At 45.5% G+C, this 72089-nt stretch overlaps 1 protein-coding gene across 5 annotated transcripts; it reads left to right on the forward strand.

The window, feature by feature from the left end:
- Positions 1-6468: 6468 nt before the first annotated feature.
- On the forward strand, positions 6469-56607 carry LOC139357949 (disco-interacting protein 2 homolog C-like). Of its 5 annotated transcripts, XR_011612033.1 has the most exons (6): positions 27048-27499; positions 28620-28717; positions 38308-38544; positions 40958-41092; positions 51725-51783; positions 53066-56607. XR_011612033.1 is itself a non-coding variant. In XM_071077149.1 (5 exons), the coding sequence occupies exons 1-4, from the start codon at positions 27439-27441 to the stop codon at positions 51781-51783; spliced, it is 492 nt and encodes a 163-aa protein (XP_070933250.1). In that variant the 5' UTR covers positions 27048-27438; the 3' UTR covers positions 53066-56607. The 5 variants fall into 5 exon arrangements, 3 of the variants coding, with proteins under 3 accessions (XP_070933250.1, XP_070933251.1, XP_070933252.1); XR_011612034.1 differs by lacking the exons at positions 27048-27499; positions 28620-28717 and adding an exon at positions 6469-6842; XM_071077149.1 differs by lacking the exon at positions 28620-28717.
- The last annotated feature ends 15482 nt before the right edge of the window (positions 56608-72089 follow it).

A 72089-nucleotide genomic window follows, 5' to 3' on the forward strand; every position in this document is an offset into this window, starting at 1 on the left:
GGTGGTCTCAATCTCCTTGCCTCAAGTGATCGGCCCACCTTGGCCTCCTAAAATGCTGGGATTACAGGCTTGAGCCACTGTGCCCGGCCTGATCCTGACATCTTTTAAAGCTGCCTTCATGTACCAAAAGCCAGTCTATGTTTGAAAATCAGTCTTGAAGAGCCTAGGAGGAGACGGATAAGCTTCAGCTAGGTAAATCGCTATGCATATGTTAAAAATATGGGCCAAAATCTACCCCAAAATTTTAACCCTTCTGCTTTGTGTTTTATATCCGTTTATGGTTATTCTTTCAGTATTAAGATTTTAAAAGATTCTTTTGATAATTATGGACAAATTACTATTAAAACTCAGCTGTAGTTGTAACACTTCAAAGAACTAATTGGATGACATTATTTTTCCCGGAGACATTTTGGATTATGACATAATTAGTGTTTATCTCTTTGCCAGAAATCTTTTTTTTTTCTTTTCCAGAACAGAAACCTGAAAAGAAAATTCCTTTGCATTAAGTGCTATTTCACTGTGTGACAATCAATTTTTGAAGGTGAGAACAAGATCTTCGTGTATTTTTGGGATAATTCTTGCTTAATAGTGAAAATGTTAAGTGTTAAATTTATGGAACAATTTGTTTCTTTGAAAATTACTATTTGCCTGCTCGCCAGGTGGGAGCTGATGAGAACGTGGATGTAAAAATTAAATTGTATTTAGCTTATATAAAAGAAGTTTTTAAAAAAGCTTTTTGTTTGTTTGTTTTGTGCTACAGAAGTGGCTTCGTTGTGGAAACGATGTTATTGCAGGCACCTAGAATTTTATCTCCTTCACTTCTACAATGGGAAGCAGTTCTCCAACAAGCACAGGAATCTGACTTTCTGATATTGAGACTCCTAGGCATCAAGCCCCGTGGAAGGGTTGGTGATTACGTGAGCTTTGGCATTGGCGTTGATGTGGGCACCCTCCAAGCCGGACGCAGGGAGCAGGGAAGAGCAGAACAGGCCCCTCAGGAGCCATGAGAAAATCAAGTGTTGGCAGCAGTGGTGAGGGTTGATGTCAGGGGCCAGGAGGAGGTGGCGAAGGGAGCATGTGCCTCAAGGCAGCCCTGGAACCCGCAGTCCCTGTAGTGAGGTCTGGTCTGCAGGGGATGTGGACGGCCACATGGCGAGGCCCACAGACAGCCTGGACTTGGCTGCCTCAGAACTCTGGTGGACGTTGCAAACGGCCCCACAGGGTTGCAGTGCATATTCCTCGGACAGAGAAAAGACGCTTGAAAGTGTTCCCGGCACGAAGCCAGCACCCTGTGAACAGTGGCTCCTGCTGTCGTGACTGAGTGCCGTCCAACTGGGGGCAGTTGCTCTGCTCAGTTCACTTAATTGGGCCAGGAATGGGGTTGCCCTGCCTTCTACAAGCTTGACGCATTGAACGAGGACTCAGTTGATAAACTACTCTGTAAATATGCTCTCCCGGCTAGAGTGAGCAAAGCCCAGGGAGCGAGTGGTTCTTCAGTATTAGCCAGGTGTTTGTGGTGGGCCAGCTGTGCGGCTGCCAGAGCGAATGTGACCAGGAAGCCTCTGTCCCCCCGGAGGTGGCCAGCGTTCCTGTTACACGTGCCGTAGGCAGAAGGTGGGCACTGCTGGGAAACTTGTTCATATTGTTGTTTTCTGATTGAAAATTCAAGGTTTCTGAGCATCCTACATCGAATCTGTACATTGCTGAGACTGTACACATTTCAACACTTGTTTTTCTCTGCTTTTCGGATCCATACAACCTGGCATTTGGCCGTGGCTTCCAGGACAGGCTGGATGCAGAGTGAAGTCCTCTCCTCACTGTCAATGTTTGCAGATGTCTTTTTGTATAAACTGTATTTATTGGGAGTCTCAATTAGGTTTTTATTTAACTAGACTTTTCAAATTGCCATGTACATAACTCTCCCAGTTACAATCGTGAGCTAACGTGGGTTTTTGGTTTTACTTTGATGAACTTTTAACATTTGCATGCTAAATGTGGGGGTGGAGGTCATTTATCTGCTTTTCATTTCCTTCTTGGTTATACTTAGTGACTTTCAGGTAAGGTGTGGAAAGCGTGGTACAGGGTGAATTGCAGGCTGCAGTGTGGCGCGGTGGACGAGAGGCGGGGCTGCAGTGTGCACAGTGGATGAGAGTAAAGAGATTTCCATCCTCGAGGGAAACACACAACAAACAATTTAAAAAACTGATCGTCTAGCTTGCATGAGGTCCAACAAATTCAGTTTGCAAAGTTTAACTTCCAAGTTAACTTAGTAACTTTTCCCCTAAGTCATTAATTTAGTAGCTTATGTTTAAACATATTTTTCGCCTAAAGCAAGTCACAAATTCTAAAATGAATGACTAAACATGTAATAATTTAGGCATACAGCACCTGAAGGGAAAACTGCCAGTATGCTAAAATATTGGATACAGATGCTTAAAAAATATAATGTAGCATTCTTACAATGCATGTGCTTTTAGCATGTAACTTGGTGAGTAGTTTTGAGCTATATTTGTAGGAGTGTGTATATTGAATACTTTAGGACACCACTGCAGATGTGTGCGTGAGAGGTATAAATACTGAATGTTCTTTTCCTTCCCTTAAATGAAAAACATTAGCTCCCTTCATTTTTATTTTTATTTCTTGAAGTGGACTCTCGCTCTTGTTGCCCATGCTGGAGTGCAGTGGCGCAATCTCGGCCCACTGCAAGTTCCGCCTCCTGGGTTGAAGTGATTCTCCTGCCTCAGCCTCCCCAGTAGCTGGGATTATAGGCACCCACCACCATGCCCCGCTAATTTTTGTATTTTTATTAGAGATGGGGTTTTCCCATATTGGCCAGGCTGGTCTCAAACTCCTGACCTGAGGTGATCTGCCCACCTCGACCTCCCAAAGTGTTGGGATTACAGGCGTGAGCCACCTCGCCCGGCCAGCTCCCTTCTATAATGATTTATACAGTTGTTCTTGCTTTTTGTTTTTTCGAGACGGTGTCTTACTCTGTCGCCCAAGCTGCAGTGCAGTGATGGAAATCTTGGCTGACTGCAGCCTTCACCTCCTGGGCTCAGGTGATCCTCCCACCTCAGCTTCCTGAGTAGCTGGGACTAGACACATGTCACCACGCCCAGCTTTTTTTTTTTTTTTTTTTTTGATATTTTTAGTAGAGACAAGGTTTTGCCATGTTTTCCAGGCTGGTCTCGACCTCCTGGGCTCAAGCAATCTCCTGGCCTCAACCTACAAAACTGCTGGGATTAAAGGCGTGAGCACCACATCTGGCCCATTTTTTTTTCCTTCCAGGAGTCGACTTTCAGAAAACCCTTCAACTTTGCAAGCTTAATTTTCCATAAAAATATTCCTCTACGATAAAAGCAAGACACAAAGAAGTATGTGTGGACTGCGGTTAAAAATTTTCAACACAACATAGCTTAGGAAGGTTGACATTGACAAAGAGCAGGAGGCCCGTTCAGTGCCTTCTAGGCAGTGGGAATGGCGGTCTGTGGGCGACCCTAACGTGTGCGGCGTCCTGAGACGTGATCGTGGTGGTCACGCTTTTACGGAGGGCTTCCTGGGAGTACCAGAGGCTGTTCTTCTGCAGTTGGCCAGCCAGGCAGCAGCTGCCGGAGAAGGAACAAGCAGTAAAAGACAGATGTACACGGTGTTATTGTGGCTGAGACGTTAAAACCAGGCTCACTTTGTTCTTACCGTTTTAAAAAACTTATAATGAAGTCCTTAAATATGTTCAGGATTTCAAAGCAGTTGTGGGTGTGTCTGTGTCTCTAGCTCGTGTTTGGGTGCTTCCTGCGAAGAGAGCTCAGAGACGCTACCTTTCCTTCATGAGGTGACAGGGCCTGGAGAGGTGTGAACCCCATGGTGGGGGGATGACTGACCTGGGGTGAGGCTGGGTCAGCGTGGGGATCCACCCTCACTCCGCGTTCCTGTAGGCAATCCACAGTTCTAAGTCTTTATGATATGGGTAAAATGAACCTGGAAGAGGGGTTATTTTTTAAGAAGTAAGTGCCATGTTCTTTTTTCCTCATACTTTTCCGTGTTTAAGCAGCATTGAAGGATAAGACACTAGTAGCATGTTGTTTTGGAAGCAAGGTTGTTGGTTATATTTCGTTGAATCTGACCCTAAGGTTGCCTGGTAACACAAGTTTTCCTTTAACAACATGGAACTCTGTTGAATCTGTTGCCCCATTGGCTGAGCCGCCTGAAATCAGTGCGGTGGCAGCTGAAGAGGCCTCTTCCCCTTGGAGGAAGCCGCTGGATTGGCAGGAGGCACCGCCCTCGATTGAGGGAGTGAGAGGGGTTTGCAGAGACCCCACGTGGCCCCTGTGGCTCTCTCCTGCCCCCTGCTGGTTGGCCAAGCAGCCTTGCGACAGTGTGCTCATTGTGAATGTTCACTGGGGCAGGCCAAGGCTTTTGTTCCAGAAACACTGACTTCAGAAACAGCCGGCTGTGTGTGTTGAGCATGGCAAGAAAGACTTATGTGTGTCTTAAACCTCTTGAAGAACGCAAGTTGATGTTTCAAATGCATCTCGAAGGCTAATGACTTTGCTATGGTCAAATACCGGGTCAATTTAGATATGCCTGATCTCTGCAGAGGTTTGATCAGGTAGCCCAGGAGCAGTTAAACACAAACGCTGACTGGAAACCCTGGCACAGGGAGGCACTGGAAACAGCAAGCTGCTATTAACATCATAGTGAGACGCAGTCGCCTGATCTCTTAGGGGTGTCAGCTTCTTTTGCTTCTAGACCTACATCTGCGTTACAATATAGTTTTGTTCAGTTTATCCCCATTACTCCGCTGTCTTCGCTGTTAAAGTCTCAGCCAGCACTTAGCTCTGACACTGCAGGAATTTGACTGTGCAGCTGACCAGGGCTACCTGGCATGGCTGTAAAGCAGGCGAGAGCTTTCCGGAAGGCAGTGACGAGAACCCGAAGCAGAAAAGAGCGTTGCTGGTCCACATACGACAGTGCACCTGCAGCAGAGCATGTACCTGCGCGTACAGGCTAAACAAGTGTAGAAGAGAAGAAAACCACCTATGGTTAGTCACTTAAAATGCCGCACACCCAACCTTGAGACCCTAGGACATACAGTAGTAGGGGGCTTGGAGATGGCAGGTGTGCTGAAGTCTGATTTTCTCACTTAACTTTTCCAGCAGCGTTTTTCTCATCTCTAAGCTGGGGCTAACAACTGCCCCACATAGATTTGTGAATGGAACCGTGCATGTAAAGTGGGGTAGCCCCCAGGATCTAGGAAGTACTCGTGGTCAGTGTTGGTGGTCATGCATGCTGTACGGGTCCCCCAGGAGGATCATTGCTACAGATAACTCGCTACGTTCAATGTCACTGAATGTAAAAGGTGGGAGTTTCGCTTCTGATGTGTCTGGTTTTCTGCAGGCCGCGCTGCACCCCGTGGTTCCTGAGCCCTGGGCTGAAGTACGCCCTGCTGCATCACCTGTGCCGCTTTTGCTGTGCAAGGAGAGCTCCTGCCCTGGGAAACTTCCTCGCGCCTGACGAGAACCACAGTCTGCAGCAAGACCTGTCCGAAGAGTGGGCAGCGACTTTGTGGGGTTTGTCGGCCCTTCTCTCAGGTGTCTTGTGTCTCATGGATCAGCCGACGAGCCCTGTCAGATGCCTCTCTCCTGTCTAGAGGCGCACTCTCCAAAACGCTGCCTGCCACCTGGATCTCCTGGCGCAGAGTGAGGCCACATCTGCAGACCTTAGCGCATAGAGTCCCCAGGCATTCGGCAAGAAGGGGAGTGGGCTGCATGTGAGTTCCCCCTGCGGAAGCCGACTCTGCTCCCTACTCTGCTTTTGGGGTGCCGGATGTTCAGACCTGCTGTGTCTATCGGGGGCTATAGCGGGGTGGTGGGAGTAGGGGCCGGGAGCAGCATGGATGGATCCAGGGAAGGACTTAGTTGAATGCCAGCTGTCCACATACTTTTTGCAGGTCTTGGACAAGCTCCCTCGTTTCTGTGGGCTTCGATTTGATTGTAAGACTAGGACGCCGCCCGAGTCTGAAGATGTCGTTGTGTGCAGGAATGCCTGGCGCAGTCACAATGGGTTTTCCGTCAGCCTCCTTGCCCATCCCTGGGTCAATCAGAAGCCATGCGTGCCACAAGTAAATTCCAGTCTGTCCGAAAAACCAGTTGACCCTGAGTTTTACTGTCAAGCATCGTGAGTGTCCTTGCCAGGAAATGCCACTAGATGTCTTGGGCCTGCTCCTCTATGTCCACAGCAATCCCCGGGACAGGCTGGTTCAGGACGTGGGAGGTGGGAGTCGGTATTGTACCTAGGACAGGCTGAAGTCAAAGGCTCATTTGCTCTGTGAGGGGTGATCAGGATGACGCATCAAGAGGAGCCCCGTGGCTGACCCTGGAGGTGGACGGTCGGGTCGGACTGGCCGCCCTCCAGCAGGTAGTTCGAGTGATGCCTTCCCTGGGTCACGCAGCCCTGATCTGTAGCGCACAACTTCCCAGCTCCAGCCAATCTGGTCTTGCCGTCTCCTTCCAAGAAGGTAGGTGTGGCGCAGTTGCCTTTAAGCGTCTGCTACTGGATACCGCAGGGCGACAGCAAGCAAGCACGGGCGGCGTTTTCCTTACGTTGACCAAAATACGCGGGGCCAGCTTTGAACGATCCCATTCAGCATCACACGTGTGCATCGGCCACTCGCCTGTCCATCTGCCACAGACAGGCTTGGACAGGACCATTGAGTGGTCTTTACGGCAAAGAGCCTAAAGGGCTCACAGGAAAACCGGAAGCAGCGCAGTGGTAACAGCGCAGCAATACCTGTCATTGATCAAAGGGTGTTCTGGGCCGGACGTGGTGTTAAGTGATCCAATTCGGTTAGCACTCTTAAAATTAACCCCCTTTTGCCTATCAGGAAATTGAGGATGGAGGGCATTAATGCCAGGGAGCAGGGAGTAAGGGGACTCACAGAGGGGCTGAGGGGCTGGGCACTCTGAACCCACGGATCTGCCCCCAGGCCCCGGCTGCACGGGCACCAGAGTTGCTGCTCTGCATGGGGGGAGCAGCTCTAGGGAAAAGATGGAGCCTGACGTGGGTAAGATTTGGATATTTTCAGAAGAGACCTTCAGCCTGGAATGAGGGTGTAAGTGATTGAATTGTAGTGATGAGCCAGAAAGCCCGGCTGCAACAGCTCCCCTGTGAGGTGAGGGAGGAAGGCCTTGGGGGCGCCTGGCTGAGCAGAGGCCCTGGGTCGCCAGGAGCTGCGGCGGGCTTGGAAAGGGGGAGAAACGCAGCGCCCTGCACTGCAAGGGCACCGAGACGTGGTTGTGGTTCTTCCTGACAGTGACAGGCACAAATGGTGCTGATAGTGGAATGCACGGAGTCTGCCTTCAGAGAACTCCTTGTGTCTTTTAAAGCCTGGGCCTCTCATTTAAACTTGGTGGCCTCAGGTGAATGGTCAGAAACAGTTTCTGATGAGGTTGCAGAGATTGTGCGTGGCCTGTGATTATGCACAGCCTCTGATTGTGTTGTCTGTGCAGCCTCTGATTTTGTGTGGTCTCTGATTGTGGCCTCTGGCCTCTGCGTGGCCTCTGTGTGTGGTCTCTGATTGTGTGTGGTGTCTGTGCAGCCTCTGATTGTGTGTGATCTCCAATTGTACTCAGTCTCTGATTGCGGCCTCTGATTGTGCACGGCCTCTGTGGGTTGTGTGAGTTTCTCGGGAATAAGTAGATGAGCCTCGTGCTGGGGCAGGTGTGCCTTTTGTTGGGCATGTGGAGGAGGAAGAAGTTTAACCCACTCCCTCTTTGGGAATGGCAGGGCAGTAACAAAGGCGGTTGATTTATACATGGCCATCCTCGTGAGGTGAGGACCTGAAAGGTTTACTGCTTTCCTGGAAAGCTGCTCTGGGTGTCACCATCACTGGTCATGGACAGCAGCTCAGAAGCCCACTTAAGGTGCAGGGATGGACCGGAGCTGGTCCTGTCTGTGCCCAGGCTGCTGGTCACACCGATGGCCAGGCGATGGCTGTCTTTGCACGAAGCTGGGGTCAGAGTTAATTTGGGCAGTGTCAGCTTTGATTTAGATCAAGACTGGTCCGTCTTCCTAAAATACTAGCCATGAAAGCTTTCATAGATTGTAGTTCTTTGGGAGGTTTCTATGTGGTTTTTAGACGTTTAAAGCATAGGGCACATGGCCAGTGTTGAATTACATTTTGTTCAGTGTAACTGACAGGACACTGGACCTGAGTCCCAGGCCTGCCACGGGATTCAGGGAGCTTCAGAGAGGGGGATGTTTATGCTCAAGTTTTCGCAGATGGAATGGGACATGGGCAGAGGGTTGGAATGCTCTAACCTTCAATCTTCAGTCATCGGTATCACCTGTGCACACGCATATCATTTTCAAAGATGGATGAGCTTTTGGGAAATATCTAAAGACTTTTCAAGTTTTGAAGGAAGCCGGGATGACCCTGGAAATGTCAAGTGTCTTGGCTGGTGACCAGGTCCATCACCACGCACATGGACCCTAACCTCGCACACCTCTGTTCCCGCACAGTGGGTGACCAGGTTCGGAACCTCGAAAATTTCTGATTGGGCGCCGCTGGTGACTAGGTCTGTAACCTTGCCTGGCTCTGATTGGACACAGCAGGTGACAAGGTCCCTAACCTCAAAAGCTTCTGATTGGGTGTAGCTGGTGACCAGGTCTGTAACCTCGCATGGCTCTGATTGTGTAGAGCTGGTGACCAGGTCGCTAATCACACACACCTCTATTCGTACACAGTGGGTGGCCAGGTCCATCACCTCACACCTCTGATTGTGCATAGTGGGTGACCAGGTCTGGAACCTTACACACCTCTGATCGTGCACAGCGGGTGACCAGGTCCATGACTTCACACCTCTGATCATGCACAGCTGGCGGGTACAGGACCCACTTCAGTGAGGGGCTGACTTCCCAGGTGTGAAGGGGGAATGTTGTGTGGCTCGCTAAACCCCTCCATGCTTTGGGGGCTCCAGGCTGTGGCCGGCAAGTAGGATGTTGTCCCAGGAGGCTGCTGTGTGTGGGGGCGGGAGGAGGCAGCTGCAGGGTGGTGAGGGCGTGTGTATTGCTGGGAGTGGTCTGATCCATGCCTTCTGCACGTGAGTTCTGGCGATTCTCTTCCGGTATGTTGGTGGATCATTCAGCACCCCCATCATATTTGAGATGAACTGTGCTCTGTGAGTGGCCCTGCCCTGGGTCATGACCACACGCTGGACTTGAGCTGTGGGAGCCACATGGACAGTTGGAGGCCTCAGACCCCAGGGCTACACACACCGAGATTTCCTGGCTGCGTCTCCCCAGTACTCATGCTGATCTCCTTTGCTGCTGCTGTCTCAACCCCTGACATGGCACAGCTTCCCTCTCAGAAGATGTCATGGAGCTTGTCTGCTGTTCGTAAATCTTACGCATATTTGGAGGCGTTAGCTTCATGCAGAAGTGCTGCAAGCAGGAGATAATGGAGGCTTGGCTCCACCTGGTGGTCTCCAGGAGTCTCTCTCCACCTGCAACCTAGCAAGTCAAGGTTACCTGAATGTGTCGTCCGAAGGTAACAAGCATGGGAAACATGTCAATGCCATGCAGTGTGAGGTGGTTCTGGGAATACCAGTACACTCTCGTGTTGCCAAATGTCATGTCGTGTAGATATCACAGCCTCCTTTTCTTTGTCACTTGTGTTGGTAATCCCCTGGATTTCTCAAATCTCTGGATTTCTCAGGTTCTTTACTTCTCCAGGAAAAAAACCTGCCCCATTGTCCTGTTACCTCTGAAAGGGGGCTTTTACAGCAGGAGGTGATGCAGCAGCTGTCAGTATAGGCACATGCTGCAGGATCCTACTAGTCTCAGGTGCACCCAGAGGGAATATAGCTGGGCAGGTGGTCCCCATCTCCTGTGTCGTCAGGGGCACCCACAGGAAGCACAGCTGGGCAGGTGGCTCCATCTCCACTGGTGCCAGGTGCACACAGGAATCACAGTTGGGCAGGTTGTTTATTGCCAGGAAGTGCAGCTGGGGTTCAGCCCAGAGCCTCAGGCAGGGGGTTAATAGATTGGAAAGGTCGAGAACCTTGGCTTGATCACTGAAACACAAATTGTGGCAGTAGAAGGTGGACGTTCCCCCCACCGTTCCTCAAACGTTTTGCTTTCTCCTGTTTCCCTGAACAGCGTCTTTTTAACTCCTAAGATAGCTCCTGCATATATATCTGTATATCCTTGTAGAGGGACTAGAGACACTGCTGGAAAGTTAGTAACTCTGTATTGATGAGGTGCCAGTTATCAGTCTGTTGCCTTAAAACATCAGCGATTGAAATTGCTCCTCCGAGCATGACTGGACGTGTTGCCGTTCTCTGTACAGTTTTCTTTTGGGGAGGTGTGCACGGTTCCGGGAAGGGTGCTGGGCTGCAATTATGTGGGTGTGGACACAGGTCCCAGCAGAACAGTATCCCTCGGAGGGCAGGGTGGGGATCCCGCGGGTTCACGGCAGTTTTGCTAAATGAATGAATGAACGAACGAACCTAGCACTGAGAGTCACATGAGCTCATACAGAAAAGGCTTTGAGTGTTGAGAAATGGAGATTGAAGAGCTCACCTGTTCTCTTTGAGTCCAATTTGGGGTCAGTGCCGCTTGGAGCTGAGGGGTTTGACATGCAATAAAAGCTGTGATGTAGCCATAAAGTGTGATGTTCTAGTGATTTGGTTTATGCAGCTGTTGCCTTCTGTTGAGGCTGAAAAGAACCAGATTAGTGGTCACTTGTTACTCAGGCCTTGTGGTTTCTTAGGAAAAAGGAAGGGGCACTAAATTTTTAGTGATAAAGTGACACAACATGGGAACACAGGAAGCGTCTCATCTTTTTACTTGTGACTTGGTCACGGAGCCCGTGGGTACTTCTCAACACGGTCACCCTGCAGCTTCCGAGTCCCGTCCTCACTCTCCCAGGCTAATGTGGCCATGCCAGGGATCCTACTCACAGGTCTGATGGCAACATTGCATGCTGGCTTTGTCCCCCAGGACTTGCAGGTGGTTCGTGCCTGGAATAGTTCCGTGGTAGCCAGGGTATCAGCGGGTGGCCGGCCTCAGCTTCCAGCACGGCCTTTATTCTCCATGGGGCGTTGGAACTGATTTTTGCGCCATAGTGATTTGACAGTGATTGATATGCTGTGGGTCTCCGGCCCAAGGAGATGGGGATAAATATTCTTTGCTGCTCTTTCATGCTCTGGGTGGCAGGGAGTTGGATTGAAGACTGCAAGTGACACCCGCACGTGTCGTGAGATGAAGAGAGAGTATTTCCATGAAATCCTGTGTTTACAGAATTAGATCAGTTGTATTTCTAACCCAGAAGTTGAAAGCAGTTGATTTTAAGTGTGATGAGGAAGCTGGAATTTAATTTCTGAGTCAAATAATTACTGTGGAAATGAGTCTTTGGACTTGGAATTGAAATGAACGGTTGTAAATTTAGGGTAAGTCACAGTAACGTGTTTAGACAAAACATCTGATGTAGGTGGCAGAGTTTTTCAGGTATGTATAGAAATGTGATGAAAACGGTAGGGGATAAAGGAGGATTGTCCTGTCCTGAAAGATTTAAAAAGTGGATTATAAATGCGGACCTCGGTGTTCATATAGAGGCCATCAAACTTAACTCGGTAGTTCGCACAGCAGAATGGTAAGAGCCGAAGGAATGTTTCTGGATGTTCTTCAAATGACTCCTTCCTCTCAGCGTGGAAGCTGTGGTTAGTGTCCACCGGTTCTGGGTCTGCCAGCGATGTCTCCTGGGTGGTCAGGTGGCGCTCTCAGAGAAAGATGCAAGGAACGCTTCCATGGTTTTCTGCCAACTATAAGATAATCTTTGTAGCCCCTGGTTCCATTTGTTTCTCCCTTGCAGTTTTATTTTGTTTTTTAAATTTATGTATAGTAGCACTGCCACTCTTTTGTGGGCAGTTCTGTTCGTTTCCTAGTGCTTACGTCCATCCACTTCGTTGAAGTGTCTGTCTGACCTTTGCCAATTTTTTTAATTGGAATGTTTATTGTCCTCTGTTTCTTTCCCTTTCATGTAACTTTTAGCTTGCCTTATCTACAGAAAGTCCTGGCGGGATTTATGTTGGAATTTTACGTCTGCAGGTCAGTGTCCTTCTGGGATTTTTGCTGGAATTACGTTAAGTTTATTGGTCAATGTGGAGAGAATTGGCGTCTTGACCATGTTGCCGATTCTCCTTGGACTTGTGGCTCAGGTGATGTAGCTCTTTTCTTTCTTTAGCGTTTTGTGGTTTTCTTCATACACATCCTCTGTGTGCTTTGTTAGATTTATACCTACGCGATTTTTATATAGCTACTGTGAGTGTGTGGTTTTTAAAATTTAGGTCCCAAATACTAATTTGCCCGTATGTAGAGTAAGATTTGATTGTGTGCTGTGACTTGGCTGAACTCAGTTATTAGATCTAGGACTGACTGTTGTAGATTCCTTGGGAATTTTTATACGTAGGCTTTTGGTGTGACTAGAGTTTTCTCCTTTCTGTTTTCAGTTTCTTTTATTTGTGCTCATTGTGATGTACTTTTACTGGTTTTGAGTTGAAGATGGCAGCTTAGATTATGGACCTGAGACCTTACTTTTTTCAAATATGAGCCTTTCGTGCTATAAGCTTAGTTCCCATCATGATTTTGGCTGCAATTCATAAATTTTAATTTTTGTGTCAGTTCAGTTGACAATTACTTTCCTTTGAACACTCATGGTGGTTTTATTTAGTTCACTCAAATCTCATTTTAGCAAAAGATAAAAATTCATGCAGGTTTAGTTCCTGCGTGTGCCTCATAATATCTTCACATTTTGTGCCTTGACCAGTAAATAATTGAGCTTATCAGGGAGATGGTTGCATGGTATATTGGTGTTGTAAAAATTATGTGGGAATTTGAAAGTTTCTGAGACAGGGTCTCCATCGCCCAGGCTGGAGTACAGTGGTACAATCAGAGCTCAGTGCAACCTCGAACTCCCAGGCTCAAGCAATCCTCCCACCTCAGCCTCCTGAGTCGCTAAGACTACAGGTGCATGCTGTCACACCCAATTAATTAATTTTGTTTTTTGTAGAAATGGAGTTTCACTCTGTTGCCCAGGCTGGTCTTAAACTCCCGGCCTCAAGTGGTCCTCCCACCTCCGCCTCCCAAAGTGCTGGGATTACAGGCGTGAGCCAGCGTACCTGGCTGGGAATTGAAGTGCCACGAGGGTACAGAGGTTTTATGTTTTGTGTTCTGATATTGCCACATACCTGACATTGCCTGGCCCGCAGTCGGTGCGTAACGCATATTCCTGAGTGAAAGGATACTGCGGTGCCTATGTATTGAATTAAATTTAATTTCACTCACTCGTGTTTCTCTTTGTCAGTCCTTTTGCCTCTCTGGACTGCTTTGTTCTACAAGTTACCTTGTAATAGGATCACGTTCTTCAAGTGGTTTTGCACTTTGATTATTGACCTTTTTTTTTTTTTTTCATTTTAAATGAAAGAAATCCCCCTTCCCCCCCATTCGCTCTAAGATATTCTCATCTTCCCTCGGTCATTGGGATGTATGGTACCAACACATGTCTCTTCATAAACATGTTATAATAAAAATCCTTGAATACGCAGGTGCTTACATAGACAGACGTTTCTTTTATTAAGAGTTGGTGTTGCAAAGCAGAGATCTTGACAAGTTCTACTTCTCGTAATATATCAGTGAGTATAGGATTGCATACATTCTACTTTATTTGACTTCTAAATGAAGAATATTCTTAATCATTGCCACTTAATAAACGTTGGGCAAGATCTTTTAGAAAGGATGTTTCCACAAATCAAAGTTTGTACTATCAACATTGTTATTTAAATAGCTAGTGAAACCTTCAAAATCTTATCACATTTACATGTTGCACCAGGAATCATCTCTGCTTTCCTCCCTGCAACTCGGTATTTTTGACGCGATCTGAGTTAGTGCACAGGAAGCCTCAGTGTTTCCTGGAGGGATGCCCGCAGCTCACTGGCCTCAGAGAAAGTCGTAACGTGTGCACGAACTTCTCTGGAATAACTTAAGCTTATTACATACATCTTCTGGTAGGTCGTTTGCCCCCTCCACTCTCCAAAAGAAAACCTCAGACGTCTTAAATTAACCGTAAGTCTTTTCGGGACTGAGCCATTATTTCAGAAAGCAAGATTGTCAGAGAAAAAATACAGCTTTAAGGATGATAGAAAGATCTTAGCATCTTCTGAAGCCTGAAATCTGTGGCAGGAGACAGCGCAATCATTCCTGTCCTGAAGGTACCTAGCCTGTCCCGTTTTGTTTTCCATTGCTTACCCAGATATGGTGATTAAAGAAAATCACTGGAGTCATTGAATTAAGCATCCCTTTATTTCCAGCTTTTAAAAAGTTTTAAGTTAAAATATAACTTTGTAAATCTTTTATGCAGCAAACGTTTGGTGATATTATGTCTGTGTTCTCTGTGCGCTTTCTCTGTTTTGTGTAGGATTTCTGTTTTATGTACTCTGTGCGTTGCATGGCACACAGTAGGTATTAAATATTTGGGGGATGAATGAATGAACTGGGAAACGAAGTTCAGGATAATTTCTACGGCATTTGGAGATTCTCACGTACAGCCTAGGCACATACGGTGTTACCAAACAAGGCCCAAGTGAAAGCTACAGTATTTATGTGATTGCTAAGCAGCAGTCACTTTCTCTTCATCCATCCTGGATTTGTGGGGTCACGGGACCTGCTGTGAAGTAGTACCGTATAATGTCTGACGGAGCAGCCAAGGGCTGGTGGCCACAGGTCTCAGGACGAGAACACAGAAGCAGTCGTGGGCCCTGCTCCTGAGATGGGCAGGTGTTGGCTGTGAGCCCACCTTTGCCCCAGATGTTCATGAGCAGGGAGGCGGTTGTCAGGGAAGCAGGTGCATGTTGCCTGCAGGGGTCCCCGGCATGTACAGATGGAGGGAGTGCCTGGCTGAACCCACATCTCCTGTGAAGGCTAGCAGGAGTCCGCACTTGCTTGAGGGGTCCCTAGTTTTATTCCCTGAGTCTGAACTTGCTCTCAATGGCCCTGTCTGCCTTCGGAATCCACCTGAGTGAGAGCTGGGTGGCTTAGGGTTGGGGCCACTTCCCCGGTCCCAGTGTGGCAGGGCCAGGTTACTGGAGATAAGTCCTAGTCAGCACCTCGACTACTCACAGGTTCGAGGGGCTTAGTATATCCATGCTCACTCTATGATAAAGTCAGCAATTTGGCAGATGATAACTGGACATTTCAGAGTTCCTTTAAAAGGTGTCAGTAAAGCCCATGATATGGTTTGGCTCTGTGTCCCCACCACAATCTCATCTCGAATTGTAATTTCCATAACCCCACATGCCAAGGGCAAAACCTTGGGAGGTGATTGGATCCTGGGAGCGGATTCCCCTTTGCCGTCCTCGCGATTGTGAGGAGTTCTCACGAGATCTGGTTTTTCGTTAAGTGTAGGACTCCTCCCCCTTGCACACTTCCCTCTCGCCTGCCACCGTGTAAGACGTGCCTTTGCTTCCCCTTCACCTTCTGCCATGATCATAAGTTTCCTGAGGTCTCCCCAGCCATGTGGAACTGTGACTGAAACCTCTGCCTTTATAAATTACAGAGTCTTGGGCAGTTCTTTATATCAGCGTGAAAACACTGATGCAGCCCAGCAATCCACAGAGAGAGGAGGTGACAGTGTGAATGCTGCTGTCAGGCCTGTGATGCCAACACGTGCCACGTGTGGCGAACCTCAGCCATGCGGCCATCGAGGGGTCGCACCTGCGATGCTGACAGGGAGTCAATCAGCATCGTGTGCGGTGAACCTCAGCCGTGTGGCCGTCGAGGGGTTTAGCCGTGCTGTTCTCATTAAGCAGCCCATTTTCAAAGTCTGAAAAAGGGTAAAAAATATTAACAGTGCTAAAGTTTTCAGAGTCAGTGCCTTGCATGAAAACTGGTGGTTGAGAATTCCTCAAGGAAAGCAGAAGTTGTTCGCAGAAGTCAGCAGTGCTCTGCGGCACAGAGGGACATTGGTGAGAAATGCCAGCATTGCAGATAAGTAACATTCACAGCTCTCAAAAAGCGTGTTTTATCTATAATTAGCTGGCAGGACTCAACAAATGCACATTGCCTCCTTAATTTGCCCACACTGCAGATGCTTTTTTCAGGCTGGGGGTGTTACTGGGGAGCAGTGAGTGGGGTCCTGGCTCTTTCCAAGGTACCCTGGAGGTGAGAGGAGATTTTGTACTCAGGGATGGAGGTCGGGACATGCTTGAGCCCAGAGTCTTGGGGTGAGCTGACTTCTTCATTGAAAAATTGTATTTGCTGAGAAGGAACGGGCAGAAACTTCATTTCAGACAAATGAAAGGGAAGTCAGTCATCCCTTGACAGAGGTGCATCTCTGACGTGCCCTCTGAGAGAGACCCTAGGGCAGCAGGGAGAAAGAAGAAAGCGTGACTCTCCGCTGTTCTACACGTCCTGGTGTGGGGTCTCTCAGCCGGGACCCCAGAGGAGAGGCAAGTGTCTCTACTGGCGCCTGCTTCTGTGGCACGAACTGCTGACTGTGAGTGAGATCGGTTCTCTCAGGTGTGGAGATTCGAGGGGCTCTGAGGACTTCCTTCAGCTGAGGCATCTCCTGTTGGAGCCGAGTCGTTCCCTGGGTACGGCGTGTGCCTGTCATCTGCTGCCCCGCCCTTCGTGAAGACACAACAGCAGTAACATCACCCTCGCCACAGCCGGGGAAGCTCGCTGGATAGCAAGAGGTTGGAAAAAATTCAAGTACTGTGTTTATAACTCTCATGACAGGGGCTGGATTTGGTGGCTCATGCCTGTAATCCCAGCACTTTGGGAAGCCCGGGAGGGAGGATCACTTGGGCCCAGGAGGTTGAGGCCAGCCTGGGCAACACAGCGAGACCCCATGTCTGCAAAAACTACATAGTCGGCCGGGTGCCATAGTGCCTGCCTGTGTTCCCAGCTACCTAGAAGGCTGAGGTGGGAGGATCACTTGGCCCCAGGGAGGTCAAGGCTGCGGTGAGCTATGATCACACCACTGCACTCCAGCACAGGTGACAGAGGCAGGCTTGTCTCAAGAAAAATTTGTTTTCAATCTCATGACAGATGTTTTCCCTGTCCCAACCTATTCCAAAATAGCTAGTGTTTTTGGCGCTTGCGTTTCAACTCCAAACGTATGAATGTTGCTTCAAGAAATTCTTGCTCTACGTCCCATCTTTATGGTGGAACCAGCCAGGTGCCGTAACGTTACCGGACGCTTCTCCACATGGCCTCGTGTGCGTCAGAGGAGACCTGGCCACTTGTTCAGCTTCACTGCGTCCAAGAGATTTCTGTGTGTGGCAGGACTGATCCTCACCACATACGGTTCGGATTCCTCGGGTGAGTGTCTGGAAGAAGACACGGTCTTGAGCTCACTGGCACGGCAAACACAGTTTGCAAGTGAAGGATGTCTGCTTCTCCGTGTCCAGAGCTGCCCCGTTGCTGATGAAGATTGTGAAGTTGGTCAAAAGAGAAGCAGCTGAGACAGCAGAAGGACCAGGAAGTACTGAGGGATGTGGGAGGGGAGAGCCTGTATTCCTTCCCCCACCTGCTGAATGTTAAAAATTTCCGAGATGCAGAGTTGGCCTTCCATGTTCATGGATTCTATAGCCCTGGATTCAGCCAAACTCAAAGTGAAAATATTCAGAAGGAAAAGAATGTCCTAACCTGTTCTGAACATAAGTAGAGTTTGCAATTTTCATTATTTTCTAAACAAGATAGTACAACACAGCACTCACATTGTTTGCGTTATTACGAGTAATGTAGAGATTGTAAGTACACGGGAGAGCACACGTGGATTCTATGCAAATGCTGCGCCATTTTCTATCGCGGACTTGAGCATCGCAGACTTTGGGATTCTGACCCTTGGAACCCGCTCCCACAGACACTGAGGGTGACTGTACTTTAACACGCTTTATTTATTTTTCTTTAAGAGACTCACTGGAAGAAAAACAGAATTTTTTCCACACAGACCAATGTTCAAAATCTTCAAATAGTTTTTAGGAGGAGGGAAAGGGTTTCAGGGTTTTTTTTTCATCTCCCAGTTCAAGCTATTGATAACACATTCCCTCACCTTGTAGTTAATTTGTGTGTGTGGTGAGAATACAGAAGATCCACTCTCTTACCCAGTTTCAGGCAGATGTTACATTGTTAACTGAATTTCAGGCAGATGGTATGTTGTGACTAATTGTAGTTACCACGCTGTACATTCGGTCTCCAGAATTGACTAGCATTTCCCCATTTCCCCAATCCCAGTTCCTGCTAATCCCTATTCCACTCTTTCTACAAATGCTACTTTTTAAAGGAAAAGTTTGGCACATATAAGTGGATCATGCAGTATTTGTATTTCTGTGCCTGGTTTATTTCACTTAGCAAAATATCTTCCAGGTTGATCCATGTTTTTGCAAATGACAGAATTTCATTCTTTAAGGTGAATTGTACGCCTTGTGTCCATACACCACAATGTCTCTATCTGTTCATCCACTGACAGGTGTGTAGGTCAATTTCATGTCTAAGTGACTGTCAATAGCGCTGTGGTGGACGTGAGCATGCAGGCATCTCTCCATTAATGGTTCAATATTCCTTTGGATATTTACCCAGACGTGGGACTGATGGATCACAGAGTCCTGTTTCTAGTTTTGGAAGATGCTCCATACTATTTCACAGCTGTGCTGCTTTGCACTCCCACCAATGGCGTGCAAGGGTTTCCTTTGCTCCACATCTGCCAACACTGCAGAATTTACATTCCTATATCCCTTGGGTTTCCTGGCGTGGGCACAGGTGGCCTGACCGCTCACTGCCACCTCTGAGTTTTGCTTTCTCACGCTGCAGACAGACTGGCTGAGGAGCCTCTTGGATTACTTTGACTCTTGGGAGTTTTGACGTAAAAAGGCAACTGAGCAGTAAAGCTGTAGCTACTACGCAGCTGCTTAAATGATTCTGTAAAGACTTAAAGTCAGACTCGGGGTGAGGGAGTGTGTGCTTCTAAAACAGGAAGATAATGCTTGATGTGTTGTGGAAAGTGGAGGCTCTGTTGGCCCCCGTTCACTGCACGCCTCTGGCTCTGGCATGAACACGCAGTGACCGTGAAGCTCTGATTACAGAGATGGGCTCCTCCTGGGGTTTAGGACTCTGGACTGCATGAGCTTTTGTGTTGACTGAGATTAGCCCACTTCTTTCTGCTGTCAAAGCGATTCCATCTTCAATGCCTTAGCAGTTTTGTTTCCTAAAAAGCACTTTCTGATGCCGAAGGGCACGTGGCACGTGGTACGTGGTACGTGGTTGTAACCACTCCCTGTGGCCTGGCATCCGAGATAGACCGTCCACTTCTCACCTAGGGGTGGTCCAGTGTGACTGTTCAGATCCTGGAAGTGACGTGGACGTTGGTTTCTTCTAGTTGTCGTCCTCCCCCTTCAGCAGGGCTGTGACATTCTCCCTGCTGGGGAGTCTGAAGCGTCTCCCATAGTCAGGGGTGGGCTGGCACCGCTGGGCCAGGTGGTTATGCATTATGACTTTGTTGCCAGCAGTCTAGCCCTTTGGCAGGCGTCTGGGACTTGCTGAGGCTGTCATCTGTGAAACGAGGATGACAGTGCTCGTGGAATGCTTAAATGACATGGTTGTCTATAAAGTTTGCAGTAAGACCCCGACTTTGTAGGTGGATGATCGTCCTCCATCCTTTCCCCTGTCCCTCTGTCCTCATGCTCATGTTCCTTCCCAATCTGAAGAAAAATCTCCGAGGGGACCCCTCCCTCTGTCTGTCAGGGAGCAGGGGGTGGAGAGTGAGAGGCTTGCTCTCAAGCCATGAGGCCCACAGCAGGCGCCAGGCCATACCAGGTCCTCTTCTACATGTCAATCTCAATGTCTAGCTGGGAATAACGGTCGCTGGGTTTCATTGTCCCTACCTTGCCCCTTCTCCCTCCCCACAACACCAAAAAATGTAAATACAGCATCCAGTAAAACCAACTTACTGCTGAGGCCTGAGATCTGCAACATTGAGAATGTCATGGGAAAGGAAAGTAGCTGTGTTTAATAAGGCATAGTCTTCTCAGAGCTGTCTTTTTACAGGGTGGGACTTCTTTCCTTTTTGTGTGAAGGAGGGATTTCTAGCTCCCAGGACACACTGGAGAAATTATGCTTGCCCAAAGAGATTTTAGCAAGTTATGACAGCAGTTTTGTGTGAAATGGGTGTGTTTAAATCCCAGGCGGCTCCAGGACATGTGTGCTCCGTGGTCCTGCCGCTCTAGGAATCTGTGTTGTCCGCACCGGAGGATGAGGTGGGATGTGTCAACAGTCTAATCCTTTCGGGCTTTTTAGGTTTGGAAATTGGCAACAAATCCGTTGCTTCAAGGTATTTATAAAAGCAGCCATCACTGAGTGTGGCTGTGTGCCCAGGACCTAGTAGTTTGCTTTGTATATTTCGTCATATGTGACTCTCAGGGCAGCTCTCCAGTATTGCTCCCATTTTACAGACGATGCAAGGAGGAGGCTTCGAGGGATTTGAGAACTTACTCAGTGTGAGTAAGTGGCAGAGCTGGGATTCTGATGCCAAAGCCTGGACTCTTAATCCAGTTATTCTTCTGTTTCCCTGGAATGCAGGAACGTGGGGTGTTGCCAGTCCCTCGAAGCCTCCTGTCAGCGAGACGGAATCGCAGCTTGCAGAATTAAACGGAAAGAAAAACGAATGTTTCATTTTCATTATTTTAGGAAGGGGTGCTTGCAGAAGATGGAAACATACGGAATGGCTACGTAATGTGTGTACTGTGATGTTGAACTTTTAATAAACTCTTGCCAGAGACGGTATTTTTTATTTCTCCAACATCGTGTGACATACTACGTAGTTTATTGCCATTTTTAGTACTTTAAGAAATGTCGTTAAATAAATGTATTTTAGTTAACCAATTTACCTAACGCTATAAATGTAAGAAGTACCAACAAATTCTTTACTCACAATAGTGATCTATTCAATGCTGCATGAAGCTGATCCTGAATAATCCCTTCTCTTAATAGATGGATGCTTTTGGGTTCTTAAAGGCCTAAAGGGAATGAGCCATAAACAGCCACAGCAGAGAGAAAAGAGGAGAAAGATCTGCCTCTTTTGGGGTCACCAAATGCACCTCTATCAACTTATTGCCTCTCAGCTCCACATTCACCCTTTATTACCTTCTTCAGAAACCATGGATCTGAGTCCTGCAAATTCTGTTCAGTTGTGTTGGTGAAGTGTGGCAGAGGCATGTCGGGACAGTGGTTTCACTTCTTAGTCCCAGGGCCGTGCACACACGCTCTAGCAGGTCTTGCTTCTGCTGGAGTTTCTGGCCCCTGTGTTGCATGGCAGCAGCAGCTCACCCCCAGCCCTGACAGCTTTGTAGGAGCTTCTCCAGCAAGAGCCCTCCCTGCCTGAGACAGCTGCAGGCCACTGGTCTCCATGGAGCCCCCTTGCTGTGTCTGCCCCAACAGCCCCGAGTCCAGCAGTACCCATTTCGTTCCCTCATCCCCTTCTCACTCAGTATTTATGCACCTGCTTTTTGTCTCTGTTGTGATAAGACATTAATGCTGCTTTAGGATCCCAAGCTAAAATCAGTATCTTTATTTTTTTGAGGTGGAGTCTGGCTGTGTCACCCAGGCTGGAGTGCAGTGGCCTGATCTCGGCTCACTACAAGCTCCGCCTCCTGGGTTGACACCATTCTCCTGCCTCAGCCTCCTGAGTAGCTGGGACTACAGGCACCCGCCACCATGCCTGACTAATTTTTGGCATTTTTAGTAGAGACCGGGTTTCACCATGTTAGCCAGGTTGGTCCCGATCTCCTGACCCTTGTGATCCGCCTCCCTCAGCCTCCCAAAGTGCTGGGATTACAGGCTTGAGGCACCGCACCAGGGCTAAAATCATTTTCTCTTTACGTGAAATTGCAAGCCTTTACTTCTCGGCCTCTCCGTAGCTAGAAACATCCTTGACCATTTTCGATGCTTATCCTCAAAGATACTTAGAAATACTAGAAAGTCACTGCTCTCTGTCTTAACTGCTGAGCTTCCAGATGATTTTCTCCTATCTTTTTAAGCATTTGCATTTCAGGCATTTGCTGGAGTCCGTGACACTGTCTGTGTGTCCAGCATGACCAGCGAATCTTGTCACTCTCGTGCTGTCCGCATACATGTCTGTTGACTCCTCTGCAATCCTGCTTGGTACCTTTACCCCGGATGTTTCCGTTTCTCATGGTTTCCAGTCCATGACCTCTCATCTGATGTCTCGTTGACGTGGCTGGGTAAAACTGTATTCAGGGCATTTGTAATTAAGGCTTTGGAGGGCACTTGGTCAGATGCTTTCATGGATTTCTGATGCTGCACAGGTGCTGGCTTTCATCTAGTGGCTCATTTTGTGAAAAGGATGTTGTGTTTTCAAGGGAATATTTGTTTTATAGCAACCTGTTTACCCATGTTATATTTTCCTAAAAGTTCTTCATCTTCTGAGCTCTTCTCAGAATGATCTGGATTTTATGCAGAGCTTTGTAAACGTCTTTGTTCTCAGCTCATACCCTTTCCAGCACTGTGTGCTCATCCAACACTGCCCCCTTCCTCGCACCCAGGCCTCAGACTGGCCAGGACTCCCTGTGACCCGCTGGCATTGGCTCTCATGGGAGATGGGTCCATCCTGCTCCCTGTGTCCGGTGTTCGGATCTCTCCCCTCACGTGTGGGATTTGGGCCACTGGCCAGTGGACATGCTGCCTTTTAAGCTTTTAAGCTGGATGTCATAGGAGAAGACCTCCCCAGTAGCTGCATTGCGGTGTTTTCTCTGCAGCAGGGCACTAGCAAAGCACCTGGCTGTGCTGAGGATGCAGGAGGAGCAGCGAGTGGAACAGGGGGGCCATCGTGGCATGCGTTGCCTTCTTGTCCCCTCCAGGTGTCACGTTGGGAAAAGTCTGTCCATAAAGTGCTGCCCACTTAATCGTTCTTTTAGGTGTTCGTGGTTGGATGCTGCTTTCTGCCTTGGATATTTTGAGTTGGACGGGAATTATTAAACACAGCAACAACTTAGCACATGGAGGGGTTAGCATGCTCTAAGGGTCTGTGCTGAGAAGACTCCACCATACAATGTGGGGAGGCTATCCTGTTATTGTTCCTCGTCTTAACATTGTTCAGTGTAGAGTCTGACAGAATCTTCAGGGGTGCTGTTTATAGATGTTTTGAAGTGTCACCGTGCCACCGATTTCAGGTTAAAATAGAATGTGGACATGTTTTCACAATAGTTTTTAATTACTCTGCTAGTTTGTGTTGCTGTCTTTTGCTGTGCAGTCCACAGTCTGACGTCTTTGTGGTCCCCACGTTTCCCTCCTGCTCGTATTACCCGATCCTACGGGTGAGCTGTGAGGAAACCACTCTCCGTCCTCATCTGGAGTGGCTTCGAGCTGGGTGTGCTGGTCTCCTTCTGGGCTAAAGTGTTCTTCTGTTACTGTTTTCTCTGTTTTTTGACCAAATTTAGCAGACTTGTGTATGGTGCAAAGACTTTTAAAAATGTCTTTTGCCTTTATGAAAAAAACCACCTGCATTGCTTTAAGATGAACCTTCCCTGTGTCTCTATCCTTCCTCATAGATTGCTCTGTGTCAGAAACTCGGTGGTGTGTGTGCTTCATGGCCTCATTCCATCAAGCACTGTAACCTCTGATTGCAAAAGTGACTACATTCAAGGCAAAAAACTTTGCAAATGTTGAAAAGAATGAATAAAAACAATATATTGTTCTCTTGTCATCCTGAAATGGCTACTCCTAATATTTTGATGTAGTTCTTTCAATTCTTTTTAAGTAAAGTTACTTCTAACACAAGCACTTTAATTGTATTGATCAAATTATATTCAGGAAATAAGGAGAAATTAAAAAGAATATCCAGTTTGGGGCAAAAAGGAAGACGACATAGAAAGAGGCTGTAAAACCCCCTGCAACGTGAAAAGCTGGGTTGTGGTGGATGTGGTTTTGCTTTTACCGTGAGAGACCACATGATTCTACTTGGCACTGAAGGGCAATAAGATAATACCCTGTGTGTGTTCCGGTGGCCGTATAAACCGAGCCGCATGTCCTCTTTCGAAGCAGAGAAAGCATGAGGTTTGAGGTAGTGGTTTGGTAACTTTTGGAAAGTCTGTTTGTAGGACTGCACTGCAGAGATTAGGTCAGTCTGAAGTAGATTTGAATGATGTTCAGGCCTTGGGAGCTTTCTACACCGGGTGTACGCCTGTTCTGGATGGTGTAGAAGGAACAGGACTGGGAGGGTTTCTTGCTTCCCAGTCATAGAAATGTCTGCAATTATCACTGTTTGTTGTCTCTCAGGAAGCTATTTCGGGAAGGAAGTGTCCATTCCGAGGCTGCTGGTTGGCCTGTCGTCACCCTGGGGGTCTTTGTATGGGTCACGGGAGCCGTGACTGCTCACGCGTGGAGCTCTATCTTTCTCGCTGCTGTGCCGGTGGACAGCTGATCAGCAACACAGTGTGTGTCCCAGTGGCCTTTGAGAAGAATTCTTTGCATTATTCTTATACAAGGTCCTTTTTCCTTTCAATGTCAACATCGTGTCTTCTAGCCAAGCGATATGTTCTTGCAGAAACAGGAAGTGTGGCCCAAGTGAGAAATGAGGGAATTGATCCATTACTGCTATCAGTTTTCATATAGTTGAGCCATTGTAATTTATACATAAACATGTTAAATCTGTAGAAGTGAGTCACGGTGCCAGATCCTCACAAATGCCGAATGTCTATGTGGGACCTTATACCAGTATAAGCTGGCGGCTCCTGACAGATGTAGACAGGGACAGAAGTGCCTGTGGATGGGTGTGGGTGTACATGCGTGTACATGCGTGTTGTGTGTTCTGCTTGCCGGCAACGCCCAGCGGCACCCGGTGCCCGGTCTTAGCTTCCAAACACCGTTCTTCACTAGAAGGAGCCCTGGTCCAAGGGCTGGGGAATCGGGTATCAGATCTGGAACCAGTTGAGCAACAAAACAAACCATTTTAACTGTGAATTATAACCTACCAAGCCAGACTCCATGAGTACATATGAACATATATAAATGAATGCTGAAAGATGAAATAAATATTTTTCAGTGAATATGGCAGATCTAATGATTTAGAAGGAATGACAGGAAATCAGTGGATGATAAAACTAGTAGTGAAGAATTCATGGAAAACAGAATATATATGCACATAAGGTCGTGGTGCCTCCTCCCAAATCTTAATTTCAACGTGAGAAGTAGCGTCTTTGCTTTGAAGGAACTTAAGCACCACCTTCACTGAGTTGCTGATGTTAACATTGTCACACAGGACAGACTTGCGGTGTCCCTGCTAAAATGCATACTCTTGAGTCTAGTCTGGAAGATACATAACTGACCTGTATTCTTTCACATTTCCAATTTCAAGAAACACAAAACCTGAGAAACTTGGATGCTGGACGGGTAAAAATCACATGACAAATCAATTCATGATCCTGGATTGGATTGAAAAAGAGGAAGACAAAGTAAGAAAATTATGGAGACAGTTGACAGCATTTGAAAGTGAACTTTGTATATGACAGTTAAATTTCCCGATCTTGAGGAAAATGAATGTGAGAGCATATCCTTGTGTTTAGGAAATACATTCTAACATTTAGGTATGGAGGGACATAGTATCTGAAATTTATTTTCATTTGACTTAGAAAATTCATGGGGGAGGGAGGAAAGCAGTGTGATGTAAGATAGGAGCAGCTGGGCCTAAGTTGAGCCTGGTAAGTTATGTGGGAATTCACTACGCTGGTCTTGCAGATTTTCTGTGTCTTTGAAATTACATTCAAAAAGTTTAAAACGGAGAATATGCAAAACAAAAAGCGATTTGTGCAAGTGAGTGGACTGTCACCTCATTGATCCCTTCAGTTTTTGGCCATGAGCCAAGTCAGTCACACAGTGGTTTATGACCTGGGAATTAGAAATAGTGGCCAGATGACCAGGCTCTATATCTAGTTAGGGAGAGTAGTGTGTACAAAGGCTGACCAAGACCAAGCAGTGTGATGAGCTGCCTGTGGGTGTGATGTTGTGGGTCTGGGTCCTGTCTCAGGTGGCAGCGTCTGGGGGGTTTAAGCCAGAAAGCCACGTCCGATTCCCTTTCAGTGGGCTCATTCTCACAGCTTCAGAGAAAACTGCCCCAACCCGTCTTCACTCACGCTGGCCATTTTTGGTTGTGATGGTGTTTTTATTCTGCTAACACCGTTCTCACTGACAGTTTAGGGCCTTTGAGCGGGCTTTTCCCTGTGTCTCAAAGATTCTCGTCTTGACAGCCAGTATGGTTCATTCCTGTTGTTCTGATTTTGTGTTAAGAAGGTTCTTCCCTAGCTTCACAGTTTGGAGTTGCCACTGCATCTGTCTCTGCTTTAATTCCCTACCCCATCTATCACCTGTCTCCTCCCTTAAGAAGTGGCCAGTGTGAGATGCCATGAGACTGTCTGCCTTATCACCGCTGCGACCCCAGCCCGTAGGGACTTACAGAGAAGGCATTCAGTGAATGTGTGGAATTAATGTAATGGGTTAATAGCCACAAAATGTCTTCACCCACAAAATGGGTTGTTTTAGTCCATTTTCATGCTGCTGATAAAGACATACCCGAAACTGGGAAGAAAAAGATTTAGTTGGCCTTGCAGTTCCGCATGTCTGCGGAGGCCTCAGAATCATGGTGGGAGGCGAAAGGCACTTCTTACATGTCAGCAGCAAGAGAAAACGAGGTAGAAGCAAAAGCGGAAACCCCTGATAAACCATCAGATCTCATGAGACTTATTCACTATCACAAGAATAGCACAGGAAAGATGGGCCCCAGTGATTCAATTACCTCTCCCTAGGTCCCTCCCACAATACATGGGGATTCTGGGATGTAGAATTCAAGTTGAGATTTGGGTGGGGACACAGCCAAACCATATCCATAGCCAACACAGTCCTGGCCCATGGCTGGTGTCGAGCTGAGCTGCGACCGTGGCTGTGTGAGTTTTGGGTGTGAGGCGTGTACACGCCTCTCAGCGGTACAGTGAAAGGATTTGGAGGCTCAAACGTGTGACCTAAAAGAATCTCCAAAGATCAAGGGCCATTCACCCTAAAAAGAAAAATCTCAGCGCAGTTTAGAGCCAGTGTTTGCTTTTGGATATGGATTCTACAGTCATAAAATGAATAAATAAAAGTCTGTAAATAAATTTTAATGTCTTTACTGGGATTGTAAACACTGATTTTCTTTCCTCACCCACCCATCTGTTGGTGAGTATCGGATGGATGAACCGGGCTGCGGGGACAGAGAGGAGGGTGCAGCTTGGCCTCTGGGACCTCAGCTGAGCACTGAGTGAGCTGTCTCCGTTTCAGACATCCACACGGAAGTTATCCAGGCGGCTCTGGCCAAACCCAAAGAGCAGAAGATGGCCGGTGCCTATGCCTTCCAAACGCAGGTCCCTGGTCGTGCAGACCTCCATGGACGCCTACACCCCTCCAGGTAAGGGACACGCTCCCCGACGCTGCCTCCTGAACATGCTGGGTGCCTCAGAATTGACCACTAGTCCAGTAGTCGAGTTTTTGCCTTCAAAAGTGGGTGCAGGATGGGAGCTCTCCACAGATCCACACCAGCAGCGAATCAATCCAAGCCTGCCCATGTCACGATGACCCAGCAGTGCCTGTGCTACTTGCTAAAACAAGAGCTGGAAAGCTTCAGAGGAAGGTTAGGGATCCTGAGTGTGCTCAACATGTTACCTACAATGTGTAATACTCAGCAAATCATCAATGCATACACAGACAAACAGGAGGTAGAATCTGTGGTCAAGAAAAAGGCAGTAAAAAGTGCACACACATGCAGGGTGGTCTCTGTCACTCACCACATGAGACGGCTGAGCACATAAAGTGCGCCCGGTCTGAAGTGGACTTGCTGCGTGAAAGACATGCCAGTTAATATAAAAAACAGAAAATATTGTATTTGTATTTTTTTTTTTTTTTTTTTTTTTGAGACGGAGTTTCGTTCTGTTGCCCAGGCTAGAGTGCAGTGGCGCGATCTCGGCTCACTGCAATCTCCGCCTCCCAGGTTCATGCCGTTCTCCTGCCTCAGCCTCCCAAGTAGCTGCCCTCTGCCACGCCTGGCTAATTTTTTGTATTTTTAGTAGAGACGGGGTTTCACCGTGTTAGCCAGGATGGTCTCGATCTCCTGATCTCGTGATCCACCCGCCTCGGCCTCCCAAAGTGCTGGGATTACAGATGTGAGCCACCTCACCTGGCCTATTTGTATTTCTTATTGAAAGTATAGTATGAGCATTTCAAGTTAAAAATATACTAGTAAAATTAATTGTACCTGTTTATATGAGGCTACAAGGAAGGTTTCAAGTTCTATAACAGGACTCTCATAATTCTGTTGGAAAGTGCCCGTCTAGATGTCTGATACAACAGAAGACCGAGTTTTTAAATCTATAATTATAAATATTTAGGGAATCAAATTACAACGTGTCAAAGAATGAAAATATTTTAATTCTTGAGCCAGAGGAAGGGAAGACACTTTTTACTATAATGGAGTTGGGGAATTTCAGGTTCCATACTTGATAATCTTGAGAATTGTCACTCCCTCCTCACAGGTAAAAAGCTGAGCAAACTGAAAAATCAGCAGTTCTTCTTAAACCTGCACGAGACCTGAGGTCACAGGCAAGCCACTGTCCGTAGATTGGCTGGACAGGTAAAGCAGATGAATCACCATACACTGGAGCACAATGCTCCAAGGAACCCACACTGGGATTGGAAAACCTGAACTGGAATTGACAAATTGCTGCAGTGAGGTGCGGCCACGTCTGAGAGTTAAAACCTCCAGGAGGCCTGTGCATATGGGTCTCATGCTTTTGTGAGTTGTATCATCAGAAGTTCAACCAGGTTCGCGAAGTAAACATCACAGAAAAATCCCTTCATACTTACTACAGGGGAAAGAGAATAGGAATCATTTTTCAATATGCAGGTGCACTCTTCACTAGGTCTACCTTCCAGAGAAGCTAGTTAACTAGAGACTCACCTGGTGGGATTTTATCAGAGCCTTCTGACCTGGGGGAAAGGGAAATACCCAATTCCAACCTCCAGAACTGAAAAGCAAAAAAGAACAGAGTATCCAAGCACTATGGGACTTCCACAGAGGCAGAAAATATGCATAACGGTAATACAAGGGGGAAGAAAGAGGAACAGAAGAAATATTTGTAACAGTAATAGCTGAATTTCCTCAGATTAATGCCAGACACCAAACCATAGATCCAGGGAGCTCAAGAAACACCAAGAAGGATAAATGTAAAAACGAGGACCACAAAAACAAAACAAAAATAAACTCTACTTGGGCATAAAATATTCAAACTATGGTGAATCAAAGATTAAAAAGCAAAGAAACTAGAGTAATCTCCTTCCCTATGGAGGATCAAAGATAAGAATTATATTCAACTTCCCCTCAAAAACCATGAAAGCAAGAAATGGAGTGAAGTATTGAAACTATTGAGAGGAAAAAAATTCCATTAACCTAGAAGTCTATACTCTGTGAAATTATCTTTCAAAAGTGAAGAAAAAGTAAAGACCTTCTCCGGCAAAAATTGCAAAATTTGTTGCCGGTAGACCTGCCGTGCAAAAAATGTTCAAAGTTCTTTAGAGAAAATAGTGGAGGTCAGTAACTCAGCTGTACATAAGGAAAGGAAGAGCACAGTCTGTTTACAGGGGCTCACACCTGTCATCCTAACACTCTGGGAGGCAAAGATGGGAGAACAGCTGGAGGCCGCTTAATTTAGACCAGCCTGGGCATCGTAGTGAGACTCTGTCTCATTTAAAAAAAAAAGCCAAACGTAGTGGCCGACACCTATAGTGCCAGCTACTTTTGAGAGGCTGAGACGGGTCACTTCTTGAACCCAGGATCCCGTTCAAGGCTGCGGTGAGTTATAATGATGCTACTCCACTCCAGTCTGGGCAACAGAGCAAGACCTTGTCTGTTTAAAAAAATAAATAGAAAAACAAAAAGCATCAAAGAAGAAATAGTGAAGGTAGTAGAAAATCTTTCATTTTTATTAATAGATCTAACATAACAGTTCATTCATAATAGCGACAGTATATTACATGCTTATGTATATGTCATATACACACACTTAAATATAAGTGAAATGAAGGAGAGCAGTGATGCCCAAGGGATGGAGGGATGGGAGAGAGCAATTAGGAATTAGGATTATTTTGTTATTATAGTGTGCTTGCATTATCAAGAAACCAGTGTAGTGTCGTTTGAAAGTGGACTTGGGTTACTTGTAAATTTATATTGCAAATTCCAAGGCAGCCACTTTAAAAAAAAAAAAAAAACTGATATGCTAAAAAAGGGAAGAAAATAAATCATAGAAAATGCCCAATTAAGACCACAAGGAAAAAAAAAAGAGTGAAAGACAAAAACAAAAAACAAGGGCAACAAATAGAAAATAGTAACAAATATGGTAGATGTTAATTCAACTGTATATCATTACTTTCAGTGTCAGTCCAAATGCACCAAACTATATATTGTCTATAAGAAATCCACTTTAGATATAAAGACATACATATAGATCAACAGTAAAGGGATGGAAAAAGATACAAATGTTAACGCTAATTTTTTTGTGTGCAATGGCCTGATCTCATCTCACTGCAACCTCTGCCTCCTAGGTTCAAGTGATTCTCCCTCAGCCTCCTGAGTAGCTGGGATTACAGGCATTTGTCATCATGCCTGGGTAATTGGGTTTTTTTTTTTTCCTATTTTTGTACAGATGGGATTTCACCATGTTGGCCAGGCCGGTGTTGAACTCCTGACCTCAGGTGATCATCCCGCCTTGGCCTCCTAAAGTGCTGAGATTACAGGCATGAGCCACCGCACCCGGCCAACACTTATTTTGGATAATGGAAGTGGTGATATTAATTTCAGACAGAGTCGGCTTTACATCAAGGAAAGTTACCAGAGATGACTATTATGAAATAAAGGGATCAATTCTCCAAGAAGATATAACAATCCTGAAATGTATTTTTGCTAACAAAGCATCAGAATGCCAAAACAAAAACTGATACACTTCCAGGAGAAGTAATTAACCCACTATTATAGTTGGAGACGTTAATACCCCTTTATCAGAAATGGACCAATTCGGTAGCCAGAAAATCAGTAAGGACAAAATTGAAATCGGCATCCTCAGTCAACTGTATATAACTGACATTTATAGACTATTTCCTCCAACAACAACAGAATACACAACATTCACCAAGACAATACCATGTTGTGGTCCATAAAACACACCTTAACAAATTTAAAAAAATAGGAATCAAACAAGTATGTTCTCAACCACAGTAAAGTAGAAATCAATAATAGATGACGAGAAAATATATTAGGATATTAAAAAATACACTTATACATAATACATTGCTCAAGGAAGAAATCTGAAGATTTCTTCGAATTTTTGAAGTAAATGAAAATGAAAACTTGTTAAAAATTTGTGAGCTGCAATGACAGTAATGTTTTTAGGGAAATTTATAGATTTTAAATGCATACATTAAAAAAAACAAGATCTAAAATCAATCAGCTTCCACCTTCGAAAACTAGAAAAAGAACATCCAATTAAATTCTGAGCAGGAGACAAATAATGAAAGAGCAGAAATCAATACATTGAAAACAGAATATCAGTAGAGAAAAATCAATGAAATCAAAAGCTGGTTCTTTGAGAGAAAATCTGTAAGCCTCTAACAAGAAAAAATAAAATACAGCAGATAAATTACCAATATCAGAAATGAAATAAGGGACATAACTACAGATCCCATGGACATTAAAAGGATAATAAAAATTATGAACAACTCTATGGCCACAAATTTGATAACGTGGATGAAATGAACCAATTTCTTTAAAGACAGAATCTGCCAAAATTTGAACAGGAAGAAACGATCTGTATAGGCCTTTATCTGTTAAATTGAATCAGTGGTTAATAACCTTTCAAAACAGGAAGTGCCAGGCCCAGATGGGTTCACTGGTGAATTCTACCAAATATCTAAGAAGAAATTATACCAATTATCTACAATCTCTTTCAGAACATAGAAGCTGAGGAATGCTTCTTAACTCATTCTATAGAGCCAGCATCATTTTAATATCAAATACCATTTTAATAACAAAATATTACAAGAAAACTACAGAACATCTCTCATGAACATAGATGCAGTAATCTTCAATAAAATATTAGCAAATTAAATCTAACAAAAATTGTGCACTAAAACCACATGGAATGTCACATATCCAAAGCTGGTTTAACATTGAAAAGCCAATTAACGTAATTCATCACATTAGTGGGTCAAAGACTAACAGATGCCTCATCTAAGAAGATATAGAGATGGCAAATCGACGTATGAAATCATGCTTCACATCATGTGTCATAGAGAAATGCAGATTAAAGCAACAGTAAGATATCACTACGCCAGAATCCAGAACACTATCAACACCAAAGCCTGTGAAGACGTGGAGCTGTGGGAATTGTCTCTCAATCATTGCTGGTCTTAATGCAAAATAGAACGGCCTTTAGGAAGACAGATTGGTGGTTTCTTACAAAACTAAATATACTCTCACCATATGATAAAGCAATTAGATTCCTTGGCATTTGCTCAAAGCAGTTGAAAACTTATGTCTACACACAAAGCCTGCACGTAGATATTTAGAGCAGCCTTATTCATAGTTGCCAAAACTTGGAAGCAACCACAATGCCCCTCAGTAGGTGAATGTATAAGTGAGCTGTGGTACATCCAGACAATGGGATATTATTTGAGGCTGAAAATAAATGAGCTATCCATAAAAAGACACGGATGAAACTTAAAGGGCATATTGCTAAGTGAAAGAAGCAATCTGAAAAGGTTGTTGTATGATTCCAGCTTTACAACATCCTGGAAAAGGCAAGACTATGGAGACTGTAAGAAGATCAGTGGTTGCCAGGGGGAGGCAGGGATGAATAGGCAGAGCAGGAGAATTTTTAATATCATGTGATCTCTGTATGATACTGTAATGGTGGATACATATTATGCATTTGTCCAGACCCATATATTGTACAACACGAAGAATGAACCCTGATGTGAATGATGGAGTTGGAGTGGTAATGATGTTTCGCCATAGAAGTATCAGTTGTGACAAATGTACCAGTCTGGTAGGCAATGTCGATGATAGGAGATGGTGTACATATATAGGGTATACATGAGACATCACTGTAAAGCTGGAAAATATGACACTGAGATGAAATGGCGCTGATGGGCTTAACAGGTTGGAGAAGGAAGATGAAAAGGAATTAACCAAAGTGAAGCCCAGAGAAACAAAATGAAAGAAAAGCCAACAGAACCTCAAGCTCCTGTGATACGTCAATATACTTGTAATACAAGAAGGAAAAGAGAGAGAAGAGCAGGAACCTTTGAAAAAAGGAGTCCACATTTTCTCAGATTGATGTCAAACCACCTGTGTCCAGCCCTGAGAAGTTCAGTGAATTCCAAGCAGAACAAGTATAACAAGAATCACATCCACGTTCATGATAGCCAAAGTACTGAAATCCCAAGATGAAGAGGAGATCCCGAAAGGACTCAGAAGAAAAAGACACGTGACACACCAGAGAAGCATTTGAACAACGCGTGACTTCTGTGAAGACACAGTGGAGACCAGAAGACCATGGAAAGACATTTTTTAAAGCACTAAAAGCAGGAGAAAGGCCTGTCAACTCATATCCAGGGAAAATCTCCTTTATAAACGGGTGAAACAACACATTCCCAAACATGAAAGCTGAGAGAATGTGTTATCAGCAGAACTACACTATAAACGTGCTAAAGAATGTACTTGGCTGATTGCAAACGATATCAGATGAAAGGTTAGCTCTATGAAAAAGAACCCTAGAAATCATAACAGTGCGCTCTACATTTTGTAGAATATAAAATCATAGAATATTTTACTCTATGATTTTATGGCTTTTGTTTTTTAATGATCTTACAATTTTATGATATAAAATCATAAATTGTACATGCTTCTCTATGCCTCCTTTACCTGTTTTGAAGTCCTTGCTGTACCATGCATCGGTAGTTTATTCCTTAATATTTATTCATATTCTATTTGATAGATATGATACATTCTGTTTATTCATTTACCAGTTGGTTATTCATTGTTTCCAGTATTCAGCTGCTGTCGACATTTAGGTACATATCTTTGTGTATGCATATAATTTCCTTTATCTTAAGTGGATGCCAAGTAGCATGATTGAGTCTTATTGTAAGTTTAGGTTTAGCTTTTTAAAAACTGCCAAATTATTTACAAAATAACTGCACCATTTCACACTTCCACCAGCAGCATATGCGCATCCCAGTTTCTCCACATCATCACCACCGATAGTTATTGTTGATGTTTTGATTTTTACCATTCTAATTGATGTGAAATGGTATATCATTGTGTATTTACTTTGCAACAATGAATGATGCTAAGCATTTTTAATGTGCTTATTAGCTTTTAATGTGCTAATTCCTATCCATAGCCATTTGTATATATTGGTAAAATGTTCAGGTTTTTTGCTCACGTTTTAAATGGGTTGGTTGTCGTCTTATGGGTTATAGGTGCCTTATACAATCTGAATATAAGACTTTTACAGATGTAACGTTTCTCAGTGAAAGAACAAACTATTATGTAGCAGACAGAACAAAGCCTTTCCCCCAAGATACTCAGGTCCTATTCCACAGAACTTATGAACCTGTTGCCTGAAGTGGCAAAAGGGATTTTGCAGCTGATTAATTTAAGATCTTGAGATGGGACCATTATCCTGGTTTAAGTAGGTAGACCCACTGTAATCAAGAAGGTTCTTACAAGAGAAAAGAACTGGAGACTGGAGTGATGCCCTTTAAAGATGAAGAGGGGCCAGGAGTCAGGGACACAGGTGGCCTCTAGAAGTTGGGAAAGGTAAAGAAATGGATTTTCCTTTGACGCCTCCAGAAGGAACGTAGTTCTGCTGACACTTAGATTTTACACTTCTGACTTCTCCATCAGTAGGATAATAGATTCGTGTCTTGTTATAAGCCCCTAAGATCAAGGTAATTTGTTACATTAGCTATAGGGAGATAATCATCTTTTAAAACTTCAGTTTTCTATTTTAATGAAGTCCATGTTACTAATTTTTATGGATTGTGTTATTGGAAGTTTTAGAAGTCTCATGGTCTTACTGTTCTTTCCTTTAGGTCTGTGATCCATTTGGAGTTAATTTTTGTGTGTGCAGTAGGGATCTAAGTGGGATTTTTATTTGTTTTGGTTTGGTTTGGGGGATTTTTTTTCCCACGCTTTTTCTTTTTGGTGTGTGGGTACCCAGTTGCCCCTGCAACATTTGTTGAAAAAACAAACTACCTGTCTCTTACTGAATTGTCTTGAGACCTTTGTCAAAAATAAATTAACCATAAATATAAGGCTTTATTTCTGAGTTTAATTCTGTTCCTTTGATGTACGTGTCTATTTTTGTGCTAATACCACTGCCTTGATAACCATGACTTTATGTTAAGTTTTGCAATCAGATAGTGAAGTCCTCCAACTTTGTTTTCCTTTTTCAAAATGATTTTGGCTATTGTAGGTCCTTTGTATTTCCAGATAAAATTGAGAATAAGTTTTCCATTTCACACACAGCCTTCTGGGATTTTATTAGGCAGTGCCTTGAATTAATGGAACAGTTTGGGAAGAATTGTCTTGATAATGCTGAGTTTTCCAATTCACGATCATGAATCTGCCTCCATTTATTTAGTTTCCATTTATTTGGATCTTTAATTTCTCTCAGTAATGTTTTATAGTTGTCATTGTGCACCTTTTTGTTAGAAGTTCAGCTGAGTATTTCATGCTTTTGATGCTATTGTGAATGGAACGATTTTCTTAATTTTATTTTCAGGTTGTTTATTGCTAGTGTATGTATATCTTTATCTTCTGTGACCTCATCAAACTTTGTTTTAGTAATGCAAACATTTTTGGTGTATTTCTTGCCATTTTCTACATCTCAAGGTCTTGTCATCTATGAATAAAGACACTTTTATTCCTTTCTAATCGGAATGTCTTTACTACTAAATTTGTTAAATTGTTTCTCCAGCTAGAACCTACCAGATAATGTTGAATAATAGTGGCAAGAGGGGACATCTTTGTCTTGTTCTCCATCTTAGGGAAAATGCATTCTATTGTTTACCATTGAATACAACGTTAGCTGTGGCTTCTCACGAATGTACTTTAACAGGTTGAGGAAATTGCCTTCTATTCCTGGTTTGTTGAGTTTCATTCTCTTGAATTTGTCAGTACTTTTCTATGTCTCTTAAGGCCAACTTGCGGTTCTACTCCGTAATTCTATATTGTGTATGACATTAATTCACTTTTGAATGTTAAATCAACTTGACTTCCTGTCCCCATGCTGTGTAATTCTAGTCATCACTGGTCATGCTGCTTGCATTTCATATGCTGCTTGCTTGGTTTGCTGCTATTCTGTCGAGTGTCTATATCACATTATTCTGCAGGTTTCTTGGAAAAGGTAGGTGGGAGTGAGGAATGAAAGATTGGAAAGGGTTGTGAGAAGACGTTCTGGGGAGATGGTTGTGCGCCATATGGACACCTGGTTGTGTACCTTTCTCAAAAGTCTCAAGGCTGTGTCAGTTTTACTTTTACTTTGATATAAATTGTGTAAGTTTTCTTAAAAGGCAGGGTGGGCCAGGCGCAGTGGCTCACGCCTGTAATCCCAGCGGTTTGGGAGGCCGAGGCAGGCGGGTCACGAGGTCAGGAGATTGAGACAAGCCTGGCCAACATGGTGAAACCCTGTTTCTGCTACAAATACAAAAATGAGCCAGGCATGGTGGCACGTGCCTGTAATCTCAGCTACTTGGGAGGCTGAGGCAGGAGAATCGCTTGAGCCTGGGAGTGAGAGGTTACTGTGAGCTGAGATCATGCCACTGCACTCCACCCTGGGCAACAGAGCAAGACTCTGTCTCAAAAGAAAAAAAAGCAAGGTGATAGAGAATTTTCAGGCTCCTAATATCATTGCTTGTCTAACAAGTAAACTTTAAAAAAAAATTCCCAGACAGCATAAGTCATGTGACAGTGGTAATAAGTGTGAATATTGTTTGCTATTAGTGTCTTTTAAGAAGCAAACCTGTGTTTTAAGCTTATTTGCTGTGACTCCTCCTCTCACCCAATGATCTGGAGCTGCTCACGTGAGCCAGCACCTCCCATCACTCACCTGTAAGTAGGATTCTGAGTGTCATTCTTAGGTTGAAGTTTAACAAATACACCAGCAATTTATTCCCAAAAACCTTGGTACTGCATGAAAAGTTATTAAATGAAAAATGTTCTCCTGAATTAGAGTGAAAAAATGGATGTATTTTATCATAATCCAAGATACTCCATTTGTAGATAGAAAAATCAATAATGAGAATGTATAAGAGACGAATTCTGTAAAAGTGAGTAGATGAGAGTGTAAAATGTGACATGAGGGTTTGTCGTGTGCCCCGGAGGAAAATGGGGAGGTGGAGGGGCCGCTCCATGTGAGGCATATTCTGCTTTCTCTCCTGTTACCATCATCAGCGTCTTGATCCTTAGAGAGCTGCATTCGTATTGAACACACAGACGTAGAAAATCCATCACCCTCATGGGTATCGAACACAGTGACGCAGAAATCACTTGCATGGGTATCTAACACACTGATGTAGAAATAAATCAGCTGCATGGGCATCTAACACACCGATGTGGAAATAAATCAGCTGCATGGGCATCTAACACACGGACATACAAATAAATCAGCTGTATGGTAACTAACACACAGACGGAGAAATCACCTGCATGAGTATGTAACACATACACCAATGTAGAAATAAATCAGAGCCCAGAAGAGCATCTCAGGACTAACAAGGGGTAAACATAGTCACACTGAGACTCCTGAGAGCCACACAGGCCCTCCGCCTCCCCTTGCCCTCTCACTTTCTGACTGACACAAGAAAACACTTGGTTTCTTCCCAAACTACTGTGTAGAGGAAATGTGTCAGTGCACCTTTGAGATGACAGTATCAATCATCTTATAGCATGTTTGTTTAAAGTGTTTTGGAAGCAAAATTCATCATGCTAAAGTTAAATGGTTCATTGTCTGAAAAGTGGTTTAAATTCTCAACAGTGTCTACAGCAAAAAGTCATTGAACAACTGTTCAGACTTGCGTGAAGTAAATCTGTGTTTGAGGGACTGAGATTGTGGTGCATGTTTCTGCTGCAATACATAGCAAATCGTTTTTCTTCTTACAAAGATACCTCTCCTGGCTCAGAAGACGAACACTCAGTGCAGGGGGACTCCCAAGGCACCCCGACCTCCAGCCAGGGTTGCATCAACATGGAGCACTGGATCAGTCAGGCCATCCATGGCTCCACCACGTCCTCCACCTCCTCCACCTCCTCCTCCTCCTCGACCTCCTCGTCCTCCATGCAGAGCAGGGGCAGCGGGGCTGCCCACAGGCTGGTGGAGGTCATGGCCCAAACCCACATAGGTGAGCACGCTTCACAGTGTCTTTCTGTGCCTGTTGTCTAAATGCCTTTGTGGGTGCAGGTTTTCCTGTTTGCATCATGGCGGTGGAATCCCTTGGTGGAAAGAGCGCAGAGCCCCTCTGGCCCCTGGGGTGCTTTGGTTGGATTGTTTCTGGAAGCTCCTTTACTGCTTCTCATGCCCAGGTCCCTCCCACAACTGGAATTCCAGGGGCCTTTCTACTGGGGAATCCTGCAGCCATATCCACTCCCATCTTTTCTTCTCACTTATGCTCCTTTGTGAAACCTTAACAGTCCCAGTCAATAGGACAGGGTTTTAAAGTGTGCTCCTCCTGACCACGGGAGTCATTGATGGAAACGAGGGCTTTAACCACGGCTGCTTTACGCTGCTGTCTGCCACAGGTGTTCAGATTTCTTGGGCGTGGCGCACTGTTTTGTGTAGGTTCTATGACAAGGGAGATCCTCTGTGTTAGAAAAAGAACGAAGTTAGGATCACTGCCCTACAACGTTTGAAGATGCCGTGGAAAAGGAGTGAAGTGAGAATTACTAGAGGTAGAGCCCACGCGTAGGGGAGCCATGATGAGCCTCGCGTCGCTCTGCCTTTGAATGGTTCAGGAGAAAATGTTTTCCATCAAGTATGGGACTTGGGTTGAATAGGATTTGGTGTGTGTCTCTATTAAAGCAGTAACCGGAGACGACTGTGAACCAAGTCGCCGATAACAGAGCACGAGCCACAGGCTCAGACCCTCCTGGCACCAGCTACCACAGGAAAGCCTGATCTCTGCAAAACCGTCAGTGGGAAGCAGGTGGACGTCACGTGTGATCAGCCAGCCGACAGACACCCCAGAACCCCAGAATGTTCACTTCTAGATCACTGACTCCTTGACACCCAGAGGCGTTTCGGATTGACTTGGGTCCCAGCCCCTTCGGTGCTCACTGACACTGAAAGCGTCAGCTGTTTTCTGTCTGGAACAGGAGTTTGCTGTCAGGAGAGCTGGGTCTGTCTCACTTTTCCCAATAACTGCTGCTGGGATCTTGAAGTCCTTTGTCCTTGCTTTAGGCTTTGAGTGAGGGAAAAAAAATTGAAAAAAATAATTTTTCTCTCTCAACTGTTGTGAGTATAAAGGAGAAAACAAATACTCTCTAAAAGTTTGCAAAGTAGTACTCAAATGCACAGCAGTATTAAACTTCAGTTTGACAGTTTCAGGAACATATACACTCGTTTATGTGAATTAATAACCCTACCTGAAATCACAGTAGGCTAAACATTGAACAGAAATGTGTGACTGCTACATATTTTTCCATAATAAAATTCCATGTGTATATTGGATCGCAGGATAGTGGCTCTGCCAGACGTGAACGGGGAGGCCAGACACCACCTCTGCCTCTTGGTGGAAGCATTTGTATCCTCGGATTTCATTCAATTTTAAGAAAATACACAGAATCTTACCAAGGAAAACACGTACTTTTGAATAAATGAATCACTGCACTTGGGCCTCCCTTTGTGGGTTTACCCTTTCAATACTGGAGGAAGTTTTAGTACAAAGAATTTATCCAAACTATGAGGGGCTCCTAACTCATGTACCTCAGGGCTCAGTGTGACCCAAATGTAACTCTCGGGTGATCGCGTTCCGGTAATTTCTAATTGGGCACAAAGATAATCCTCCTAGACTATCTGGAAATTTTCTATAAGTTTGGGAGTCTTTTGGAAAAGCCATGACAAAATAATGAAACTTGAAGAGGAGAAATATTTTGTGTGGCAAAACAAGAGAATTAAAAAGTCAGATATGCATTTGACCTTCTGAGATAATCAGAAGCCTGTGAACGAGAACTTAGCATCTGTGATCGTGCGTGTGCGTGAGTGTTCTAAGGAGTCCAGTCACAACATAGTCACACTGGCCAAACCCCACCCCGGACCCTACATGGTCATAGCCATTACTGTTCCCATTTGATGAAGAAACTGAGGCACGGAGAGCTTAAGGGACATCCCCAAATCCCCAGAAGTTTCCAGAGCTGGGTTTCCAATTCCAGGCCCTGGGCTCCAAAGCGTGAGTAAAGCCCTGGGCTGTGTGGACGGTGGCCGACAGGAAACGGGACCCTTCCATGAACACACACACGCTTCCTGGCGCCCTGCCATTGCCGGTCTAACGTTATTCTAGTTAAAATGCCGCTGACGTGGCTCCTGTTAGGAAATTGAGGTTTCACCGAACTCTGCTCCATTTTCGGCAACATGAGTTATGCTGGGGTCCCCCTTTGTGCCGGATGTGTGTGGCAGACATGGCTGAGATCGGCTTTGGCTTCTCACGGCACCCCCAGGGTGAGCGCCCGGGCTCCGGTCTCTTCCTAAGTTATGGCTTGCTCAACCTGCAGAGCAAATGCCACAACCACCAGAAACACTCATGATGTGCTTCTTTACAGAAAATCATTCTGCACCTCCTGACGTAACCACGTACACCTCAGAGCACTCCATACAGATGGAGCGACCACAGGGTTCCACGGGGTCCCGGACAGCGCACAAGTATGGCAACGTCGAGCTCATGGAGACCGGGGATGGTACGTCCTAAAGCAGAGATGCGTTTTTTTCTGGGAAACGGTTTGTGTTGATGTCCCGTTCTGCGCCCGTGACTGGGTGTGTTTCTTCCTGGGGTACAATCTGCTGCCATTTTATCTGCTGAATAACTAACAGTGGTTCAGCAACTGAGAAATTCTTGTACAGGTGTTAAGACCGTGAACAGTCACTTAGAAGAGCAAGATGAAGTTAAATGTACAACAGAATTACTGTCAGATGGGGGGATATGTTGCTTTAGACTTCGGAGGAAAGAAGGTCTTTTTATCCATGTTGGACAGAGATGTCAGCGACTTGTGTAACAGGCTGTGGCCGAGGGCTGCTTCTTCCTTCCTGTGGCCTGGTCTTGTTATGTGCTGATTACAGCGGCGGTTTGTATCACCTAGCCCCTGTTCTATTTAAGTCTTAGTCCTTCCCTGGGGTCATAAAAGTCAGTGTAGAACCTAGCAGTGAATGAAATACAATGTCCCTGTGTGAAGCCTCATCGAGCAGCCTTGGAATGGTGTAATCTTGCAGTGCACGGGCCTCGCAGGCGGACAAGGAGGCCTATCCGAGCCCCAACAGGTAGACAGGGAGGACTATTGGAGCCGCGATAAGCACAGACGACAGGGAGGCCTGTGTGGACACAGTGGAGAGGCACAGTGGCCAGGGAGGACAGCGCGGTTGTGTGGATCCACAGGACACTGTGGCGTCTAAGCACGTTCTCCCAGAGGAGAGGACTCTGCGGGCACTGATAGTGGGAGCTGGCTGAGAGTCCAGCGAGTGAGACTCCCTGTGACGTGCACAGCTGCCATCTGCGCAGCAGCTCCTGATGCCAAGATGGTCATGCGATAAATGCACAAACCGCATCTCCAGCAAAAAGCCGCCGAGTGTCCACATCCAGGATATCCACCACGGTGGCTTTTTGGTGTTAATACGATGAATGTGAGCAGCAGGTGGTCTGCGTTCTGGGTGTGTGTGACTGTGCCACTCCAGTTTTGTTCTCATATCTTGATGAGCATGAACGGTTCCTGACGAGGGTAGGTAAGGATGCTGTGACCTGAGACTCTGCAGTATTGTAGCTTGAGGAACCAAGGAGTTTTTCTCTCTTGCAAACCTGTCAGGGAGGATGTTCCAGGCTGGTGACTGCTCCATGAGGTATTCAGAGATCCAGGTTCCTTTCAGACCCCTGCTCTGTGTTCCCACGGACACGGCTGTCCTTGCTGTGGTTGGGACTGAGTGATTGCCACGCTGGCGGGGGTAGGATTAAGGCGAGAGTGGCCATGATTTACCTAATCTACATAATGGCAGGGAGCCTGGGAGTAAAGTGTAGCCATGGCCTGCAGGATGGATGATGGATGTTGGTGAACGACTGGCTGTACTCACCGCAGCTGGCCCAGGGATGGGAAGGACAACTGATTATGCCGTTCAATGGTACCTGGTTCTTTTAGATTTGACTTCCTTATGGATTTTCTGCTGTAAAGAGGAGAGAGCCTGTGGTTCTAGGCCAAACATTTCACTCATCTCATAGCATCTTGTATCCCTTAGTCAACATTTTTGTCAAGTTTCAGAAGTCCTATCAAACTGGCAAGCATTTCTCAGTTTGGTTTAACCATTGGATTTGATATCTGTGTCTGCATGTCTATTTTACATCTATGTGGTTATTTGACACTCTGTAGTACATTTGTAATAGGTTCTATTTGGTGGAAGTTACTTTCAACAAACCCTTGCTGCTACTTGAATTTTCAAGGTTGCAAGTAGAAAGGAGAGAATAAAAACCACATCTTCTCTAATTTTAAAATGTGTTGTTCCTCAAATCACACCAGAAGTACAAATATTACAAATTATAAAAGCAGTCAGAATCGAGGTTAAGAGATTTCTGGGTGATTCTGGCTAATCAGCAGTATTTGCTGAGGTGTGTGCAGCAGAGCAACATGCCAAGAAGCCCTGGACGGGGGAGAGTTGGGAGGCCAGACTGTGACTTCAGAGGTGCTGTTGCCTCAGGAAGAGGAGCTAGATGCAGAGAGGATAAACGGCCACAGACGTGACTACCGCCATCCTTGCCGCGGTACGGGGGCCTTTGTATGGGGCCCTTTGTGAGCTGAGTTATGAACCAGATGAAGGCTGTACAGGCGTGTGAGAATCCAGGCCAGACTCGATGGGTGGAGGCTTGGCAGAGGTGAGGGGCCAGACAGCCTCGCTAAATGTACAGTGGCTCACTGCCGACAGTGCCCATCAGTCGCCAGACAGACCGGCTTGATCTTCAGCCCCCATGGCAGCTGCTTTTACCTGTCTGCCTCCACCTTCTGAGGCCTATAGGCGTCGCAAATGTGTGGTTTTTAAACAGATTTGGATGAGTTGTTTTCTGCACAACACACTTTGACAGACGGAGACTGGTTCTCCACAATGGCACCAGGGACTTGGCAGGGACTGGTGGGACAGAGCCTCAGAGCACAGCACCAGCTCCCTGGGAGAAGATGGTGCCTGTGGGACGGAAGAAAGAGGAGGCACACAGTGCTGAGGCGTGAACTCTAGTTTGCTCTTAGACATGACACACATGCCTTCTGGAAGTTTGCATGAAGCACTGCTAAAGCCACCAGTGTGGACAGGTCCTTAGATCAGGAGACCCAGAACATAGTTGTATTTGAAATTCTTCACATGCTGCAATCTCTTCAAAGACGACCACAAGTCATCTCTAATAATGTTGTAAAATTAGTTTTTAATTACGTGCCATGGCTTTTTTTTTCCTTTTTTTTTGTGGGGTAGGGCCGGTGTGTGACAGTAAAACAACAGATGCAGTGACACAGCTGGTGGGTGTTGGTTCTGGGCCCCAGTTGGGCAGTTGTATGAAAAGAAACTGAAAAGTCTCTACAGTGGTATGAACGGAAACACCTGGATTATGTGTTTTCATGTATTTGACATAAATGCACACATTTGTACGCTAAACACACATTTTTCTATATGTAATAAAATTCACACCTTTAAATAGTTAACATGTATTTTATTTTAGGACCGCCCCCACGATGTGAGGACTAACAGCCACCCCCTCTCCCCCCTGGATATTAAGAGCCACATCGCAGGGCAGTGAGGCACCCCCCGCGAGATGGGGACTAATCACCACCCCCTCTCCCCCTCTGGCTATTAGGAGTCACCTCGCAGGGGGGTGAGGCACCCCCCACAAGGTGGGGACTAATAGCCACCCCTTCTCCTCCCGCTGGCTGTTAGGGGCCATGGTGGACTCACAGCCTGTTTATGATATTGTGAGTAATATCATCTCCCCCTCTGGAAATTATGAACTCTTTCACAGATGGTTGTATACCCTCAGTGTGTACACCGTCAGAGGGTGTACACCCGTCTGTATTGGGAGTAATATCATCCTCTTCCTCCCTGAACGTTAAGAAGAATATCCCAGTATTGTTTCTACTCCCTGCATTATTGGGTGTCATATCTTCCTCTCCCACGTGGAAATTAGAAACAATATCACTGGGGGCGTGTACACCTTCTGTAATATTTAAAGTAATATCATCCCCTTCCCTCCAGGATCATGGGAACAATATCCCTGGGGAGTGTACGCTTTCTGCCATATATGTCATAATATCATCCCTCCCGCCTTGAAACATGAAGGACCATCTCACACGGGGTGTATAACCCTTGGTGCGATATTGAGAATGCAATTATCCTCTTTCCCCCCGGCATATTTGGAAAAATATCAGAGTGAGTGTACCCCTCCTGCCATATGAGGATTACTATCCTCTTCTTCCTTTCTGGATATTAGAAAGAATATCATACGTGGGTTTGCACTTTCTTCGATATCTGGGGTCATGTCACTCTCTCTCGTTTTGAATGGCAAGAACAATGCCTTGGGGGGGATGTATACACCCTGCCATATTGGGAGTAATATTACACTCTCCTCTCCTTGATAATTAGGAACAACATCCCATGCTCTCTGTCCCTGGATATTAGGAACAACATCACAGGTGTAGTTGTACACCCCCTGCGGTATTAGGAGTAATATGATTAATTATTAAACATCTATGATCGATATTAATTATCAATGATACTATTGATAGGATACCATTATTATGGATAATTATTTTAAATATACGATTATGCATGCTTAAAATAATTGTTAATGTTAATTCTTATTACCAGCATCACTTAGTATTGAATTAAGTAACATTAATTGCTGATATCATCATTTTATTAATAGTGATATTACTATTGATTAATGCTAATCATTAACATTTTTAACTAGTATTTTACTATCTTTACTGTGATTATTAATATCGATGATTACTCTTAATTTTTCTTATATTTATTAATATTAATAATTAATAGACTTGTTCCTGATATCCTGCGGGGAGAGGATGATATCACTCCCAATATTGAAGAAAGTGTACACCCCTCTATGATGTGATTCCTAACAGCCAGGGGGTAGAGGATGACATTATTGAAACTATGGCAGTGGGTGTACATCACTTCGGTCGTCTTGTTCCTTATATCCTGGGTGGGAGAGGATGATACGACTCCCAATATCACAGGGGGCATAGACCTCCCCCGTGATATTGTCCCTAACATCCAAAGGTGGAGAGGATGATATTTCTTCTGATTTCAGAGGGGGTGTACACCACCCCTATGATATGGTTCCTAATATCCAGGGGGCGAGAGGATGATATTAGTCTCCATATTGCAGGAGGTGTACACTCCCTAGTGATATTGTTCCTAATATCCAGGGAGGGAGAGGACGATATCACTCCCAATATCGCAGGGGGTGTACACCTCCTTGTGATATGGTTCCCTATATCCTGGGAGGGAGACGATGACACTAGTGGCAAAATCGCAGAGGGTGTACACACCCACTGTGATATTGTTCCGAATATCCAGAGGGAGAGAAAATGATATGACTCCCAATATCACAGGGGGTGTACATCCTCCTGTGATATTGTTTCTTATATTCAGGAGGAGAGGATGATATTACTCTCAATATCGCAGGGGTTGTACACACCTCCTGCGATATTGTTCCTAATATCCCGAAGGGGAGAGCATAATACTCTCAATATGGCCGTGGGTGTACACCTCCATTGTAATATTGTTCTTAATATCCATGATGGGAGAGGATGATATGACTCCCAATATCGCAAGAAATGTACGGCCGCCTGTGATAGAGTTCCTAACATCTAGGTGGGGAGAGGATGATATTGCTGCCCATATCGCACGAGTTGTAAAACCCCTTCGATATTTTGCATGCAGTCCTGAGGGGAGAGGATATTATTCCCGATAGCGAAGAAGGTATACACCCCCTGTGACACTATGCTTAATATCCGCATTGAGAGACGATGACATTACGCCCAATATCACAGGGGATGTACCCCCACCCTGGGATATTGTTCCTTATATTGAGAGGGGGAGAAGATGCTATTGCTCCCAGTAACGCAGGGGCTGTGGCTGTACACCTCTCCTGTGATATTGTTCTTAATATCCTAGGGAAGAGAGGATGATACTACACCCAATATCTCATGGGCTGTATGGTGTCCGCTCAGAGATGTGTGGGGCTCTCTTACACAGGTAACTCCTTCTCTAACTTTAGCCACATGCTGGTCATCCAGGGGCCTCCTAAAATCCAGGAGTATAAAAACAAGTGGAATTTCTGAGAACTAAAGATGGCGCATGGCTCTGGTTGGGCTGCCACAGGCAGTTTTGTGAAAAGACAGAGATGTATTTCTCATAGTTCTGGAGTCTGGAGGTCCAAGGTCAAGGTGAGTTCAGGACTGGCTCCTCCTAAGGCATCTCTCCTTGACTGTCAGATGGCATCTTCTCTTGTGTCCTCGTGCGGTTGTCCCTCAATAGATGTCTGTGTCCTGATCTCTTCTTACAAGGGCATCAGTTCTAATGACTTCGTTACCTTCATCACCTCTTTAAAAGGCCTATCTCCACATACAGACACATTCTGAGGTCCTTGGTTAGGACTACAACCTGGGAATATTGGGGTATGCAATTAAACCTGAAGCAGATGGGGTCTTATAACCTGTGTCACCCAAGCTCATGCCAGAGCCCCATGAGGAAGCCCCAGGTCCCCCCTTTGATATGGTTTAGCTGTGTCCCCACCAAAATCCCGTCTTAAATTCTCATGTGTTGTGGGAGGATGGAAGTGATAATTTGACAGCAGAGAAGACAGTTGCTGCCAGGGAGGGGAGAGGGGACTCCAGACCTCCGAAGGTTGGAGGGTCCCAGGCCCTGGGCAGAGCAGGCAGCCCCACCCCTGTGACACCCCTGAGGATGGCTCAGGAGTCGGAAAAGGTGGAATCAAATGTAGAGGCTGGTTGGGGAGATAGGAAGTTGTTGAATGAGTTTTTAAATATTTCCATCAAAATTCTTACTGCATCCTTGGTGTTGGTGGGGACCAGTGGCTTCTCTATGTGCCTGGCTTCTTCCTGGCTCTGACTCTGGGAGCCTGGCCTGGCCTAGGGCTGCTGGTTGGATTCATTGCTGGCAGCAGGTAGAAGGTGGAGGAGGGAGAGGAACTGTCCTCAGTCCTCTCTTACTCATGCCTGTCCACGTTAGCAGCCCCTCCCCAGGCATCCGTTGCCCATGATCTGGGGAGAGCTATTCTCACTTCCCTTGGGCCCTGCCCACCGATCTCCAAAGAATCCCGTCAGTGACTCCTTTTAATCACCTCTTTGCCTGTGACAAAGTCTTCTGGGACCTCCTGACTGATACAAGGGGAAGCCTGGCTATCTGTGCAACTTGTAAAAGTGAAGTGAGTCATTCGCACTGGCATGTATCTACAAGTCACACAGCTTTGCAACTGGAGTGACTTTAAGCTCATTTAACCAAACCTTCCATGACAGATGAGGACACCCAGAATCATAGGATAGAAGTGAGTTGCTCCCATCTGGGTCGGCCAAGCTGAGACTCAAGTGTAGAGTCTAGCAAAGCACACTTCATCCTCCCTTAGAAGGAAGATCCTACCCGCACGGCTCACCTCCACCTACCCTAGGTCTCCCCCACCCTCCCTTAGAGGGAAGCTCCTGCCAGCATGGCTCACCTCCACCTATTCTAGGTCTCCCCCACCCTCCCTTAGAGGGAAGCTCCTGCCAGCATGGCTCACCTCCACCTATTCTAGGTCTCCCCCACCCTCCCTTAGAAGGAAGGTCCTGCCAGTATGGCTCACCTCCACCTACCCTAGGTCTCCCCACCTTCCCTTAGCAGGAAGGTCTTGCTGGCATGGCTCACCTCCATGTACCCTAGGTCTCCCCACCCTCCCTTAGAAGGAAGGTCCTGCCAGCATGGCTCACCTCCACCTATTCTAGGTCTCTCCCACCCTCCCTTAGAAGGAAGGTCCTGCCAGTATGGCTCACCTCCACCTACCCTAGGTCTCCGCACCTTCCCTTAGCAGGAAGGTCTTGCTGGCATGGCTCACCTCCACGTACCCTAGGTCTCCCCACCCTCCCTTAGAAGGAAGGTCCTGCCAGCATGGCTCACCTCCACCTACCCTAGGTCTCCCCCACCCTCCCTTAGAGGGAAGCTCCTGCCAGTATGGCTCACCTCCACGTACCCTAGGTCTCCCCACCCTCCCTTAGAAGGAAGGTCCTGCCAGCATGGCTCACCTCCACCTATTCTGGGTTTCCCCCACCCTCCCTTAGAAGGAAGGTCTTACAAGGCAGCACGGTTCACCCTCCCCTAACCTAGGTCTCTCCCACCCTCAGAGGGGAGTCTTTGGGTCAGTCACAAGACTACTCCGGACATCTGTAAGAACAAATGGTTTCCAGCACAGTCCTTTCCTGGGGTCTGCATTTTCCCTCTGGGATGCTTGGAAGTTGAAGGGGTCAGGCAATTCAAGTTCTCCCTGGTATCTCAGGGGCCACTGACACACAGGAAAATGTGCTGCTCTGCTCGCTGTTTGACTTTGATGGATGCAAATTTGTTCTAAATGAGCCTGACAATCATTAGCATGTAAGCATATGTTACTGGTGGCGGCTCGCAGGGCCACATGCTGATGGATTTTGTGGGCTGCCCCCGCCAGACATTACCAGGCTGCCTGGGTCTGTGCTGCTTCTGGCTAAGGCTCTAGATGTTTTCGTGCACTGTGAAGTAGACATTTTAGCTACAGGGTTATGTTTTTTTCCACAAAAGAAACACAGACAAATCTGTGAAAAGAACTTGAGTTTCTGTGCCGATCTACTGGAAGGAGACTCTTAGAATGTCAGCTGTTCAGTGTCTGCTTTGACTCCCGGGCAGTTCACTCTGTCCTGTGGCTCAGAGACTCTGTGGGGCTGAATTATACATTTGGTTCCAGTTCTGCTCAATATTTCCCCACAAGTAGTGCTGTGGATGCGACTGATGCCTTTGGAGATATCTGCAGCAGGAACAGTGCAGAGAATACAACACGCCATGCTAAAATATTTTGAGCTGAAGGCAATTAAGAAGCACTCTGGCCTTCCCTCTATTTTCTGAAAAGCATACAACATAATCATATTATACAAAGACAAAGGTGCCCTTTCTCCCCTCTCTGCCAGAAAGGACGCAGGTCAATCTCTGTACACAACTTCAGACTCTTATCATTCAGGAAACAGCACCAGAGGAGTTTACACAAAAATCTATCATTTATTGGCCTTCCCACAATTTGTTGCCCCCAATGACCCAAAGTCCTTTTACTTTGTCTTGGCACTTCTATAAACATTATTATCCTTGTTGAAGATGTTATATAAAAGAAAGGTCTGAGCTGTCTCTTTGAGATTCCCTCATTCCCTGTGTATCTCCCATGTATATATGAAATACACATGCTAATAAGCCTCCGTTTGCTTTTTTGGGGGTTCATCTGTCTTTTGTTATAGGAACCCCAGCCAATGAAGCTAAGATGGGTGGAAGAAAAGATTACATTTTTCTCCCCTGTAGTAGCATTATTCTAGCAATAGCATTTTTTTTTTTTTGTAGATTTCTGTTGAATACACACACACACACACACACACACACACACAGAGCAATGTAAAAAAAAAGAAGTGTGGGGAGTCCTGATGACATTTTAGGTCCCAGAGATACCTAAATATGTTGAGAAGTTGTCTTTCAACATTGATTTTTTTTCCCACATTTATTCTCATATTTTTGATATTTTTTTCTTCTGAGATATCATTTCTACATTGTTTTCTCTACATTTTCTTGCAAGTCCGAGAGAGTATGCTGGTCAGTAGTGTGTCCAATGCACCACCTCTGTCCCTGTCAGTAAAGAAATGTAGAAATTGAGAGGGATGTGAGAGTCACGCTACACAGAGATGGAAACACAGATAGGAAGTAAATAAAAACACGTGAAAACCCAGCATTTCTGGAACTCTCACCTACTCCTGTGCCGATATTCATCCTTCAGCTCTGCCTCCATTCTTCCCTTCTTCCCTTCTTTTCTCATGCTATGGGGTCTGCTTTGGAGATGTTATCTACTTTCATTCTTCCAAAGTCAAGCTTCTAGCTTTGGTTGGAACTGCAGACCCATTTACTCATTCAGCAAATACTTTCTAAGCACATGGATAGTCACTGAGAATACCGTGATTCACCAACATGACCGTGGCCCCTGCTCTCACGAACCTGCGGCCTGATGGGGAGAATGGGCACTAATGTGACAATCACTCTAATGGGTTTCTGATGAAGAATTGAGAGAAGCGCACCAAAGAAAGGGAAGCGGGATTCTCTAAATTTATGCTGTAAAAGAATCTGGCGTATCTTGGGATGAGAGGTAGAAAACCGATGCATTCTGGAAGGTATGATCCCCTTGCAGTCTGGAGAGAAGTAGAGGTTGATTGCTGAGGGGGGTGGAGTGTAGGGACAGCACGGTCTAAACAGAGATGGGGGTGCGTGCAGAATGCCTCTTGCAGCAGGAAACAGGCACGTTCAAGGAAGTAAACACCGGAGAAGGTGGCACAAGACAAGAATGAAGGAAGGCAGGCAGGGGCTGGGAGATGATGGTAGATGCTTTATTCTCTTAATAACAGCAATAGGATGCTGTTGAAAGCACTTGAGGGAGGTGGGGAAGTGGGTATGACATGTTTTGTGTTTGTAAAATTATCACATTGTCTTACCAAACTCTACTCCCTATTTTTTATTTTTAAATTTTACTTTAAGTTCTTGGATACATGTGCAGGTCTGTTACATAGGTATACATGTGCCATGGTGGTTTTCTGCACCTGTCAACCCATCATCTAGGGTTTAAGCCCTGCTTGCATGAAGTGTTTGTCCTAATGCTCTCCCTCCTCTTGTCCCCACCCCCCAACAGGCCCCCGTGTGTGTCGTTCCCCTCCCCGTGTCCATGTGATCTCATTGTTCAACTCCCACTTATGAGTGAGAACATGTGGTGTTTGGTTTTCTGTTCCTCTTTTAGTTTGCTGAGAATGATGGCTTCCAGCTTCATCCATGTCCCTGTAAAGGACAGGAACCCATTCTTCTTTATGGTTACATAGTATTCCATGGTATATACATGCCACATTTTGTGTATCCAGTGTATCATTGATGGGCACGAGATATCCTCTTAATATGTGATCCAGCAATTGCACTCTTCGGTATTTATCCAAAGGAGTTGAAAACTTGTGTTCACAGAAAAACCTGCACATGGACATTTATAGAAGCTTTAATCATAATTGCTCATTTTATTCCAGCTTTATTCATAATTGCGCAAACTTGGAGGCAACGAAGAAACCAAAATGTTCTTCACTAGGTGAGTGGATAAATAAGCTGTGATACATCCAAACAATGGAATATTCTTTAGCACTGAAAGGAAGTGAGCTGTCAAGCCATGAAAAGACACGTAGGAACTTAAAAAATGCACGGCTACACAAAAGAGGCCCATCGGAAAAGACTAAATACTGTAAGCTTCCAACTAAAGGACATTCTGAAATACTGTAAGCTTCCAACTAAAGGACGTTCCGAAAAAGGCCAGACTAGGGAGTGAAAATATCCGTGGTTCCCAGGTGTTGGGAAGAGGGAGAGATGATGAGGTGAAACACGGAGATTTTTAGGATTTTAGTGCAACTGCTCTGTACGATGCTATCACGGTGGATACATGTCATGACATATTTGTTCAAACCCATAGAACCAGCACCAAGACGGAGCCCTCATGTAACCTGTGGACTCTGGGTGACAATATGTCAACGTAGGTTCTTCAATTATTGCAAATACTCCTTCTGGGCAGGAGTGTTGTTAGTGGGGGAGGCTGTGCACGTGGGGGAAGGGAAGGCGGCATATAGAAGGACTCTCTGCACCTTTCCCTCAATTTTTCTGTGAACCTGAAACTGCCTAAAAGATAAAGTGTATTTTTAAAAAATAAAGTATAAAAAGGAAACAAAGTCCTCACAAAAATCAAATGAGAAAATGCTCACACTGGGTGCTTCAGGTCAAAATGGAAGAACAAGGGCTGTATTTACCATCCCACCTGATGACTTTTTTCTCACTGCTTTTCAGCATTTTTTTGGAGTCTAGTCAGTGCAAGAAGGCAAGTTGAAATATATAAAATGCACGCTTATTAGAAAATAAGATTTAAAACTATCTGTATCTGCAGGTGACGTGATCACCTGTGTGGAAAATCTCCTGAAATCACAAAAAGCCACTAAAACTAATAATAATAAATTACTTACTAATAAGTGAGTTTGGAAAGTTTGCAAGACACAAGCTAAACACATAAGCAATATTTATTTCTTTACACACTGGCAAAGAAATAATTGGAAATGGAAATTTACCAAGCAATGTTTTTTATAGCACATCAAAACATGAAATCCTTCAGACTAAATCTGAGAAAAGATGTGTAAGATCTATACACTGAAAAGCAGGCCGTGATGCTGAGATAAATTAAAGAGCTAAATAAATGAAGTGATATACTGTGTTCATGGATCAGCAGGCTCAATACTGTTAAGATATTGGTTCTGCCCTTGAGGATCAGAGGTTTAATGCAATTCCAATCAAAATCCCAGCATGATTTTATTTATTTATTTATTTTTCAGTAGAAATGAACTAGCGGATTCCAAAATGTGTCCGGAAATTTAAAGAACCCAAAAGAGCTAAGACAACTTGGAAAAAAACGGTGGAGGACTTACCTGAACTATCAAGATAGTGTGGTATTGCTATAATAAGAGAAAACCGGGTTAATGAAACCTCCTAGAGGGTCTAGTAATAATCTCACAAACATGTTACACATACATAGTGGATTTTTGAATAAAGGTTCAGAGACATTAAATTAGAGAAAGGACGATAATGATGATAGAAGGATTAAATACCATAGGCCAAAAAGAGAAAAAAGAGCTCCTGCTAAAGATCTTCACATTGTTGGTGTCACTCATGCAATTCAATTCACATTTTGTGTGTCTAAAAGTTGAACAGACCTCTTCATTCTCTTTCCCCAATTCACTCCACAGAGATGCTGATGTCTTTCAGTGGAACTTGGAAGTTTGCTCTTCTTTTTAAAATGACTCTCTTAGATCCTGTTTATGCGAGAAGTTGTGGGACTATAACTTACAAATACTGTTCTAAACCTTGGAATCACACGTTCCCCTTTTTCTCTACTTATCGTTTCTAATCAGTTTCCCATTTCCTCTTTCTTCTTCATGTTTACACTGCATTCCTTTTAGTTCAGGCTCTTGTTACCCCACTCGATCTCTTGATGTGGTCACCTGAATGTCCTTCGTGTTCCAGCCTCCTGGAATCCTTCCTTCATGACCCTGCAGAACTTCCCTCCAGACCCGCAGGTGTGACCCGGAATCAAGGATCTCAAAGCCGAGTGGGATCCGAGAGGCTATCTAGACCAATCCTCCATTACAGACGTAAACCTTTTGATGATTTCACTTCAGAGCCCAAAATATTTGCACTGCAGGCAGAATCACCTAAATCACTTAATATGATGTTCAGTCTTCCCGTGGTATTTTCCTCTCTGCATCTCCCTACTTTCGGTCAGCCATTTCTCACTCATGACACCGAACCCTTCATTCACATCACATTATTGTTCTTCTCCACACACACTTATTTGTTTTCTGTCTGAGTTTTTTGTTACATTATTCCCTCTACTGGAAATATCATTTTCCAAGATCTGACTACAGAATTTTAACGTATTCCTCAGAATGACTCACATATCACATATTCTACCAAATGGCTGCAGATTCTGTCACCTCCTCTCTTATCCTACGGCAACCTGGAGAACGTTCTTCTCTTAGCCAATAGGATTTATCATGGTTCTTCTTTATCTCAACAATAGTTTAGCAGGACTGAGAACTGGGAAGTAGATTTTTCTCCCAGGGGTGAGAACTGTCTTAGTTTAGCAGCTCTCCCTGGGTCTCCATTCTGGTTGTAGAAAAGCAGCCCATAGGGCACGGTGGGGAGGAGAAGAAGGGGAACTAAGCTGTGTTCCATGAAGATGGACAGTTGTGACCCTTACCTCCGGGGTTGGGAGTTGAGGCCCCTAGGAAGGAGAAGCTGTAAGGATGAAGACGAGGCATAAAAAGTGATGCAGGCCGGGTGCGGTGACTCACGCCTGTAATCCCAGCACATTGGGAAGCCAACGTGGATGAATCACGAGGTCAAGAGTTCGAGACCAGTCTGACCAATATTGTGAAACCCTGTCTCTACCAAAAATACAAAAATTAGCTGGGTGTGGTGGCACATACCTGTAGTCCAGCTACTCGGGAGGCTGAGGCAGGAGAATCACTTGAACCTGGGAGATGGAGGTTGCAGTGAGCCAAGATCATGACACTGCACTCCAGCCTGAGTGACAGAGCGAGACTTCATCTCAAAAAAAAAAAAAAAAAAAAAAAAAAAAAAAAAAAAAAGTGATGCATAGTAACAAGACTGCCTGAGGAGAAGAGACAATCAGCAACCTTCTCCAGGGTGGGATGGCTGAAGACCCTTTAAGAACAAAGGTGTCTACTTTCCTTCTTTAGGATGCTCTATCGTGATTTAATGAACCCTCCCAATCTACTGTATTCAGTATTTGGCATGAGTCAATTTAGGGGAATTCTAGAAAACATAGCTGGCTGTTACCATCAGGTTAATGTAGATTGGGAGGTAGGGAAAAACCCCAGGAGACACGTAGGAAGGACAATACGTGAAAACAGAAGAAACTTGGAGTCAGTTCACCCTTCAAACAAAATCCAGTTTCCAGAAGACATTGTGAGGGCTGCTGGGTCTTCCTCACCTGAAGATGGGGGATTCCAGATAATTATACTTGAATCTCACAGGATGGGGTGATCACCACCAGCTCTCAAATGGGATGAGTTACAATATCTTCTATCGGGAGGTGGTAAATAAGAGGTTAGCTACATGTCTGTAGTCATCACAATTTTGTCAAGATTGCTCTTTTTACTTCCATGTCATAGATGGAGTGCCTGATGCTTGTGGAAGTGATTGGCTCAGGGTCTCACCATCAAAAGTGGCAGAGGAAAGATTCCAACATGTTTTAAAAGCTGCAAACTGACCTGACTCCCATCCATGCTGTCATACCGACTTTGAGATTTCAATCCTCCTGAAGGCAGGAAACTTATTCCATTTGCTTTTATACCCTCCATAACACTAGTGAGCAAGTTTTGCTCAAAGTAACATGGAATATTTTGCTGACTCAAGGTGAAAAAGAAGTCAGAGACTTAAATGACACCATCACAAGTCAACATTCAAGGAACAGAGACATATGTAGCATTAGCTGTCTCAGTCAAATCAACATAAACATGCACGTTTATCCTTTACATGGGGGTAAGACAGCAAACACAATTGAAAAAATGAGCCAAGTGTAAAAAATTTGTCACCAAGGGATGGATTTAGACAGGAGAGCAGTGAAGTAGGTTATAAAATGGTCAGCATAATCCATTTTAATGAATTATTAGCTGAAACATGCAAAGCATTTAGGATTTCTGGGAGAAGTGTACAAACACACCAAATGTTTGTCCGACATTTTCTTCACTGCTTCTGTCTTTCCACAGGGCTGGAGATGTTGACCAACAGCCTTGGGAGGAGAGGTTGCAGCTGAGCCCACACCCTCTCAAACTCCTTCAGACTGTTTCTGTTTTTGTAGACTACTTTACCCTTAACAACAAATCCTAAGATTTACTCAATCAGTACAGCAGTCGTTGGCCAGAGTTCAAATTTCTGATTCGAAGGAATCTGCCCTCTGCCTGCCAGGATCGACTATTAATGGCTTCGTCAGTAGAGGAGCTGTGTCTTTGCTCACTACGGAACAGTATTGAGGCTTCGAAAGGGGTATTTTGCTGGTCACCTCCTGGTCATCCTTCTGCTCACCAAGAACAGATACTGTTCTCAGCCCCTTACATTTACAAGGTCGTTTAATTCTCACATAGCCCTTTCAGATAGATGCGACTATTACCCCCATTTTACAGAGGAGGAAATCGAGAGGCGGAGGACATAGGTGAATTGTCCCAGATCACAGAGCTGGCCATGGAGCTGGGACTTGCACCCAGCCAGCCTGGCTCCAGAGTTCACTGCCCTCCTCCTGTACAGCACCTGTGACCTGCAGTAATCACCACCCAAACAGGCAGGCACTGTGGAGAGCCAAGTACACCTCTTCCGACTTCAGCACGGAGGACGGTTCGTTTTCATTCTGGTGTTCAGCTCAGGACTGTGTTTATCACCACAAGGACGCACAACCCAGAAAGCTCAGTCACGTGCCATTGCCTTCTACGGTCATGGTTTTCTACTTTTTGGCCCCATTTTCCTGCGCACTTGGCCTGCTGGGACGTGAATGATGCGTTACTACTTCTACAGAATGCAGGTGAGCAGGTAGCATGGCAAGGTGGGTGATTGGATAAGATTTCCCGACAGCTGGAAGCTTGGGGGAGACCCACGGTGGCCCCTTGTTATTCTTCCTGGACGAGCCTCCTCTGGGGTCGAGCGTGAGTCCCTCATCGCTGGTGCCAGGCAGTGTCACAGTTTTCAGCACCCAACAGCCAGAGCAGCTTCTCTCTGTCCAGCTCGCCCCGCCCCGCCATTCTCCTTTAGTGAGAGAAGTTCTCTGACTCTTGGGATTTTGCAGTCAGAAGAGTGATCATTACAATTTTCATTCTGAATATTGTGGCCCTGCTGGACTGCGGTGCAACAGGCTCTTTCATGAAGATTGGCAGAGATGCTGACGGCTAGGGCATCGGGACCGAGGGGAGCGAGCAGGACTCAGGGGATACAGCTCATAGAGAGAGGGAGCCATAGAAATGTGAGGCTGCTCTTCACATGGCCGCACTCTCTCCTGTGTCCTCCGTGGAACCTGTGGAGGCGGCGTTAGGCGCTGGCGCTCTCCGGGGTGTGAGCTCAGTCAGCAAGAGAACATCTGCCTTCCCACCCCCATCTCTGCAGCTGGTTCCTCTTGCAGTTTTGATTTTTAGAATGAACGCAGTAACCTGCCCCATTCTGCTGATGCTGCAAAAAGGAGCTGGAAAAGAACGTGCACAGCTTCTCCAGTCTTAGCATTTGTTACCTTGTAGTTTGGGAAACTTTGCTGCCCCGGTACAAGAGTGTGCTGAGGATTCTATTATCCTGCTAGATTCTCCCGGGAGGTCAAGTTGAAAACGAGCTAGGTGCGCTCTCTCTCTCTCTCTTTCTCTTGTCTGTCTCGTCTGCCTGTTTCTCTGTTCCCCTTTTCCTCTCTTCTCTCTCCCTCCCTTCCTCCCTGGCTATTGCTGCAAAGAATATTCTTGTTGAATTTGTTTCTCCATATCTTCTGCCTTTCCTTAGAATACATTCCTAAGAGTCTACTCATTGTGAAAAGCAAACGGCCTTTAGATGTTTTCCAAATCTAACAGATGGGGGTCCTTTCAGACAGAGTTTCATTTTACACTTTTATCAAGAAGCCCGTGGCTCCCTGCTCGCCATGCTGCAGTCGCCCTCAGGAGGTTCATGGAGAGCAGAGGACTTGGGGCTACATCGAGGGCTGTCTTTTTTCCAATGTCCGGAAGGTATACTTTGGGGGGGGGGGCAGTTGAAGTACGAAAGTGACATCAGCACTTCATGTATGGGATGGGTCAATCAAGTACAGTGTGCACCAGACTCCCAGACTGGCGCTGGGTGGGGACAAAGGACTCCAGTTATTACTGGGTGGGTTGGGCAGGCGGCTGCCCAGCTCTGGGGACAGATGCGTCGGCTCTCAAAGCCCAGGTATCACCTGTCAGACTGCACAGCCCTCCTCACCCCTTCAGTTCCTGAAGGGAAAGGCCCCAGGAGACTCTGAGGTGAAGAATGCTCTCCCATTTTCAACTCACCCACCGTTAGGGTTCGGCCCCCTCTACCCTCCAGCCCCCCAACTGTGAAGTTCCCGGGGTCCCTGGCCAGTGACTTGCTGAAGCCTCACTCTCCAGGACCTCTGTAGAGAGGCACCCTACTCGAATGCATGCTTCTCCAGGAATATTTGCTCTGGTAACAGCTGAGAAGAAAAACCCATCTCTAACAGTTTGATTGCAGGTGGGTGGCCCCGGGGCAAGTGATTTGGGGAAGGTGGGGCTAGCTGGCGCCCTGTGTCCTGACTTTTCTTCTGAGCCTTTGCAAAACCACTTTTGAGAAAATTAATCGGGGTGGGTACTCCTGGGTGGCATTTTCTTCTAAGTGAAAATCTGTAGAATTCCTGTCGTTGCGGGAGCTGTGGTTTTCTGTCAAGACCCTGTGGGGTCCTGGCAGTGTGGGGCCTGTTTCTTATCCAGACTCTTCTTATCCAGAAGAGTCAGGTGCCTGGCAAGTGAACTGGCCAACTCCAATTTGTACGTCACTCGTATCGACCTAAAATGAAATACAAATAAAACGTCTCATTTCTGGCATGAAAGAGACCTAGGAAGGGCAGGCTTAGGGCTGGCTTCTTCACAATCCAACTGGAATTAGGGTAGCCGGATCCCGGCATCCATCTCTCCTGCTGGGTGAGGGCCACAGGATCTCAGCACCCAGGTGAGGCAACGATGTTGAAAGAGGCTTCAGAAGAACTGGGCCAGAACAGTGGAATCAAACGGAAAAGACTGTAAATTCAGCCAGCTTGGGGAATGACCAGAAAGCGTCTGTTGCCCCAGCAAGGATTGAAAACAAAGATTCCCAGCAACAGGGCCACAGCAAAGCTCTCTCAGCACACCTGTCCCGGACCGTCAGCTGATGAGAGCTTGTGATTGTACCATCCAAGGAGACGTAGCTATTTGGTCTTCGGCTGGTTCTGGGCACAGAGGGTCTAAGACCCTTGGAATCTTTAGAGTGTCAGAGTGCCTTTGTTTACTCAGGACAGGCCTGGGAGCTGGGGACCCTTAGGCAGCCTCAGGGTGGGTCTGGGGTTCAGAAAGACCAAGGCGGGACTAGAGGGCTGGAGCTGTCAGTCTCCAACCCAATCTCTCACCTGGAGGGAGAGGGCTGGAGCTGAGTCAATCCCCAATAGCCAAAGATGTCATCAACCATGTCTATAGTGACCCCTCTAGAAAACCCTAAATGGTGGGGGTTGGAGAGCTTGCAGGTTGGGGAAACCTTGATGTTCTGGGAGGGCAGCATTCCCACTCCCCAGGGACAGAAGCACTTGCACTTGGAACCCGCCCCCGCCCCCCAGGCCTGGAGCAATGCACCTCTTCATCTGGCTGTTCACAGGTCCTTCATAGTGAACTGGTGACAGTAGGTAAAGGTGTTGCCCTGGGTGCCATGAGCCAGTCTGGCAAGTTATTGACCTTAAGTAGGAGCACATGGCAAGCCTGATTTTTAGGTGGTCGGTCAGAAGCAAGGGAGACCTGAAACTTGCCATTGGTGAAGCGGGGGCCGTCTCATGGGTCTGAGACCTTGACCTGTGCGGTCTGCCCTAATTTCAGACCTGAATTCAGTTGTAGAATACACAGTTGGTGTCCAGAGAGGGTGAGAGAAACCGTACACTTGGTGCTAGAAGAGGTGGAATAGGGCATAGGACCTTCCGTGTCACAGAGGGTGGCCTCATTTGTATTTGTTTCACCTGCTGTAGTTTATTAATGCGTGAGTACTTTCTTCTTTGAAAGGCTTAGAATTAAGAATAGAGAGAATAAAAGAAATCAGCTTCCTAGAATCCACACGTCTTGGTTTTTAGAAACCATTTGTTTCTAGTTTACATTTTAAGTAATTGTAATATTTAATATCACAAATGTACTATTACATTGTAATTATAACTATTTTAAATATTACATATTACAAGATTAATATTTTAGAGAATCTAGGTGTTTGAGCTTCCTGGATCTATGGTTTGGTGTCTGGCATTAATCTGAGGAAATTCAGCTATGACTGTTACAAATATTTCTTCTGTTCCTCTTTCTTCCCCCTTGTATTACCGTTATGCATATTTTCTGCCTCTGTGGAAGTCCCATAGTGCTTGCATACTCTGTTGTTTTTTGCTTTTCAGTTCTGGAGGTTGGAGTTGGGTATTTCCCTTTCCCCCAGGTCAGAAGGCTCTGATAAAATCCCACCAGGTGAGTCTCTCTGGAAGGTAGACCTAGTGAAGAGTGCACCCACCTATTGAAAAATGATTCTTCTTCTCTTTCCCCTGTAGTAAGTATGAGGGGATTTTTCTCTGATATTTACACTTCGAGAACCTGGTTGAGCTTCTGATGATACAATTCACAAAAAGCATGAGACCCATAGGCACAGGCCTCCTGGAGGTTTTAACTCTCAGAAGTGGCCACAGCTCACTGCAGCAATTTGTCAATTCCAGTTCAGGCTTTCCAATCCCAGCGTTGGTTCCTTGGAGCATTGTGCTCCAGTGTATGGTGATTCATCTGCTTTACCTGTCCAGCCAATCTGGGGACAGTGGCTTGCCGGTGACCTCACGTCTCTTGCAGGTTTAAGAACTGCTGATTTTTCAGTTTGCTCAGATTTTTACCTGTGAGGAAGGAGTGACAATTCTCAAGATTATCGTGTACGGAACCTGAAATTCCCCAACTCCATTCTAGTGAAAAGTGTTTGCCCTTCCTCTGGCTCAAGAATTAAAACGTTTTCATTCTCTGACACGTTGTACTTTGATTCCCTAAATATTTATAATTATAGATTTAAAAACTCAGTTTTCTGCTGTATCAGCCATGTAGACTGGCACTTTCCAACAGAATTGAGAGTCCTGTTATAGAACTTGAAACCTTCCTTGTAGCCTCATATAAATATATAAACTAGTATATTTTTAACTCAAAATGCTCATACTATACTTTCGATAAGAAATACAAATAGGCCGGATGCGGTGGCTCAAGTCTGTAATCCCAGCACTTTGGGAGGCCGAGGCGGGTGGATCACGAGATCAGGAGATCGAGACCATCCTGGCTAACACGGTGAAACCCCATCTCTACTAAAAATACAAAAAGTTAGCCAGGCGTTGTGGCGGGTGCATGTAATCCCAGCTACTTGGGAAGCTGAGGCAGGAGAATGACATGAACGCGGGAGGTGGAGCTTGCAGTGAGCCAAGATCACGCCACTGCACTCCAGCCTGGGCGAAAGAGCAAGACTCCGTCTCAAAAAAAAAAAAAAAAATATATATATATATATATATATATATATATATATATATATATATATATATAAATAATATACATATATACACAAATACAGTATTTTCTATTTTTTATAGTAACTGGCATGTCTTTCCACTTCATGTGCTCAGCCGCCGCATGTGGTGAGTGACAGAGACCACCCTGCATGTGTGTGCGCTATTTTACTGCCTTTTTCTTGACCACAGATTCTACCTCCTGTTTCTCTGTGTATGCAGTGATGATTTGCTGAATATTACACATTGTGGGTAACTTGTTGAGCACACTCAGGATCCCTAACCTTCCTCTGAAGCTTTGCAGCTCCTGTTCTAGCAGCTAGCACAGGCACTGCTGGGTCATCGTGACATGGGCAGGCTTGGTTGGATTCGCTGTTGGTGTGAATCTGTGGAGAGCTCCAATCCTGCACCCACTCCAATCTCCCCCTCCTGGACCTGGTAGGATGGCCCTGCTCTGCCCACACCTGAGCTCTCGGTGCCACGATCTGCAGGTGTACTCCAGAGGACAAGTGTACTGTGGGTGCGTCTCATTCTCCTGCCCTTGCCCTCAGGTTCTGGCTGGCACAACTGTGGTCACAGACTAAAAACAGCCACCTCATTCGTTTTATGCAGCTTTACAGTTGTTTATGGCAGATGTGTGACTTCGGTCCCTGTTCCCTCATCATGGCTAGAACAAGTTTTGGCAAATTATTCCTATATCTTTACATGTGAAAACTAAAGGAAAGTTTCACCCATAGAATATTAGTGTTGCCGCAATCCTAATGAGCGTTTCTCCAGAAACTACGAGCCAGGTCAGCAGCCAGTCATTTCATAGAAGATAAACTTCAAGAACATTCTCTGAAGGGCAATGAAACTGAGTAAGATCTAACCACTGTTACCAGCAACCAAGAAAACTAGGTAAGAAAATGCAGCTAAGATTTGCACCTAGTAACTACGGTAATAAACATGCAAACTATCGCTAAGCACAAAATAGGCTGGGAGTAAAAAAAATTTATGATATTGACATTTATGATTTTACAAAACTGCCCCATGTGATATCAGGAGGACTCCTGATGAAAATTTACAAAGGATGCTTTATGGTTTATATTAAAATGTTAGTCAAATAAATCCAAACATTTCACAAAAATAACAATTCAAATATTCTTTTATATTTTGCAGACAATTAAGTTATTCATCATGCATGACCCAGTAACATTTCTCAGCGGTTGGATTCAATACGAGAAATAAGCAAATAACCGCAATGCTTCTTCCATTTCAAAGACATTTCTCTTATAAAAAGTGGTCAAGAAAAATGCCTGTTGCCTTACATACTGGTTAGTGCCAAAAATTTGGTTTAAAATATTTCAAGTGGGTTATCCTTTTACGTCCATGTTGTTACACAAAGAGCACATACAAATGCAATTTTTCCATAAGTTTTTGCAAATTATAAACTAAAGAAACAGGATTAAGCATTTTATTTTTTGAGATAGGGTCTAGCTCTGTTGCCCAGGCTGGAGTGCAGTGGCACAATCATGGCTCCCTGCAACCTCAACCTCCCCCAGCCCAGGTGATTCTCCCATCCCAGCCTCCCGAGCAGCTGGGACCACGGGCACACACCACCATGCCTGGCTGATTTCTGTACGTTTTGTAGGGATGGGCTTTGGAATGTTGCCCAGGCTAGTCTCAAATGCTGGGACACAAGCAATCTGCCTGCCTTGGCTTCTCAAACTGCTGAGGTTAGAGGCATGAGCCACCATGCCTGGCCTAATCATTTCTAAAGAGTCTGTATTTATTATCGTTATTTTTTTCTAATCGAGATGGGGGTCTTGCTCTGTTGCCCCGGCTGGAGTGCAGTGGTGCCATCTCAGCTGACAGCAACCTCTGCCTCCCGGGCTCAAGTGATTCTCCCACCTCAGCCTCCCAAGTAGCTGGGACTACAGGTGCACACCACCAGGCTCAGCTGATTTTTTGTACTTTTGGTGAAGACAAGATGTACAAAAGGCATTTCTGTACAGTTTGCCATGTTGTCCAGGTTGGCCTTGAACCCTTGGGCTCAAGCCATACACTTGCCCTGGACTCCCAAATTACTGGAGCTATAGGCATGAGCTATCGTGCCCAGCCCTTAGTTATGTGCTGTGGCTTCCTATTAAAATAAGGAAATGGAGGAGCCCAAGGGAGCACGTTGGCAGAAAGGGCTCCCTTGTCAACAACTTGCTAGCACGGCATTCACTCCCTTGCCTGGCTGGCACTGCGTTCTTTAGATGAAGAACACGTCATGTGTCAATGAAAAACAAAAACAACATAGGAACACCCTGTCTCTACAAACACTTAAAAATTAGTTGGGTGTGGTGGCGAGCACCTGTGGTCCCAGCTGCCTGAGGTTGAAGTGGAAGGACCGCATGAGCCCAGGTGGCCGCAGCTGCAGTGAGCCAAGAGCTGCCATCATGATGCTGAATTCCAACCTTGGTGACAGAGCAAGACCTTGTCTCAAAACAAAAAGCAACGAAAACCCAAAGTGATGCACTCTAAGTTCTGTCCTTTACATTCCAGTACCTTCATTTGTAAAGGTATGTAAAGGTGAAACTCAGGAACTGCTTGCAGTCATGTGGACATACACTTGACCTAAGCTCTGATCTGAAGCACGTCCTTCTGTCTCACTGCTTGCCGAGACTAAGCTAAACTTCAGAAGTAAAAATACTCCCCCAAATATTGTATATGTAGCTTCAACGTGGGATGTAAGGTGATTCAGGTCCTTTGAAAGACAAGCTTGCAACAACGGCATGAATAATGTTGGAATCAAAATCACAGAAACTAAACACCAAATAGCATAGGTTCAATCCGTGTCTCTAACAAGTATCTGGATAACTAAACTTTCTGCTTTACTTGGGTGTGAAGATCATGAAATGTAGTTTATAATTATTTGGGCAGAGAAAAGAGAGAATTGGGGTAGTTACATAAAATTCAAGATTAAAGAAAAGCAGTATTATATAGCAGAAATATAAATTGGCTATTACCTTCAGTAATTTAGATCAGGGGTTGGCAGGTCCGTGCACCAAATCTGGTCCGTTGTTCTTGTAAATAAAGTTTTCTGGGTACACAGCCATACGCATTTGCTATCACCCATGGCTGAGGGCACAGTTGAGTGGTTGTGAGAGACTTTATGGCCTGCAGGAACTAAAATACTAGCTGGCACCTTGCAGGCAAAGCTTATGACCTGATTCGGGTAGCTGCCGAAACTGTCCAATTCACTTGTTCTAAAACAATCCAACAATATAGCACACTTATCTGAAGATATGAGAACACGCATGCACCAGCCTAATCAGAAGAAAAGTCCAATTCCACCCAGAGGGTTACGAACTCTTCCCTTTTCCCTACAAGGAATTAAATGAATAAAACGGTGTGAGATTTTACTGGTATGTATCGTATGTATGAATCTTGATGAAAAGTTAAAAATGTGTATTTATACAGATACATAATGTTACTTTTCATACACTGTTTTCGGACTTCTGGTTCACAAAATCTGCATTTCTGCACCATGACTTTGAAGGCAGAAACCTGACTACTGGGCTAGTGGTCAATTCTGAGGCACCCAGCATGTTCAGGAGGCAGCGTCGGGGAGTGTGTCCCTTACCTGGAGGGGTGTAGGCGTCCATGGAGGTCTGCACGACCAGGGACCTGCGTTTGGAAGGCATAGGCACCGCCATCTTCTGCTCTTTGTGTCTGGAGCCGCCTGGACAGCTTCCGTGTGGACGTCTGAAACGGAGAGAGCTCACTCAGTGCTCAGCTGAGGTCCCAGAGGCCAAGCTGCACCCTCCTCTCTGTCCCCGCAGCACGGTTCATCCACCTTCTGAAACTCACCAACAGATGGGTGGGTGAGGAAAGAAAATCAGTGGTTACAGTTCCAGTAAAGACATTAAAATTTATTCACAGACTTTTTCATTTTAATACTTTAGAATCCATATCCGCAAGCAAACACTGGGTGTAAACTGCACTGAGATTTTTCTTTTTAGGGTGAATGAACCTTGATCTTTGGAGATTCTTTGTAGGTCACACGTTTGAGCCTCCAAATCCTTTCACTGTACCGCTGAGAGGCGTGTGCACGCCTTGCACCCCAACTCACACAGCCACGGTCGCAGCTCAGTTCGACACCAGCCATGGGCCAGGACTGTGTTGGCTATGGATATGGCTTGGCTGTGTCCCCACCCAAATCTCAACTTGAATTCTACATCCCAGAATCCCCATGTGTTGTGGGAGGGACTTAGGGAGAGGTAACTGAATCATTGGGTCCCATCTTTCCTGTGCTATTCTCGTGATAGTGAATAAGTCTCATGAGATCTGAAGGCTTATCGGGGTTTCCGCTTTTGCTTCTACCTCGTTTTCTCTTGCCGCTGACATGTAAGAAGTGCCTTTCGCCTCCCACCATGATTCTGAGGCCTCCCCAGACATGCGGAACTGCAAGGCCAACTAAATCTTTTTCTTCCCAGTTTCGGGTATGTCTTTATCAGCAGCATGGAAATGGACTAAAACAACCATTAAGACATTTTGTGGCTATTAACCCATTACATTAATTCCACACATTCACTGAATGCCTTCTCTGTAAGTCCCTATGGGCTGGGGTCGCAGTGGTGATAAGGCAGACAGTCTCATGGCATCTCACGCAGGCCACTTGTTAAGGGATGAGACAAGTGATAGATGGGGTAGAGAATTAAAGCAGAGACAGATGCAGCAGCAACTCCAAACTGTGAAGCCAGGGAAGAACCCTCTTAACACAGAATCAGAACAACAGGAATGAAACATACCGGCTGTCAAGACGAGAATCTTCGAGACACAGGCAAAAATCCGCTCAAAGGCCCTAAACTGTCAGTGAGAACGATGTTAGCAGAATAAAACCACCACCACCAAAGGCCAGCGTGAGTGAAGACGGGTTGGGGCAGTTTTCTCTGAAGCTGCGAGAATGATCCCACTGAAAGGGAATCGGACGTGGCTTTCTGGCTTAAACCCCCCAAGCTGCCACCTGAGACAGGACCCAGACCCTCAGCATCACGCCCACAAGCAGCTCATCACACTGCTTGGTCTTGGTCAGCCTTTGTGCACACTTCTTTCCCTAACTAGATAAAGAGCCTGGTCATCTGGCCACTATTTCTAATTCCCAGGTCAAAAACCACTGTGTGACTGATTTGGCTCATGGCCGAAAACTGAAGGGATCAATGAGGTGACAGTCCACTCACTTGCACAAATCGCTTTTTGTTTTGCGTATTCTCCGTTTTAAACTTTTTGAATGTAATTTCAAAGACACAGAAAATCTGCAAGACCAGCGTAGTGAATTCCCACATAACTTACCAGGCTCAACTTAGGCCCAGCTGCTCCTATCTTACATCACTGCTTTCCCCCCTCCCCCATGAATTTTCTAAGTCAAATGAAAATAAATATCAGATACTATGTCCCCTCCATACCTAAATGTTTCAATGTATTTCCTAAACACAAGGATATGCTCTCACATTCATTTTCCTCAAGATCGGGAAATTTAACTGTCATATACGAAGTTCACTTTCAAATGCTGTCAACTGTCTCCATAATTTTCTTACTTTGTCTTCCTCTTTTACGATCCAATCCAGGATCATGAATTGTCATGTGATTTTTACCCGTCCAGCATCCAAGTTTCTCAGCTTTTGTGTTTCTTGAAATTGGAAATGTGAAAGAATACAGGTCAGTTATTTTACAGTTTGTCCTTTATTTTGCTGTCTTCCGGACTAGACTCAAGAGTATGCATTTTACCCGGGACACCGCAGAAGTCTGTCCTGTGTGACAATGTTAACATCGGCAACTCAGTGAAGGTGGTGCTTAAGTGCCTCCAAAGCAAAGATGCTACTTCTCGCGTTGAAATTAAGATTTGGGAGGAGACACCCTGACACTATGTGCATATTCTGTTGTCCATGAATTCTTCACTACTAGTTTTAGCAACCACTGATTTCCTGTCATTCCTTCTAAATCATTAGATCTTCCATATTCACTGAAAAATAATTATTTTATCTTTCAGCATTCATTTACATATGTCCATATGTACTCACGGAGTCTGGCTTGGTGGGTTATGATTCATAGTTACAATGGTTTGTTCTGTTGCTCAACTGGTCCCAGATTTGACACCAGATTCCCCAGCCCTTAAGCCAGGGCTCCTTCTAGTGAAGAACGGTGTTTGGAAGCTAAGAGTGGGCACCGGGTGCTGCTGGGCATTGCCGGCAAGTAGAACACCCACACCCATCCACAGGCACTTCTATCCCTGTCTACATCTGTCGGGAGCCACCAGCTTATACTTGTACCTCCTGCTGCAACCTAATCCCACGTGATCCATTCCAGGCTTTGGCCTTTTCTTATTTCTACCTCTTACCAAGAAAGAAACCTGGCACCTGTAGCACTCAATCTATTCACTGATTTATTAAGCTTATTTGCTTAAGCCTGGAGATAAAGAAATGCTCTCAGAATTGCTATCTAATACCACTGTGAAAAATCGATCGACTTCAGTGCTCATTTGTAATTATTTTTTTCATTGTTTTTTTGGAAGGTAGGGAGTACAAAGTATACACAGTGAAATGTTCGGATCTTGAGTACACTTGGCACATTTTGATAAATGGAAATCTATTACCCTAATCAAATCTTTTGCATCCAAGTTCCCACAAGTCCCCTCCCAGTCAATCCCAGCCCTCAAGAGACAGCCACTGTTCATTCTCGAGGAGTGTTCTTGGCGCTCTTCCGTCACCCGAGACTCGCATAGATTCTCCATTGTCACATGGACTCCACGGCGTGGTGTTCACTCTCTGCTCAGTTCAAGGCATCTGGAACTCATCCCCGTTGTCTGTTTTGGTTTCAGTATTTTGTACGTTTTTCCTGCTGGGAACTAGGACAATGTATGAACATATCAGAATTTGCTCATGTTTCTCCAGATGAGAGAGAATTATGTTGTTTCCAGTTCTTGGCTATGACAATTTACTCTGGAGATAATGTGCATTCTTTTACAAGGACACACATTTTCAGCTCTCCTTGGTGAACGTCTACAGCATACCTGCTGGGCCATATGGTAAGTGTACACATTTTAAAGAAACTGCCATAGTTTGCTGAAGTGGCTGTGCCATTTTAAGTCTCCTTCAGTCTGAGATCCAGTCTGTCATATCTTCACCAACACCTGCTACTGTCCTCCCTTCTCCACTCTTGTGAAGGGGAACCTCGTGGGTTTAAGTTGTACTTACTCAATGACTCCCTGGTGAGCACTTCTCATGGGCCACCGGGCATCTGTATACATCTGTTGCGAAGAGTCCATCTTGCATGCTTGCAAAATTCACATCATTTCTGGTTGTTTGTACATTTCCTAAAATGTTCTAAATAAGGCCCTGTGTCTTCCGTACATCAAGCATCTCCCTGCTTCCAAGTCTTTATGCCTCTTAGTTCTCCTGACTCACTTCACAGACGAGGGCCCCAGTGCGCACCATGCGAACCTGAAGCACGGAGAATGGCCATGCTCCCGACAGCCCTGACTGTGGGCAGAGCTCCCCGGCTGCCACCACCGAGGAGGGGGGTCAGCTCTTGTTTCTCAAGAGTGGCCTTTATCAAACGGAGAAAGTTCCCTTCTGTTCCTGATGTGATAGGAAATTCGTATAAGGACTATTAAATTTCAACAGATGTTTTCCAGTGTCTACCGAGAGGATAAAATAAATGGGTTTTCTGCTTTATTTTTTGTTAATGTGGTGAATTACATTGATTTTTGAATGATGAGCCAAATGTGCAATGCAAAACTACACATCATGAGAACAAACTCTAAGTGTTCATGGTATTCTTATCCCTTTTACATATTTCTGGGTTTGATTTAGTAAGAATTTGTTCAAAGCTTTGGCATCTGTATGTCAACAAGAGTGAAAGGCGTGAGATTTTGCCTCGCATGCAAACTAACAAAGGGAGCCAACACCAGCCCAATGCCCTGACGGAGCCGGCACATTTCCGGGCCAGAAACAAAGGGCTTGTCACACACAGTGGGGGCAGCAGGACCCACTCACCCCTGTCGATATTCAGGATCACACAGTGGGGCAGCGGGACCCACTCGCCCCCGTCAATACTCAGCAACGTCCTGTATCCCTGTACAAAGACAAGATGTTATTTAGGCAAAACAAAATTAACGATCATGTAAAGAACTGCTTACATTTTTCCTTTCTGAGAAAATTTGTTTTTAGCAACCACGGCTCTCAAGGCACTCACTTGCACATTATACATAATACTGCTCGTGGCCAAAGTCATGGTACCTTCCTATTCTTAAATAATTTACCAAGAGTTCTGAAAGGTGAGTATTTTGAAGAGAAAAGCGGTATGTGGCTTACCCCAGGCTAAGGAGTGAGTTAGTTGGACAATTCTTCTGAAATATGTGCTTTTTCTAATTAGAAAATCTGAGAACAAGGTATCAGTGTGAGTCTGTTATCTCCATGAAGGAGTGAAATGGATGCTGGGAAATTGAAGGAGCTTCAGAACGGGAATCTCACAACCTCAAATGGGGAGACCGGCAATTGGGAAAGCAGTCGCTCTGATTCATGGAGTTTTCGGAGATTCACGTCCACTCCGTGCTGCATTTGAGCGACTTTTCTTCTTGTGATGTGGACCCGATAGAAGAGAGGTCCCACGTAGACATTCGGCATTTGTGAGGGTCTGGCACCGTGACTCACTTCTACAGATTTAACATGTTTATGTATAAATTACAATGGCTCAACTATATAAAAACTGATAGCAGTTATGGATCAATTCCCTCATTTCTCACTTGGGCCACACTTCCTGTTTCTGCAAGAACATATCGCTTGGCTAGAAGACACGATGTTGACATTGAAAGGAAAAAGGACCTTGTATACAAATGATGCAGAGAATTCTTCTCAAAGGCCACTGGGACACACACTGTGTTGGTGACTAGCTGTCTACCAGCGCGGCAGCGAGAGAGACAGAGCTCCACTCGTGAGCAGTCACGGCTCCCGTGACCCACACCAAGACCCCCAGGGTGATGACAGGCCAACCAGCAGCCTTGGAACGGACACCTCCTTCCTGAAATAGCTTCCCGAAACACAACAAACAGTGATAATTGCAGGCATTTCTATGACTGGGAAGCAAGAAACCCTCCCAGTCCTGTTCCTTCTACACCACATCCAGAACAGGTGTACACCCGGTGTAGAAAGCTCCTAAGGCCTGAACAGATCATTTGAATCTACCTCAGACTGACCTAATCTCTGCAGTGCAGTCCTACAAACAGACTTTCCAAAAGTTACCGAACCACTACCTCAGACCTCATGCTTTCTCTGCTTGGAAAGAGGACATGTGGCTCGGTTTATACGGCCACCAGAACACACACAGGGTATTATGTTATTGTCCTTCAGTGCCAAGAAGAATCCTGTGGTCTCTCACGGTCAAAACAAAACCACAACCACCACAACCCAGCTTTTCAACTTGCAGGGAGTTTTACAGCCTCTTTCTATGTCGTCTTCCTTTTTGCCCCAAACTGGATATTCTTTTTACTTTCTCCTTATTTCCTGAATATAATTTGATCAATATAATCAAAGTGCTTGTGTTAGAAGCAACTTTACTTAAAAAGAATGGAAAGAACTACATGAAAATATTAAGAGTAGCCATTTCAGGATGACAAGAGAACAATATATTGTTTTTGCTCATTCTTTTCAACATTTGCAAAGTTTTTTGCCTTGAGTGCAGTCACTTTTGCAATCAGAGGTTACAGTGCTTGATGGAATGAGGCCATGAAGCACACACACCACCGAGTTTCTGACACAGAGCAATCTATGAGGAAGGATAGAGACACAGAAAAGGTTCATTTTAAAGCAATGCAGGTGTTTTTTCCATAAAGGCAAAAGACATTCTTAAAAATGTTTGCACCATACACAAGTCTGCTAAATTTAGTCAAAAAACAGAGAAAACAGTAACAGAAGAACACTTTAGCCCACAAGGAGACCAGCACACCCAGCACGAGGCCACTCCAGATGAGTAGAGAGTGGTTTCCTCACAGCTGACCCACAGGATTGGGTAACACGAGCAGGAGGGAAACATGGGGACCACAGAGATGTCAGACTGTGGACTGCACAGCAAGAGACAGCAACACAAACTAGCGGAGTAATTAACAATTATTGTAAAAAGAGGTCCACATTCTATTTTAACCTGAAATCAGTGGCACGGTGACCACCACACCACCCTGCAGTTGCCTCCTCCCTCCCCCACACACAGCAGCCTCCTGGGACAACATCCTACTTCCAACTTGCAGTTGCCTCCCGTCCCACCCCCCCACAGTGGCCCCCTACAACATCATCCTACTTCCACCCTGCAGCTGCCTCCCATCCCCAACACACAGCATCCTCCTGGGACAACCTCCTACTTGCTGCCCACAGCCTGGAGCCCCCAAAGCAAGGAGGGGCTTAGCGAGCCACACAGCATTCCCGCTTCACACCTGGGAAGTCAGCCCCTCACTGAAGTGGGTCCTGCGCCCGCCAGCTGTGCACGATCAGAGGTGTGAGGTTATGGACCTGGTCACCCACTGT

This window comes from Macaca nemestrina, chromosome 13 (assembly GCF_043159975.1).
Source record: "Macaca nemestrina isolate mMacNem1 chromosome 13, mMacNem.hap1, whole genome shotgun sequence".
Classification (NCBI taxonomy): domain Eukaryota; kingdom Metazoa; phylum Chordata; class Mammalia; order Primates; family Cercopithecidae; genus Macaca; species Macaca nemestrina.

Bases quoted from the DNA above. Each gene is read 5' to 3' on its own strand.
- LOC139357949 (XM_071077149.1), top strand. From the start codon at position 27,439: ATGCCTTCCAAACGCAGGTCCCTGGTCGTGCAGACCTCCATGGACGCC. The intron at 38,545-40,957 runs GTGAGCACGCTT...GCTTCTTTACAG, and splicing joins CATGGCCCAAACCCACATAG to AAAATCATTCTGCACCTCCT. The intron at 41,093-51,724 runs GTACGTCCTAAA...ATTTTATTCCAG, and splicing joins GCTCATGGAGACCGGGGATG to CTTTATTCATAATTGCGCAA.